Below are 69,058 nucleotides of genomic sequence, written 5' to 3'. Positions count from 1 at the left end.
GATCTTTTAGTGTGTTTCACTGGCCTCCGTTTCTTTTAGGATTTCATCTTCCAGATCTTGTTCTCCAACAAGATATTTGTAAAGCACTTAGCACAGAGCTAGCACATGGTAAGCACTTAATAAATGCTTATTCCTTCCCTGATTTCAAAATCAGTCTTTTGTGTGAAGATTACATGTTCCTTGAGGTCAGGGATTGTTTGTTGTTTTGTTTGTGTGTATTATTTTTTATTGTTCTGATTTGTTTTTGTCCCTTTCTGTATCTCTAGCACTTATTATACTGCCTGGCTCTTCCTAAAAGTTTATTGGCTGATTTGATCCCTGTTCCTTCCTTTTTTCTCAGCTTGTGGAATCAGAGTTTATCTGAGAGGTCTCTTTGCAGCCACATCTGTCTCTTTATATCTTCTTCTATTTTTCACGGGTATCATTTACACTCACATTGTCAGAATTTTGTTTCTGAGAGCCTCTGTCTCTCTTCCAAGTTTCTTACCATGGGATGTCTGAACTCTTTGAAATCTCTTTCGTGACTGATAGGATCCAACTCCAGTTGTGCTCAATATTCCCCTTCCCCCATTGGTTATTAGGAAACCTCCAGATGCTGTGGGAACTTAGTTTCCCCCAAGGTTCCCTGATCACCACTTCCTTGGACAGAATGGAGGCTAGAGTAGCAGTTGTCTTCACCACTGAAAAATGACATGTCAATGAGTTGCCACCAAAGACTGTCAGGGACGCATTTCAAGAATTCACATTATCCTGCACCCCTGTGTTCCTCCCTTGGGCCAATCTACTGATGTTAGAGAAGCATCATCTATGTTCTTTATCTGCTCTGGCGGTATTGTCATTTCTTAGTCACCCAAGCAGTCTCGACCACATTTGCCCCTCAAGTACCAGGACGTGCAAACAGATGTGAGCCTCTTATTACATCTCTAACAAATGATGGTGGCTCTATTCTAGTCCTGCTTCTCACTCAGTACTCAGCAAAGTCTGTTAAAGTTTCAGACTCATTTGGCTTCTCCCAAACTGCCCTAGAAGGTCACCTTCTGTTGTGGATCACTGGGCTGCCCTCCCCCCTCCTATTGCCAGCCCTTCTGGTCTGTGTCATCCAGTCTGGGAGCCACTGGGACAGCTTTCTCTCATGTTCAAGTTCACAAGTCTCTCAGCTCTGAGATACAATCTGCCCTTTACTAGGAGCCCTTCTATTTAGGCCGGAAAACCAGCTCTGGAAGGAAGCAGAGTCCAACTGACCCATTTAGTACATGAAAAACAGGGGCCTTGGGAGGGGAGCAACTCAAATCCAAGAACCTCTGCTCATCCCACGCTGTCACTCACTTCACAGGCAGCTTCTCCTTTCTCTCCCAAGGATTTGAGCTTAGCCTGGAAGGAGAGAGAAGCAGGAGACATCTCCTTCAGCTTGTGTGCTCCCTTTGTTGGAGGACCCTCGCTCTTGCATCTTACGCTTCCTCTGAGAATGGCTGTGTGCAGCCCACTGGTGCTTCTCGCAGCAACTCTGAGCCCTGAGCCCCCAGAGTCTACAGGCGAGTCAGTCTATACCCTGAAACCATCTGACAGCTGGAATGAAGGTTCCCCCCAACTCTCCACTGGCTCAGATTGGGGCCTGAGCTCCAGGCAAAAGGCTGGGCTCCGAGGAGAAACCTTGCTTCTCTCCAGCACGGTCAGCCTCCCTGCCCTCCCCCATTCAGGAAGAAAGCAGCCAACTTCTGTGGAAAGAAGAGATCTCTTTTCTCTGGGGCTCTCCAAGGAGGGAGTCCTTTTCTTCTGAGCCAGGTTTTTCCCTCAGAACTCTTAGTGGTTCTGGGTGGGTCCTAGCTTGGAGTTCCTGACCTTGTCCCCCTCAGGTCCCAAAAAGGATAGGCTGTAGGACAGGTGGACTCGGGACGTAGCATCCCTGAGTGTCGGAGAGCTGCTTCCTCTGGGCACCCACTCTGTGGGTCTGTGAAAGGTGGTGATTTTTATTCATTCACTCATTCATTCCAGTAGTACTGAATAATGGCTAGGTGCTGTCAGTAGGGAGCCTACATCTTACCAAAGGACCTTAATATCTACACAAATGATTTAATAAAACATATCCAAAGGCACTAGGAAATCATATCAGGGAAGAGGAATAAGAGCAGCGGGGCAAGGATCAGGAATGACCTCTTATAGCCCGGGGCCTAATCTTGGCCAATTTAGGGATTTGAGGACAGAGAGCTTTTTAAGAGAAAGGAACATCCAGTCGGGAGATGGGCAATCATCCGAGAGCCATAGCAAGGGGGCCAGCGTGGTCATAGCGAGGGGCCGGCGTGGCTGTAACGAGGGGCTGGCGTGGTCATAGCGAGGGGCCGGTGTGGCTATAACGAGGGACTGGCGTGGTCACAGCGAGGGGCCGGTGTGGTTGTAACGAGGGGCTGGCGTGGTCATAGCGAGGGGCCGGCATGGCCGTAGTGAGGGGCCGGTGTGGCCATAACAATGTGGTGTATGAGAGCATCACTGAGGTCAGTCTGGAAAGGACAATCAAGGCATCTTTTGAGGGTTTTAACTGTCAGTGAGCATCAGAAAGCTCCTGAAGCCCTTGGCTGGGAGGGACATGGCCAGGTCTGTGACTTAGGAGCACTGATGCAACCATTGTGGAAAAGAAGAAGAAAAAAAAAGAAGGCAGGGAGGCCAGTGAGGAGGCTCTCATGTCCCCAATCAGGCCTGGGCTTACTAAGCATCTCCCGAGTGGCAACACAGGGCTAAGGGAGCCAGATTCAAAACTCAAACAACAGTTCCAACCCTTAAGGGGTGGAGAGAACAAAATGGGCAAATACAAGTAAATACAGAAAATATGCAACATCGCTATGAGGTACCTTGGGAATGGAAGCTCTTGGCAACTAAGGAGGGAAAAGCAGTTCCGGGCGTGGTGAATAGTGGAGGCAAAAGTGGGGGTGGGGGAATGGGACATCCTGCGGCTCAAGGGTTCAGTGGGAAAGTGCGGAAAGGAGAGAAAGAATTCTGGAAAGACCAGAGGATGAGGACAGGGCAAGAGGCTGCTTGTGGATGCAGCATGGGCAGGACTCGGGCCCCGGAGGGGACCTACGCTGGGGGTCGGGGCGGACAGGAAGGACTGGGGTGCCCGCAACGGCCGTGGGGAAGTGGAGCAGCAGTTCAGTACTCAATTCAAAATAGTCCAGGGGAACTTAGTGGCGCAGAACTGGGGGTCAGGAGGAAGATGAGATTGAGTTCACAGTAGCCACCGGAATGAAGAGAAGGGGCACTTAGAGCTCTGAAGGCAAAGCAAAGGAAAGTCAAGAGAGGAGAATGTTTCACAAGCTCAGAGAAGAGAGAGAGTCTGGGGAAGGAGTTGGGGGCAACGATTTCACAGGGCACAGGGAGATCAGGAAGGGTGAGGAAGGAAAAAAGGCCACTGGATTTGGCTGGTGAGGGAGAAAATGGAGAGAATGAGGAGGCGAGAGGATGAGGAGAGAAAAAGGGGAGAAAGATTGAAGAGATGGGAAAAGGAGGAGAGAGGGCAAGAAAAGGAAGAAGAGCGATGAGGGAGGAGAAAAAAGGGGAGGAGAGAGGGAAAGAAGAGGAGGAGGAAAGGAGGGAGAGTGAAGAGAAAGAATAAGAAAAAAGAGTGGGAGAAGAGAAGGAGAAAGAAAGGAGGAAGGAAGGGGCAAGAAACGTGGAGGAGGGAGAAAGGAAAAGAATAAGAAAGTAAAAGGAATCAAAAAAATAGGAGAGAGAAAGAGAAATTTACATTTCCAACCACACTTCCATGCTGAATGTTAAGGGACCCAATACTCCTTCACAGCCACAGCAGGAAAGCTGTTCTCGGGCTCAGACCCTCCAGGTGTAAGGGCCTTGACCACACTCAGTCCCCCTGCTCAGACACCGCTCCCAGGCTCTCGGCTGGTCACCTGCTGAAGCCTCTCAAGCCAGACACCCAGGACGTCTTTGGCATCCCTACTTTCTAGACCCATTGGGGACTCATGGGGATCACCCGGAGACCTAGATTAGAGCAGCATGTCTCAAAGATCACTCAGCCAAGGATGCTGGGACACAAGGGATATATGTCAGGCAAAGGCCTTGGCCCTGCCCTGGGAACCTACATTTCATAACCAGCCCCTTGGGAGGCAAGGGCAATCTTCTCCATTTTATAGATGAGAAAACTGAGGCAACAGACGAGGCAGGGTCATGCAGCAAGTAGATACCTGAGGCCAGGTTTGAACTTGGGTCTTCCTGATTGCAGACTCAGGTGTACCACCTGGCCTCCTGGGTTCAAACCTGATCCCAAACAAACAAAACTGGCCGCATGACCCCAAGCAAGCCACTTCGCCTCTGTTTGCCTCCATTTCCTCATCTGTAAAATGGGCGTGATGTCAGCACCTACCTGGCAGGTTTGTTGTGAGCACTGAGCCAGATGTCTGTGAAGCACTTTGGAAAGTTTGTGGCTCTTGTAAAGTCAGCGCCTGGCACAGGGAAACCAGATAGAGCCCAACCACTCATAGCTTTGCCTTGACCCAATTTGGGTGGGACTGGGGGCCCAGGAGGCCGACCCCGGCCCTCCTTCCTTCTTGAGGCAGACCTCAAAGGCTCTGGAAAATGGGGAGATGAGGGCAGGAGCAGCCAGAGCGAGGCTGCCGGAGGGCAGCCCGGAGGGGCTCCCGTGGGAGCTCCGGAGGCACCCAGGGCCGAGATCCCGCTTTTACATTTCTCCCTCCCTCCTCTCTCCGTTCTGTGCTCCAGACACCACTAACTGTATGGAATTGATGACGGGGAGGCTTTCCAAATGTGGTAAGAATCTCCCTCCCGCCTTTCCCCCGCCCTCCGCCCTCACGGCCCTCCTGTCCCCCACGTCCACGCCCTCCCGGCCAGCTCATGGCTGCCCTCCGGGCACACACTCCGGCCTGTGGCCCCGGCCCCCTGCTCCTCCTGCCTGGGTCTGCCCTTTTTGTCCTTCCCTGGCAGACCAGAAAGCCCCCCCCAAGAAAGGAGCCCCCCCAGCTTGCTCCCCTGGACTCTCTGGATGCTCACTCCCCTCTCCTGAGGACAGACCCTCCGTGGAGCCCAAATCCCAGGCTGCAAATCTGAGCCCCTCGTCTTCCCTTTGCCCTCCTCCCCCCGGGCCACGGCACACACTTGCCTACTCTTCCCAGACACACACACACACAGAGAGATACCCCTGGCACACGGCCGGACACACACACAGACACACAGGCCCCCACAGACACGCACGACATGTGTGACCAAACATGCACATGCAGACACACAGACACACGGGTGTGCACAAACATGCCCAAAACAGGCACACAGACACACGTGCACGGGCTACATGCTTAGACACATATAGCAGATACCTACATGGACATACACACGTGCACCCAGAAACATGCAGAAACACAGATATTCACACACACTCACACTTACACTCAATTACACAGACACACAGACACACTTGCACAGACACTCACACACACACACACTCACTCCTTTCTAGTGCCCCTGGTCTCTGTGCTTCTCCATAGTCCTCAGGGGCAGGGCCCTGAGACCAGAGGAGGGGGAGGCCCTGGCTGGGGCTCCAGGGTGGGCCTTGACGATGGCAGGGACTCTTCCCTGGGCGGTTGCTCACCCGGTCACTCCTCAGCCTTCAGGACCCTTCCTGGGCTCTGGTCTCCGTGCCCCTGCAGACGCCCCCTGGCAGGCTCCCCCTCCCGAGGAGGCCCCCCTTCTGTCCCTCCTAGCCCATGCCCAGCCAGGGTAGAAGCCGAGGGCACTCGGAGCAGCAGCAGCGGTATCTCGCCGCCTCCTAGGCTGGAGCAGGACCAGGCCCCTCGGCCTGTCCAGGCCCAGCGGCTCCCCTCCTTTAGGGGCAGGAAGGGACTGGCAGCAGCCCCAGAGCCTCGGCTCTCCCTGGGCCCGGGGGCAGTGCCGACCCCCAGGCCTGTTGTGGGGAGCCCGTGGGCGCAGTCAGGCAGGCCCCAGGAGGGCCTGATCCATGCCCCCTCCCTGCAGGATTCTTGTATCTGTGGGATACAGGCAGGGAGGGAGGGAGGCAGCCCGAGGCGGGAGCTGCTGTCCCTGAAGTTGAGAGCAGGCAAGGGTCCAAAGGGCCTCCCTGGCGGGCTCTGAGCTTCCAGGGGCGGGGGCCTGAGGCCGGGCCAGAGGGGGAGGCAGGAGCTGGCCACTGCTTTGGGCTCCCCTGGACCAGAAGCCCCCACCTTTGTCTGTCCCAGTCCTCATGTCCACCCTCTGCTCTCTCTGTCTGCATCTGTTGGCACAGAGACATGTGCAAAGCCATGTAGGCCAGGGCTCACCCACTTCCCAGATGGCCCAGCTCAGAGTGAAGGACACATTCCCACGGGGGCTGCCCCAGGGAGTCCCCTAATGGGGGGGATGAAGGGAGACTTCAGGAGCTCGGGCTCTGGCCCTGCTCAGGCTCAGCAGGCCTTGAGGAAGGGGCTCGCCAGGGACAAGGGGGTCCCAGAGGAGGGTAGGAGTCGGACTTTCTGCCACACTGCCATCAGTGCTGCCCTTCTGGCCACTAGGGCCCGACCTCTGGCCCAAGAGCCTGCTGGAGTCCCCCCACTCTGAGGTGCGGCTAGGCAGGGCTCCCTGGGGGAACAAGTGGCCTTTGGGGAGCCATCTGGGGTCTCTCCCCGGGTGGCAATCAGCAGGTGCCTTTAGCTGGCTCCCCTCCTCCCCCCAAGCTTTGGTTCCCCTGTCATTCAAAGAGAGTGACATCCGCCCTGCCCGAGGGGGCTCTTGGGAAAGCGGGCACTCAGGGGGGGAAAGTAGCCCTTCCCTGTGGTCCAGCCCAGCTCTCCCCTCTGCGGGCCCAGGCAGGAAGAAGGAAACCAGGGACCGGCCGCTCCTCCCCCTCAGCGACCCATCCCGGCCCACCTAGATGCCAAGCATGAGTTGGGTTAAAAAGGCCCGGGCCCGGGCCTGAACCCGAACCTACTTCCTAGTCCCCCTGGCCAAAGGGCTGGCGGCTTCTCCCCCGACCCCGGGGCAGCTGGCACCCCCCTCCTTCTCCTCGGCTCATCACCGCTGCTGGGCAGCTCAGTCACTGGCAGCAGGCGGGCAGCAGGGGTGTCGGGAGCAGTTCAGGACCCACTGTGGTAGCCTCACTAGGGCCTCCTGGACTGGGAGGGATGTGGAAGGCCCTGGGGGCTGAGCCCTGCCCTCCCCTCCTTGCTTGCTGGTCTCCTCTTGTCCCCAAGAGCTCTGGCACCTTGGCACCCCTAGCACCCCTGGCTCTGGGTCTCTCATCACCTTTGTTTTTCTTCCCTTCCCGTAAAGGCCCATGTTCATTCGTTTGTTTGTTTTCTCTCTCTCTCTCTCTCTCTCTCTCTCTCTCTCTGGTTCTCTTTTTCCCTCCTTCCCTCCCTCCCTCCCTCCCTCTCGTTCTTTCTCTCTCTCTCTCTCTCTTTTTTTTGTCTTCTGTTCTGTGTACCCAGGCAGCCCATTGAGTAACTTCTTTGACGTAATTAAACAACTTTTTTCAGACGAGAAGAACGGGCAGGTGGCCCACCCCCCCGGCACGCCAACCAAGCCTAGCGCCCACAGCCAGCGGAGAGAGGCCGAGGCGCCTGCCGCCAAGTACCCGGGCGGCAGAGACAAGGCAAAGTCGGCCGCACCAGCCGCCAGCCAAGAGCAACCCTAGAGACAGACTGACGCCCGCCTGCCCGCATAGAGCCGCCCCTACCCCTAAGCACAGCGCCGAGCCCGCGCGAGACCCGCGGCCTCCGTAGGGAGCCGGCCTGGCCGCCGGCGGGACGGGCAGAGCAGGCTGGCACTGCTGCCAGGGCAGCCGCGGGAGCCCGGGCCGCCCGGACCAAGGACTGTGTATATGTATACGACCATATAGATATTATATATATATTATATATATACATACATACATATAGATTTATAGTCACGCTATGCTCTGGGCGCCCAGGCAGGGGACAGGCGGAGCCGCTGACGGACGGGCAGGCAGGCGGCACAGACGGACAGACAGACGGCACGGACACATAGCACAGACTTCGCAAAGCACTGGCTGAGGACGGCGGGTTCTGGCCAGGGCACCCGGGCCTCCCTCTCCTCCCCCCCGCTGCTCTGCTCCCTCCCCCAGCGGGGGCTTCAGGCCTTTCTGGGCTCCTGATTTGGCCCTGGTTCACTCTGAGCGCTCTCTGTCTCCTCCCCTCCTCGTCTCTTTCTGTCTCTCCTCTGTCCCCGTGTCTCTGAGTCTGTCTGTGTGTCCTTTTCTTTCCTCTCAATCTATGGAACTGTCTCTGTTTCCTCTTTCTCCCTCTATGTGTGTCTATCTCTCTATCTCTGTCCCTGTGTGTGTCTCTCTCTCCTCTCATTCTCTTTGCGTGACTGTCTCTCTCCATCTGTGTCTCTGTCTCATTATATGTCTCTCTCCTCTCTCTGTCTCTGTCTCTGTCTCCTCTGTCTGTTTCTCCACATCTGTCCCATTATGTTTCTGTCTCTTTTTTGTCTCCCTCCCTTTTGTGTTTCTTTCCGTGTGTCTGTTCTCTATTCTGTCTGTGTCTGTCTCTGTTTCTCTGTCTCTCTCTTTTCTGTTTCTCTATGGGTGTCTCATTGTTTCTTTCTCTCTGTGTGTCTTTGTGTCTGTCTCCCTCTGTCTGTTTCTCTTCGTCTGTGTCTCATGTTTCTCTCTGTCTCTGTCTTGTCTCCCTCTGTTTCTCTGTGTCTCATTATATGTTTCTCTATTTCTCTGTCTCTGACTGTGTCTCTCTTTGTGTCTCTGTCTCCGTCTCACTGTCTCTGTCTCTCTACGTCTGTGTCTCATGTTTCTCTCTGTGTCTCACTGTCTCTGTCTCTTGTCTCTGATGCCGTGGCTTGTTTCCGCTCTGATCCCAGGAATTATTCCGCAAAGTTAACATGTCATCGCCGCCAGCTGCCGCCCGCCGCCTTCCGCGCTTGGAGGACTCAGGATGGAAGGCAGCCGCTTCGGATTCAGGCCCTCCTCCTCCCGAGCCTCCCGGGCCCCCCCTCCCGCCTCCCTCCACGGCCCGCGGGGCCGATGGAGCCCAGCTCAGTGCGGCCCACCGGAGGACCCCAAACCTCTTCTTAGGGCGGGATCAGAAAGCACAGCCTCCGGCCTCCGGCCCGCCTGCCCGCGGAGAGCTCTGGGCGCGCCAGCGGTGGGACGGCCCGGCCCGGCCCGCCCGAGGGTGGGCGCCAGCACCCCAGGAGCCACATTAGCGATACCTCGTCATTCCCGGGCTCTTCCTCCGTCCGTCCCTCCGGCCTGCGCCCACCGGCATCTCCACCCGTCCCCCTCATTTCTGCCTTTCTCTCCCTCTCCGTCTCTGTCTCCGTCTCCGTCTGTCTTCCCTCCCCCTTTCTTTGCACTGGTTTTTCCCGTTCGGTTTCTTTGGGGGGCCTTGAGATCGCCCCGGCTTCAGAGAGCCCCTCCTGGCCATGGTGGCGGGCGAGGGGAGGCGGGGGCGCCGGGGCGGGGGAAACCGCTCCGCCCCCGGCCCAGAGCGTCCCGGAGCAGAGGAGCCAGAGGTGGGGCGCGTCCCCCCGGCCGCCCAGCCCCCGCCTCCTGCTGGCCGGGGTTCGGGAGAGCCCGCCGGCGCCGCCCCGAGCTCAGTATTACTCCCCGGCCGTTTTCGTTCCCGTGGTTTCTCTGGTCCTCTCTTCAGGGAAGAGACAGTGTTCTCGGTCTGTCCGCTTGTCCGTCTGGGTGTCTGTCCGTCCGGGGGGGCCGGGGCCCCCCAGAGGGAGGCTCCCGGCAGCTGGCGCGGAGGCAGGGCCAGGGCCACACAAAGCTACTGTAAACTTGAAAAGAATTCCTGCGAGATATTTTTCTAAACTTTTTTCCTTGGTTGTTTTTGGAGGGGGGCGGGGCGGGGCCTGGCGCTGGGGGGCGGGCGGGCGGGCTTTGTGTTTCCGTTATTAGCTCTTGGTTATTTATATCTACATATACATATATCTACGGAACGCCGCGGAGCTCCGGGGTTGCCGCGGCGCGCGGGGGCCACGCCAAGGCCGGGTCACTCGGGGAAGGGGCCGCCGGGAGCCGCCGCGGCAGCCCAGAGCTGTCCGCTTCAGCACCGCGGGACTCTCCGCAAAGCAGGACAAAGTCACGCGTTCTCTTTCCTACTCTGTGTTCTCTGTACATAATGCTGAGGGGGCGGGGCGGGGCGGGGCGGGGCTCGGGAGCCCCTCCGCTCCGGACGGGCCCCGCTCTCCCGCCCCGCCCCGCCCCTCCACCTGCCGGGCCTCCGCTTCCCACTTTCCATTGGCTCTCCCAGACTCCGCCCACGGTGCAGAGCGCGCGCCCGGCCTGGCCGCAGGGAGCGCCGGGGAGGGAGGGGCACGGTGCTGAGGGCTGGTCGGCGGGCGGGCAGGCAGGTGACCGAGGACAGGGCAGTTTTTAATTGCATGCCTTTACTGTAATTAGTCCATTTTGCTTTTGATGTCTTTCCTGCCTCCTTTCGAAGCCCTCCTCCCCTCCTCCTTCCGTCTAGGTTAAAGGCACCTCCACAAAGGCTGGGATTTCAATACCGAGGAAGAGTCCCGGCAAGCCCGAAGGCGCGACAAGCAGGGCGGGGCTCCTCCCACACAAAGACATGAGGATCACCAAAAGCAATACCACTTGTTAGCCTTCCTTCCTTCCGGTTTTGTACTTGGAACACAATGTATACTCGCGCGCGCGCGCGCTGCAAATGGACAGTCTCCATCTGATGTATCCCTTGTCAGATAACTAACTGTGAGCAACTTCAGTTCGGAACCAATAAATTCATTCAGTGAAGACATCAGCCGGCGGCTCCCGTGTGCGTGTGCGTGCGTGCGTGCTCGGGACGGGGGGGGGGGGGGGGCGGGAGGGACGAGTCCGGTTCCAGGGGCCACGCCGACCCAAGCCTCCGGGCCCCCTGCATCTCCAGGCCCCGCCTCTCCCCAGAAAGAAGCGAGCTCCTGGCCCTGAGTGCAAATCCAGCCTCAAACACTGGCCGCTTCCTGGCTGGGTGATCCCGAGCAGTCACTTGACTCTAATTGCCTCCAGCAAAACTCAACCCACTTGAGGCCTTGGCTCCTGCTCCCACTGAACGGCTGCTCTGGGCCGGGGCCAGTGGGAGGCCCAACCGGCGCACCGCAAGGGCCCCGCGGCCGCCTCTGGGCCAGGGAGGTCTCGACCAGAAGCCCCCCTAGGACCCGTCCGGGGGCCCCTTTTCCTCCCACCCGTCCACCGCCCGCTTACCACTCATTCGTTCACTTCACCAACGCTTATTTGGTCCCTGGGAGGAGCCACAGGCCTGGGTCCGCCTTTGACGAAGGGGAGGGTGTCAGAGACGAGGAAGGGATTACAGCCCCACAGCCTGGGCCCTCCTCAGGGAGTGATAGCGACCCTTCAGTCTGCTCCTCTTGCAGCCCCTGGGGCCCCGGTCTCTCTGACGGAAAGACAGAGACCACGCCCAGCCCCCCTTCAGCCGGGCTTCCACTGAGAATGAAGCACTCTGGGGCTACAAGGCCTGTGGTACCTCGGGAAGTTATTTTTTTCCGAGGCAGTTGGGGTTAAGTGACTGGTCCAGGGTCACACAGCCGGACGTGACAGGTGTCTGAGGGCACATTGGAACTCGGGTCCTCCTGACTTCAGGGCTGGGGCTCTACCCACTGGGCCAGCCAGCTGCCGGCTTATGAAGCTTTATGGAAAAGAAGGCAGGTCTCTATTAGGAGAAACCGCTTAAAGTTCCGCGGACTCAGAAGGCAGCTCCTCACCCCACACACGGTCGTGGATGACCTCCCCCCAAAAATCTAGCCTTGTCTTCCCCCAGGGACTCCCCACTATTCCTGGGTGGAGCTGGGAAGAAAGGGAAGGGAACAAACATTTTCAAGTGTCTTCTGCCTGATGCACTTAGAAACTTTAGCTCGTTTGAGTCACACGCCTGGGGGCTGGGGCGGAGGCTGTCGGGATCCTCATCTTACAGAGGAGGAAACCGAGGCAGTCCTTGGCTAAGTGACTTGCTCAGGGTCACCCAGTGAGTGTCCGAGGTCAGACTCAGTTCTTCCTGAAGCCAGGCCGTGTCCCAGCCGGCTCTGAGGGCTTCCCTTCCCCCCCAGCCGGGCCACATCTGGCAAGCTCTCCGGGCCTCCAGGGGAGTTCCCCAGGGAGAGGAGACCGGGGACCCCGGAATTGCCCAGGAGGGAAGGGCCGGGCGCTCTAGATTTGGAGAAAAGGTGGCAGCTAGGGGGCGCTGCAGCGGATAGCGTGGGTCCTGGAGCCAGGAAGACTTGGTCCCGAGTTCTAATCTGCCTCAGACTTGCGAGCTGTGTGTCCCTGGGCAAGCCACTTCCCCTGCGTGCCTCAGTTTCTGTAGAATGAGGAAGGAAATGGCGGAACACTGCAGTGTCTCTGCCAAGAAACCCCCAATGGGGTCATGGAGTCAGCATGGAAAGAAGAGAATCGGGATGCGCCCTGGAAGCCGAGCCCGCAGGGAGGGGCTCCGGGCCAGGCAGGGGAGAGCAGGAGGAAGGGAGGAGGCGCCCTGGCTGCCCCTACGTGGCACGGGCTGTTTCCTCTGCCAGGAAGAGGGGCTGGACAAAGCCACACTGAGGCTCGGCGCCCAAGGCGGCTCGTGCCTCTCAGCACCCCCCTACCCACTGTGCGCTCCTGGGGGCCTTCCACGAGGGGCTCTTCCGGCTCCCTCCTGCCCTCTGGGGCCACAGCTCCTGCAGCGATCACGGCCTGGGCTCAGGACCACCATTAGGAGGCAGACGGAAGAACTACCCCTTCCCGGATCCTGCAGCGAGTGTGGCAGGAGGCTCAGCAGTCCCGGGATGTCCCTCAAGCCAATGGGGGGAGGGGGGGAGGGGGAGCGGCTCAGCCACTGCCCCCATCCCTGCCGACTCCTCCCCCCCCCCCCCCCCATGCTCCAGGAGGAAAAACTTGCCTCCCAGGCCCTGTGATTCCAGTGGCCACTTCCTCTGGGGGCCGGCGGCTGGTGACCCTCCGAGCTCCCTTCTGGGAGTAGGGGCCCGAGAGAAGGTCTGGGGCCTGGGAGCCAGGACCCTCGTTTGGTGGAGGAGGGAATTGAGGCCCAAAGGGAGGACCCTGTGCAGGAAGGCCGCCAGCCTCCTCAGGCATCATTCTGCCTCTGGCCTGGAAGGCCCCGCCCACGGCCCCCTCGTCAGTGACCTCAGGGTCCCAGCTCTGGGCATTTCTGTCAGCTGTCCCCCATGCCCGTTCCTCCTCCTCCTCCTCCTCCCCCCCACCGAGTTCCCTGGCTCCTCCCGGACTGCAGGGCTTGGGGGCCTCCCACTTTGGGCTCTTCTCTGTTGGGATGATCTGCCATTGGCAGGGAACTTGTACCCGCCCAGCTTCACGTGATGTCTCCCTTCTGGAACGGGACCTCCTTGGGGGCTGAGACTGCCTACAGTAGGAGCTTAATAAATGTTCGCTGACCTCCCACGCCCGGGAGTAGGGGAGGCTGCTCCCCCTCGCCTGCCCTCTTCCGCGTGGCTCTTGGATGGGAGCCCCCTCTCAGTCCCAGCCAGGCCCGTGGATTTGTGGCACTGAGGGTTAAACGCGCGCCAAAGGCCCAGATAAGGTTACCTCCCCCGCCCTGAGCTGTCCTCTCACCTCAGGCCAGTAAGAAGCCCCCTCCCCCCCAATTCAGCCCAGGGCCGGGTCCCTTCCTGGTTGGTTCTGGCACATTCAGCCCGTGGGCCCTGCAGTTACTCCTCAGCCCGGCCTGCATCCCTCCAGCTCCTTACCTGGCTGGTTCTGGCACTTGGGCTCCCCTTACCTGCTCTCCCTCCCCGCCCCTCCCTGGCCTCTCATCCTCTAGGACTTGTCTATACTTCCCATGGCCCCCTGGAGCCTTCCCCCTTCCCTCAGGGAGGGTCTTCTCTCAGCTCAGCATTACCCAGAGCTCTTCACTCTCCAAGATCCACAAGGGCCTCCATCCTCCAGGCTGATCCGCCCCTTTTCTCCCCTCATTCTCTCCTCTCACTCCCCCCACGGAGGACCCGGTCCGATCTTCTCTGCTCCGGCTCCCGGGCTTCTGGGGCGACCAGCACGACTGTCTCGTGGGGGACCCTTCTTGCCACCCACAGTGACTGCTGGAAGGGTCCGAGCACAGCCCCTCCTCCGCACACAAGTTCTGCCTCACGCCCCTCCCCCAGCGGCCGTCGGGCTCTAGGCCACAATCTAGCCTGTTGTCCGGTCGCCAAGTTCTCGGGGCACCTTTGCTCCCGGGAAGGCCTGAGTCTGGCCACCCTTCTCACTCCCCGGAAGGCCCAAGTCCGGCCGCCCCTCCTGCTCCGGGCTCCCCTGGCCCTCTGGGCTCCCACAACTGCAGAACTTGAATGCCTCGAAGTTGACAGGAGCAGAGGCTCTGAGGAAGCCGCCCTTCTGGCCAAGGTTTCCATCGGGGAGCATCTCAGCGCGGGAAGTTGTCTCCCCATCTTTCTCTCCTCATCTCCCTCTGTTCTCCCTCAGCTCTGCCCCTGCCGCCTCCTACAGACCCAAGTAACTCCAGTCTGAAAGAGCCTCCGCCTGATCCGACAGAACACACCCTGCTCACGGGTGGTGAAATCTGACTTCGGGCTAGAAAGGACCAGGAACGAGGTCAGAAGAGGGAAGGGTCCGAGAGGCAGCATCATAGGGAGGGACCGGGGAGGGACCCGGGAGCCCTGCTGAGTCCTGAGACCACCTCCCAGGGAAGGGGCCCACCTAGCCCTCTGACACCTTTGCAATTGGTCTTTAATCTGGCATGCCATCAAGTGAGACCATTGTTACACTAGAAATGCACCAAAGAAAAAGTAAATGCAGAGGGAAACAAGCAAAGCAGCTTGGGAAATAAAGGCTGCAGTCGTAGACATCCCCCACACACAAATGCACGTGTCCAATACCCTCCCCCACGACTCACACGGGCAAAATACATGTATGGACGGACACACACACCCGCGTGTCCCCAACGCAGCACCGGCGGCTCACACATTCTCATACACATGTGCACATATGTACACACACACACAAAGATTCTTGATTTTCATAAAGAACCATCCTTTGTGTTGCTGAAATGGACGATTTACGTTCAGAATATTTTTTTAAAAAGGAACAAGAAAAGATGAAGCCGTGATCTCCTGCTCCCAGTATCTCCCCTCTCAAATCCATCCCTCAAATCCAAAAAGATTTTTCTTTTTGAATCACCTTAACATTTGACATGCTTCTTTGCTTCGGGTAAATCAATTCCTATCCATTTTCTTTCTCCTTTCAATTTTAACTCATTTTTAAAATAGATTTAATCTCCAGCTAATTTTTAATCTTTTCTCTAATGGTCTATTTTATTGCAATGTGGTCAGAGACGCTTAATAATATCACTGATTTCCCCCCCTAAAACAAGGTCAACTTTTCTTTTCAGATGAGCAAACTCCTATTCCTGCAGAGTCTTACCACGTCTAATGTTTCTAAAATCTATTCGAGTCTGACTTTGGTTGCCAGTTAGATTTGTCTAGCTCTGAAATGGGTGCATTTAGGACTCAACTCTTACAGACTTATTATTTCTCCCTGTCTTTGAGCCAATCAGTGGCCGCTACTGGTGAGTGGATGTAAAGCATTCAAGTTAATTCATTACTTGAGGCACTTTTAGTAAAGTGTCATTTCCCTGCTTGCCTCCATGAACTCTTTTTGCTGAGCTCCTGCCTTTTGTGGTTTAGGGGAGCTAGTTCAGAGCCGCCGACAGGGTGCTGGCCCTTGGACCCTCCTGGACAAAGACAGACAGCCCTCCACAGCAGGTGTATGGGGGCGCTGGCCCGGGCACCAGGGACTCAGGGGCTTCTCTCCCCTCCGTCCTGCCGATCTGGGCGACACCCCGGAAGGGATCAGGAAGATGAGGGATGCCCACTCCCGGCCCCCCCAAGAAACAGGCCTCGGGCCTGAGGGAGGATTTTTTTATTATTATAGAACAGAGGAACTAAAAGAAGCCCACAAGGTGACGTCACCGCCCTGGCCCCTTCTCGGGACCCCTCCTGGACACACCCTTCCTTTCCCCTGGCCATGCCCACCGGGTCACCAGCGGGAAGCTCTCCGCCTGTGAGCTGGGGGTGGGGCAGCTTGCAGGGGATCCAGGTCAAAGGGACGCCAGAAGCGAAGCCGTTCAGCCTGGGGTCCGCTGTCTGTCCGCTTCGGAAGGAAGAGTCATTCTTCCTGACAGAAAGCGGGGCGGCCCCTCCGCGCGGGAGGCCGAAGGCAGGAAGAAGCCCGGACCAAAGGAAGCGTGGGCCACCAGAACCCAGGCGCGGCTCCGGCCGGGGCCTCCCTCCGCGCGCGCCGGGCCGCGAGTCCTGGGGCCGGCCCGTCTCCCGAGTCCGCCGAGAGTCAGTGCGCGAGCAGGCGCCCGTGAGGGTGCGCGTGGGATGGGGGTGCGGGCAGGCGGACACGCCCGTGCAGAAGGAGAATAGACTAGGGCTGGGCTCTGTTCCCGGCTTGGTGCGCGCCCTGGCCCCCGCGAAGGCTCATCTCTCCTTCACGTGGTTCTGTGCCCCCCCGCTGCCCCCATTCCCACCTGCGCCGCCGCCGCCACCGCTGCACAGGACCTCCGTGAGGTCATCCATGACCGTGACCTCCTTGGAGTCAACCAGGTTGAACTCCCTGATGAAGAGGATGAAGTGTGTGTACAGGGTGTTCAAGTGTCCGTGCAGCTCCAGGGCCAGCGTCTCCTTGAAGTGCGCTGCGTAGATGTGCGCCAGCACGTGGAACAGGTAGCGGCAAATCTTCTTGACCAGAGACTCGAAGGAGTTGGGGAACTCCTTGCCTGGGGGCGGAGAGGTGACATCAGAGCCGCTCCCCAGAGACTCCAGAGAGCCTTCTCCCCCTGGGAGGGGCCAGGGCCTCGGAACCACCCCCCCTCCAACTTGCCCACTTCTCGAAGCGTTTGCTCCATAGTATCCACCTGTGACACTTCTCCATGACTGTTAGAGAAGTGTGCTCTACCTTTAAGGGCAGACTCAGGGGCCACCCCCTCCACGAAGCTCTTCCAGAGTCCCCTGCTCTTGGTGGGGCAGGCTCCCCCAGTGAGATCACCGACTCACTTCTGGCTGGGAAAGGAGCCAGTCCACGCTTCTTCTCTGCCCTCCCCCATCTTGGCGCTGGTCTGAGCCCAAACCCATGCCCAGAACCTGCCCCCCCGGGAGCTCCAACACCCAAAGCTCCCCAAAGCAGCAGGAGGTAGATGAGGAGGGGCCCAGGCAGGGGCAGCCACGAGCCCCCCTCTGGCCCTGGCAGTCGGGGCCACGGCAGAAGACCTACCATATTTTGTGGGGAACACGTCCTCATCCGTCACCAGCTTCTGCACCGAGCTCATGACGAAGTCGACGTACTGGGGGGCCGTGCACTTGGTCTTCTTTCCCCGCTCATCATACCAGTAGTACTGCCTGGGGGGTGGGGAACCAAGAAGCCTTGGGGGGGAGCGTCACCAAGCCCGGCTGCCCGTGCGCCAAGCCTGCCCCCTCCCTGGGCCGACCCCTGCCAGGCCCCCAAATACGGACCCCGAAACACCTGCCCTGCAGCGGCTTCCTAGCAACTTAAACATGCATTAAACACCCACTGCCTGTGGCCGGCTACACTAAGGAGATGAGTCCCTGCTCCTAGGGAGGCTGTAACTTAATGCTGAGGTGGGAGGGGCAGAGGGGGACACCACAATCTGGATCCAGCGAGGACACAAACAGAATCCAGGGCACAGCAGCCAAGAAATGCCGGAGACTGCAGAGCCAGGCCAGATCAGCCGCCCCACCTGCTGGCTCCTCAGGGCTGAGCAGTCCCAGGCAAGCCACGCTGCTTCCTCCTAGATGGCACTACCCACAAGCCCCTGCAGGCCTGCAGCAGCTCTCCTCCCCTACTGAGCCCCCAGCTCAAACTGAGGGATGGCCAATGCTGTGGGCCCACTTCCCTTGTCCCCCGCCATGGGAACAGCCTTTCTACCTCCCCAACCAAGGAGCTGGGCCCTTGCCCTTCCTCACATGAAAGGATCAGTCAGCGGATTGGGGAGGAGGAAGAAGCTGGGTGTTCAAGGACTAAGACTTGAGCGGGAAGGAGAGGAGGGGGAAAAAGGGGAACCCATTTTTGAAGTGTCTCATGATAGGGGCCACAGGCAAGAGTTGCTTAGGCTGAGGCGACCCGAGGAGGGGAGATCTTTCCTAGGGAAGGAAGACCACGACTGAAGAGCTCCAGGAAGGGCGGAGACATGTGTGGTAGCAGGGTCTGCCTCTGCCCTCCAGGCTCAGCGGCCCCAGTGCAGCCCCCTAGTGACACGGAGTTGTCAACACTCCCCAAAGGCAATCCAGAATTCTCCCTTCACCCATTCTGTTGGCCTCGTGCCAGACATGGCTTTGAAATCCTAACTCTTCCGGGCTGAGCAACCTTGGCCAAGTCTAGGCTTTGATAAGCCTCAGTTTCCTCTCCTCTACAATGGGTACTAAAAGCAGGTATTATTCCCCCAAGGGAAAGGGCTGTTATTCTTCCTCCAAGGCCTTTCAGGCCTCCAGCCAGGAGGTTCAGTCACTTCCTTTAGGGTGGCTATTCACACAGGGAAACTTTTGAAGCTGCCAAGGTGGAGTAGAGATGCAGGGTGGGGTGGCCCAAATCATGTCTCTCATTAACTGGGCCTCATTCAGCTTCAAGGCAGGATGAGGAGCTCTCTCCAGCCTGAAGAGGAGTTCTCTTCACTCTCTGGGCCCAGCCCACCTGCAAGGGCCACAGCATCCGTGGACCTCATTTATTTACCCTCTGGGTAACTTTTGGTCCCTGTTGTTCATGGAGAGCCCACCAAGGCCTTGCCCCTCACAGAGATCCAAGCTGACCATCTTAGGAAGAGTAAAAGAGCCTCTTTAGATTGGCCATAGAGCTATCCCTTCTCTTTCCTAGCCTGCCTAGTCACATTCTCATATTCAGAATCTATTTCTGAGTGCCTTCTTTCTCCACCTTTCTTCCCCATTATTGTAACACCTTCCTCCGATCCCCCAGGCTCAAAACCAATGCATCATCTTGGAGTCCTTATTCTCTTTCACCCTCCAAATCCAACACAGTAGCAAGGCATGTCACTTTCACCTTTGCTACATCTCTGGTCACTTTCAATTCTATAGCACCTCTGGTCACTTTCACCTTTGCTACATCTCTGGTCACTTTCACTTCTATAGCATCTCTGGTCACTTTCACCTTTGCTACATCTCTGATCACTTTCACCTTTGCTACATCTCTGGTCACTTTCATCTTTGCTACATCTCTGGTCACTTTCACTTCTATAGCATCTCTGGTCACTTTCACCTCTGCTGCATTTCCCCAATTCATCTTCTCTTCCCTGTTCCTGCTCCTGCCCTCATGCCTAGACTACTGCCACACCCTCCTGGTGTGGCTGCCCACTTCAGGCATCTTGCCCATTTTGGGCTATCTTCCACTCAGGATCAAAATGATCGTCCCTTCCTTAAGTGCAGGACTGACCCTATCACAGCTCTTCCCAATTAACTCCAGCAGGAGGCTCCCCCGTCCCTCTAGGATGAAACCCAGTAGCTTGCCCTTCCTTGCCCATCATATGTTCACTGGCTGTCCCCCATGTCTGGGATGTTCTGTCTTCTGGCTCCTTTGAGACTCGTTTCAAACCCCACCTTCTACAAGAGCCCTTTTCTAACTCCACATTCCCTTATCCCTCACTCTACCCCCCCCACCCCCCCAGCCTGTGCTTGTGCTTTCCTCTCTCAAGATGGCATACTTGTTTACTCCCTTGGAGTGTGAGCTTCTTGAAGGTAAGGACCAGGTTTCTGCCCTTCTCCATATCCTCGGTGCTCAGCACTTAGTAGGTGCTGATTAAGTTCGGCCTAAGCACTATGCTCTCCCTGCCTCAAGGAGGCCCCTTACTCCTCCCCAAGGGGTAACATCAGAGGGTGCTCCCCTGGAATCACAAGACGCTGCAGACACACCAACACACTCACAACCACTCCTCTCTCCTATCTGCTGAGACAGCCCAGGAATGACCAGGGTCCTTCTGTGCACTCACACCTCCCTTCCACTGTGGGAGCAGAGCGTGCAACTGCTGAGCCTCTAAGAGGAGTCTCCCAAAGCCTTCCAGAAAGGGCGCAGAGGTTACAGGGAAGCAATAGAGCCCTTGGTAACCCCCCCCCCCCATCCACACTAAGAGTGCGCCACCATTTTAAGAAGGAAACTGAAGAAGGGCCCAAGAGTCCCTTAGGAGGAGAGAACCTCGGTGTTCCTGGCTGACCTCCAGGCCCCCAGCAGTCCACGCCACACCAAGGACTCTGAATGGGACCTGAAGGGCCAGCGGGAGCCATGGGGAGACGCCACTCACACACGAGTCTCTGCCTAAGAACCATTTGGCAGTGGCATGAAATGCTACGTCCAGGATCAGATCGGATAAAGCCGGGTCCATCTTCCCCCACGCTGAGAGGGGGGACCCTGCTCCGGCGCCTCCTCTGGGCACTCAGGCGGGAAGTGCCCCGCACCCTGAGATTCCCTCCACTATCTTAAGCATGTGGCCCGTCAGGCGCTGGAGACTGCGGCCCGGGGCGGGGGCCAAGGCCAGCCTCGGCAGCTCTGGCCGGCCCCGAGGGTCCCCGGTCACTCACGTGTTGCCCACGGCCATCGTCTGGCAGCTGTCTCCCGTGCAGAACTCGGAGATTGTGCTGTATTGGAGGTTGATGTGGTGGAAGAAGGTGGTCGCTGAGAGAGAGGACAGAGAGAGGGGGGGTCGGCCCTGAGCCCCTGCCAACGCCAGGGCCCCCTGCCCCGCCCCACTGTTGGCCATCATACAGGCCAAAGGCCCTCGGAGCCACAGGGAGCCCCCCCCGGGGGGGCCGGAGTCCTGAGCAGCTGCCACCCCGTGTTCCCTGGCAGCCCAAGTGGGCGCCCCGGATGGAGTGCTTCGGCGAGGCTGGAGAAGAAGGAGCAGGCAGGGCCGGCCTCCCAGACAAGAAGCCTCCCCGTTCCCTGGGAAGACGATGGCAGGCAGGTGGGCTCCCCCAGCACCAGGGGCTGCTGTGTCCAGTATCGCCCCCGCCATGCTCTGGAGTCCAGGCCAAGCCTTAACCTGCCCAGGGGGACAGGAAGTGGCCGGGGGAGGGGGGAGGGAGCCACCAGACAGAGCTGGTACAAGCGGAGGCCCCTGTGGGCCTGACCCCCTCCCCTATACTGGGCGCCTTCTGAAGGCCTCCCAAGGGCCTCGCTCCCGATCCCTCCTGGGGCCTTCACAATTCCTGGGGACTTCTGGTTACCCGAGGTCGATGTCAGGGCAAGCGGAAGCAGCCCCTGCAGCTAAGGGGCCGGAGGCGGCCATTCTCCCCAAAGTTGGACTGCTGGCTCCGCAGAAGCCCCAAGGAGGGGCCGGGGCCCTCCCCCCTCCCCTCTGGGGTCTCGGGGGGCTGCGAGCACAGGACGCGCCCCCGCAGGAGGGCTACCTACTGTTGCTGGCCAGCCACTCGTTGAGGTCGATCTCCCTGGGCAGCGTCACCAGCTCCTTGAACTCGAAGTCTGTGATCCGGGACTGGGTGTACTCCGGCTCCAGGTAGAGCTTCTTCTCCTCCGGGGCCGGCTTCTTCCCGTTGGGCTTCGCCTTGGACTTTCTGCAGAGACAAGGGAGCGCGAGGTGACGGGCCGGCCAGAGACCGAGGGGTGTGGGGGGTGCAGCCCTGGGAGTGGGGAGGGGCGCGGGGGTAGGAGCCCGACAACCCGGGACAGCAGCCCGAGGTCAGCCTCAGACTCGGTGCAGACCCTCGGGCGCCTCTGAGGACGGGGGCCGTGCTGGCCCCCCAACAGAATCGGAGCCGCTCCAACCGCCGCGTCCATTCTCCACATCCTTCCATGGCTCCCCACCAATTTCATGGACTTCTGACCCTGACCCCCAAGACAAGTTTCTCTGGGTGGAGCCCAGCTAGTCCCCGCTCTGGCAGAGCTTCGAGCCCCTGTCACTGCCGAGACCTCCACAGAACGTGGCCCAGGAAGCCTGGGCTCCAGCACATCTGCTGCCTCCCCGGCGTGGAGAACGTGCGTGGCCCCAGGAACACCCCTGCCTGGGGCCCCATAAGGGAGGAGAGTCTCTCACTCAGCAGACCACCCCCCTCAGGAGGCCGTCAGCAGGTGCCCACCGGGGCCCTGGGGCAGAGGCGAGGCTGGCCTCGGCAGGAGGCTCGTTCCGTCCTGGGGCCTCCCGGGCGTCGTGGGGACTGATCAGAGACGTCCGCCTGGGCTCCGGGCCGGACCACCAAGGAAAGCCTCGGGCCCGTGGGGCGGCCAGAGCCCTGGGCCCGTGGGCAGCGCCACCGAGTGGTCTCTAGCTGCCCACAGGCCAGGCGGGCCTCTTCCTGGCGGTGCTGCCTGGGCCTTGGGGCAGCGCCCCCCCCCCTTCCCCCCGCGTTCTGCATGACTTTATATCTGTCACAAACTCTGTGTTTCTTGCCTTCTCAATGGGGAGGGGGGGAGGGGGCAGAATGGGAGAGGGGATGAGGGAAAATCTAGAGCTGAAATAAAATAAGAAATGAATTTCTTAAGTTTAAAAAAGAAAGAGTAGAGAAGATCAGTGGGCTGGAAACCTGGGTGGATGCCGGCCCACTCACAAGGCCATCGAGGAACCCCAAGCCGAGGCTGCCTCTAGGAGGAAGGAGAGAGGCCGGAGAGAAGGCAGCCGGGCCCGCTGGGCCGGCCTGGGACAGAAGCCCTGGGCAGGAAGGGCCTGGAAGTCAGCCAGGAACACCGAGCTTCTCTCCTCATAAGGCGTGCCGGCCCCGGGCTGCCCACGGGCCAGGCGGGCCTCTTCCTGGCAGCGCCGCCAGCTTCCCATGCCCCCGGCCCCTCCTCCAGGAGCCCCCCTTGTTGACGGCTCTCAAAGACCTGACTCACTGCAGGCATCCTCGGCTTCCCGGCCCGGCTCCTCCCCTCGCAGAGGGCCATCATTTCCTCTCCCTTTTAAGGACTGGACCGAATGCAGGCCCCGTCCTCCTCAACCCCACCCTTTATGACCCAAAGGACTTGGCAGGGACCGGGCAGGGAGGGAGAGAGAGGAGGGGCCCTCACACACAGGCTGCTTAAGGGCGTGCAGGAAGGAGCCGGTCCCGCCCCGCAGCCAGGCCAGAGACCGTTAAGGGGCCGGTGCTGGCCAAGGAAAAGGGTCGCAGCTGATCAATGGCCAGGACAGACAGACAGAAGTCAGATGGATGGACAGAAGGCAGACAGACAGACAGAAGGCAGACAGAAAGACAGGTGGACAGGCAGACCGACGGACAGGTGGACAGGCAGACGGACGGACAGAAGGCAGACAGATAGACAGAAGACAGACAGACAGAAGTCAGATGGACAGACAGAAGGATAGAAGGCAGACGGACAGACAGAAGGCAGACAGACAGGTGGACAGGCAGACCGACGGACAGAAGGCAGACAGACAGACAGAAGGCAGACAGGCAGAAGTCAGACAGATGGACAGAAGGCAGGCAGACAGGCAGGCAGATGGACAGGCAGACAAATAGAAGGCAGGCAGACAGACAGGCATGAAAGCAGACAGAAACAGGGAAAAGATGAGGAGCTCTGTGGCCTGGAAGCAGGCTCAGCAAGCAGGGGTGCGAAGCTGTGGGTCACTCAGTCAGGGTCCCCAAGGGTCCGTGCCTTTATCAAGGGCGTCCTTCACCTGGCCAGGTGCCCCTGCTTCTGGGGCATCGAGAGTCCTACCCTGGAGCCACCCCCGACTTGTTCCTCCTCTCCCCCAGCACACAGTGTAGCTGCCAGCCCAGCAGAGCCCCCCCCCAACCCCTGATGCCTTGTCCCATTTCCCAGGTGCACTTCCCTGCCTACACTCGGGCCAGCGCTCCCCAGGGGGCTTCCCGGCCTCTCCCTTCTCCAGCCCATCCTCCTCGTACACAAATTGCCAAGAAGCCGTCTCCAGGCAAGAGGGCCTCCCCATCATTCCCCATCCTTGCCCGGGCTGCGGCCCCAACCCTACTCTCAGTGCCCCCACCCAGAGCACAGTGACCTGTCTTTACTCATCTGCACACCCACACTATTCACTCCCCCACACAACTTCCGTAAGCCCCCGAGAGCAGGAACAGCTTCGTGCCGGTGCGGGCAGAGACTTGGAACCTGGAGGACCCGATTTCAAATCCTGTCCCAGTCGCCTGTCTGACTGCCTCAGTTTCCCCATCTGTAAAGTGAGAACAGTTGTAGTCCCGATCTCCTCAGACTGTTGTGAGGATCAAATGGTTTAAGACACAGAAAGTGTCCCTATACCAAACCAAGGCTGAAATGGGTTCATGATTTAGACATAAAGAGTGATAAAACGAGCAAATTAGGAGAACGAGGGATAGTCTACGCTCAGATCTGTGGGGAAGGAAGGAATTTATGGCCAAAGAAGAACCAGAGAACTCATGAACTACAAAATGGGTCATTTTGATTACAGTAAGTTAAAAAGTTTGTACAAACAAAACCGAAGCAGCCAAGATTAGAAGGCAAGCAGAAAAGTAGGAGGGGGAGTTTTACATCCAAGGCTTCTATAAAGACTTCTTCATTTCTAAAATACAGAGAATAAATTTGGACTCAAATTTAAAAGAATACAAGCCGCTGTCCAATTGAAAAATGGTCAAGGGATATGACTAGAGAATTTTCAGATGAAGAAAGTGAAACCGTTTCCAGTCATATGAAAAGGTGCTCTAAATCCCTACTGAGCAGAGAAATGCAAATTAAGACAACTCTGAGATACCACGGCACATGTGACAAAACTGGGACACTGGTACATTGTTGATGGAATTGTCAATGGATCCAGCCATTCTGGAGAGCAGTTTGGAACTCTGCTCAAAGTTATCAAACTGTGCATACCCTGTGATCCATCAGTGTTTCTACTGGACTTACTTATGTGCCAAAGAGATCTTAAAGGAGGGAAAGGGACCCACAGGTGCCAAAATGTTTGTGGCCGCCCTTTGTGTAGCGCCCAGAAACCGGAAAGTGAATGGAGAATAGCTGAATAAGTTGGGGCATATGAATGTTATGGAATATTGTTGTTCTGTAAGAAATGACCAGCAGGATGAAGACAGAGAGGCCTGGAGAGACTTGAACTGATGCTGAGTGAAATGAGCAGAACCAGGAGAACATTGTACACGGCAACAACAAGATGACGATGATCAATTCTGATGGATGTGGCTCTTCTCAACACAGATGATTCAAACCAGTTCCACTTGTTCAATGATGAAGAGAGCCACCTACACCCAGAGAGGACTATGGGAAATCAGTGCGGACCACAACATAGCATTCTCACTCTGTTGCAGTTCACTCCCATTTTGTTTTCTTTCTCATTCCCCCCACCCCTTTTGATCTGATTTTTCTTCAAATTGCACATGGCTAACAAACACTGGATTACTTGCTGTCTAGGGGAGAAGGAAGGGAGAAAAATTTGGAACACAAAGTTACGCAAGGGTGAATGTTGAAAACTATATTTACATGTATTTTGGAAATAAAAAGCTTTTTATTTTAAAAAATATATATCACAAAGGGGAAAAAAAGGTACACAAAGTGTTATGCAAACCTTAAATAGCCACATAAATGCTTTGTTTCCCAAACACCTAGAACACAGTAAGTACTTCAAAATTGCCCTGTTGAATGGATAAAAGACTCTCTGGCTGCGGTCTCTAAGAATCTGTCTCTGAATCCCTACCCTCCTCAGTCAGCCAAAGCCTCTGCAACTGCCAGAGGCAAGATGCCGAGCTTGCCCCTCGGTGCCCACTCTCCCCTGGGCAGAGATGCTGGACTTCTCTTTCAAGGCAGAATGATTAACTCTGGAGAAGGGGCCCAGGCAGAAGTCACCCTCCCCCCCAAAAAGAATCTTGACGCTGGAGACAAAGGTGACAAGGAAGATTTTGGCCACAGGGGCATTTCTATGGCACTGGGAGGCTGGCAGAAAGCTGTTCCTATGACATTTGATGCCCACAACAAGGCTGGGGTGTAGAGGCAATCACTCCCTCCTCTTACAGATAGAGAAACTGAGGCACAGAAGGTCACCCAGCTCATGCCCGCTGCTCCACAGCCCAGAACTTCTTAATCAGACCTCAGTGGATAATGCTGGCCGGCCTGTTCTCCCCTCACTCCCACCTGCCTGCCGAAAACAGCAGCTTTTAGGAGAAAGTCCCCGGCAGGAGGGAACAGAGAACGGACGAGAAGAGCAGCCCAAGGAATAGCCTTTTTGGCCAACCAAAAGTCAGCTTCCCCAGGAGCAAGGCCAGGAAACTCGGGGCCTGAGAGCCCCTGGGCTTGGGGGACCAACACCCCAATTCAGACCCTGCTGGCAGCCAGAAAAGGCCCAGGCTGCAGCTGGTCCCAAGCAGGCTAGGCTCTGCCTTCCCTGGAGTCCCTCGGTGCATCTAGAGACCGCCCCAAAAGCCAGTGGAGTCAGGGCCCCACAGCCAGGAAGCCGCCGAGCCGTCCGTGCCCCGAGCATCCACTTCCACTTGGCTGCTGCTGCTTTTCTCGGCTTTGTTCCTTTTGTTCCGATTCCTCCTTCACAACATGACTAATGTGGAAAATGCTCACTATGACTGTGCAGGTATGACCTGGGTCAGGCTGCTCGCTGTCTTGGGGAAGGGGAGGGAGGAAGGGGAGAAAATGGAAGCAAAACCTGATCCCCACAAATGCTGAAAACGAGAAAACATTAAAAATTCCCAGTCAATGATCACAACCGGGAGCCCCAAAGGCCCCGAAACACTCAGACCACGGGCAGGTGGAAAGATGGCAGCCAAGGGGCAGAACAGGGTGGGAAAAGGAAGTCTCCCGAAAGTTTTAAGAAAAGACCGACGACGACAAAGAGCAGAGAGGCAGTGAGACCCCCTTGAGAAAAGCTTGGTCGGTCAGCACCCACTAAGGAGCCCTCAGAACCGAGCCTCCAAGGCATCTGTGCCCATTCTAAGGGCATCCAGCACGGATGGCAGGGCAGGAACCCCAGAAAGGGCTTCAGGCAGGCGGTCAGGCCGAGTGGGACCAACATGCCTGGACTGGACTCGGGCAGGCAGCAGGATGGGCACAAAGAGAGGGGAGGACACTCAATAGGTGAGAACCCACGGGGCCCAAGGCTGAGAAAGGGGATCAATCACTCTCTGGAAGTGGACACTCCCTCCCAGAGACAAAAGGCATCCGGGAGGCAGACCCCACCTCCTGTGCACGTCACCATTTCCTGAGAAGGGTCTCCGGGGGAGCCTGGGAAGAACCTCCTGAGAGACAGGCCACGGACTCCACCGTGACCCTCTCAAAAGGGCTGAGGTGGCCTGAAGGCTCTCTTTAAAGTCTGGCATCCAGCAAGCAAGATTTTACAAAGTCAGTGACTGTGCTTGGCAACCCTCTGGCCACAAAAAGCAGCTGAGGCACCGGGGAAACGAGGCCCCACGTTAAAGATGGACTCCTCTAAAAGGGGGGGGGGACTGTGAGGGCGGCAGGCCGGGGTCCCCCATTCACAAAGGAAAAACCAAGTGGATGAAGGATGCAGAATATTATCCAGATCATGACATCGTCAAACAAAAACCTGGCAATCTGCCAATCGACCCGGCACACCAAGTGGCTCAAAACAGACCAGGAGAGAGGAGGCTCGAGGCGCTTCAAGGACTAAAACTTCCCCCAGCCCGAATTTTTAGCTAACGTGCTCCCGTGCGGCTGGGAGCCAGAACAGAACGCAGCCATGTCCGGAGAATGGGCAGCAGCCAGACGGTTAGCCCGAGCTCTTGGGGGAACAGGCAGCGCGTTAACAAAAGGAACCCTGAAGACGGCCTGGTCACACGCTCCGCCAAGCTCCCCGGGAATGGCCCAGGCAAGCCCCATCGCTGCAGGACCCCTATCGCTGCAGGACCCCTATCGCTGCAGACCCCGTCAACAGCACAGGCAGGACTCGAACTATCACAGCACGGTGGCCCCCACCACATTTGGGCCCTGGGAAAGCGGCCACAACTGAGAAGCACTGGCCAGTTTTCTGAGACTCGGGGCAAAGTTGTAGGTGCTGGGTCTGCGGGGAACCCCCCAATGCTGAAGTCTGAGCCCTCCCCTGCAGGTGGCAGATAATTAGTTGGCTCAAGAGGGTGACCAGGATGGTGGCGGACTCGCTGGAGACCCAGGCTGGAAGAAGGAGGGTGCTCTCCTGTAACCTTTCAGAAGAGTCAGCCCAGAGAGAGGGAAGAGCCAGGGGCACCCGGGAGACCAGAATGGCAGAAAAGATGACTGACTGGCAAGGAGAGCTGTGGAAGGGAGAGCCCCCAGGCAGCACCTCCCTGGGGGGAAGAAGGGATCTTGGGGGCTGCTCCAGGCCGGGGAACGTGGCCAGATGTTGGAGCCCTCAGTCCAGGCCCAAACACCCACAGCCCCGCACTTCTTGGATGCACAGTCCGGGGCGAGGAACTGGAAATCCGAACAAACCCTGAGGATTATGGGCCAAATTCATCCTCTGCTCCGGCGGGCTGCGGAGGGAGAAGGCGCAGGGGGGCTAATGGCGGAACTGGCCTTCACACGCTCACACGTGTACCTGAGTGTGCACACAGCGCCCTCCTCCCACCCCCAGGTGCCGGCACACACACACACTCACTCACACTCAGACACAAACAGACACGCTCACTCACACTCACAGACACTCATAGCCCTGAGGAGCAACGAGTCCAGGGCAAGTCTGAACGGGGCTTCTCCAGTTCGTTGGAGCCCAGTGAGCACCTGCGGGTCTGCGGGGGGAGGCGGCGATGCTCCCGGGCCATCGCTGGCACAGCCCCGAGCCTCTCCCAAGCCAGGGAAGGGGAAAGGCGGCCAGCAAGAAGGCAGAGCCGGCGGCCCCACCTTCCCCCAGCCGCCGCGGGGTTGAGTCACCCCCTAAAGCACAGCAGCCCCGGCGCAGGCAACCACAGTGGCTCTGGCTGTGCCAGGGCTTCCCTCACGGGGAAGGGGGGGAGGGTCCGTCCCAGACCAGAAGGGACAGAATGGCCCCCTCCCACACACCTCAGCCCCCGACCCCCGGCTCCGCCCCGAGCTGCAGCGGGGCGGGGGTTTCCTGGCTACGGGACCCACAGGGGCAGGGACAGAAAGTGCTGCGCTTCCCATGTGGCCGGCAACGGCCCCAATCTGATCTGGGGGGGGCAGAGCCCAGGTAGTGCCGCGGGCTCCAAGAGGCAGAGCCTCAAGCGTGACTCTCTGCTTCCCCCCGCGAGGGAGTCTCTGGGTCCCAGGGACTTCCCTGCTGGCCGGGCCCCAATTACGTTCGCAGTCCGGGACACTGGGGAGCTCCAGAAGCCCGCTGGCTCTCGGGAGCTTCAGCCAAAAGTTTGACTGTGGAAGCCTCGGCCAACGGCGGCCGCTTTAGTGCCGACCCTCCCCGGCTCTCACTAGGACACGAAAAGGGGGCCCCCCAGCTCAGGGGGGGAGGGGGAGGGAGGGAGGAAAGGGGGGGCGGCGCGCGCGCGCGCACACACACACACACACACTCAAACATGACGCATTTTGGTCTGTGTCCCTTTTCCCAGGGGAGCGCACGGGCCACACACACACACACACACACACACTCACTCAGGACCCTAAGATTTAGGAAAGAAGCAAACGTGCTCGGGCCTTGGGCTCCCCCAGACCCCCCAGAGAAGCCCACCCTCGGGCGCCCCCGCTCGCCGGGGGAGCAGGGGCGGGTCCTTTACCTGAGCACTTTGCCCACCGCCCGCAGGACCATCTTGCAGCTCAGGGCAGTTTTGGGGGGCGGGCCGAGCGCACCTCTGTCTCCGGGGAGGCTGCAATGGTCTCCGACCATGGTCCAGACAAAGCCCGGAGGGGCCGGGGCGCGGGGCAGGGACTCCTTCCCGTCACCAGATTCTGCTCCCTCCCTTCTGGGGCTGCCCGAAAACGAGTCCAACCACATTCAGCAAGTGCCCGGGACACTCGGCCCGCCTGCCCACCTCCCTCTCCCTGCCAGCCAATGACGACGCAGCCAGGGAGAGGGGAAGCCCTGCCCCACAAGACAAACAGCTGCGGAGTCGGGAGCCGCAGCACAAGGGCCCAGTGTGCGGCTCCTACCTGGGAGGGGCGGGCCCAGGGCCCGGGGCACGGGAGGGAGGTGCCGGGAGGGGCAGCCCCGCCCCCGGCCCCTCGCTCACACAAGCCATGAATGCGCTCCGCTCCGGTCTGTAGTTGGGCGTAGCCAACAGCAGAACACCTCCGCCCCCCGCCCCCCCCTCCCCAGGCTGCCTGCCAAGAAGCACCCAGAGGATCCAATGAGGTCCTGTCTGGGAAAGCTCTCAGGCGGGGCGCATACAGTAGGTGCTACAGCAATGCTAATCAGTACTGTTCTACTCATGGAGGATATTCCCTCTACTCCATCTCTCAGTTGCCTTCTGCCCTTTCTTCCTCCTCCTTTCCTAACCCGCCACCCCCCCCCCCCCAGACGTGGCAACTCCTTCCCTCACTCCAGTGATCTCATTCCCCCCCCCCCAGCACTATGGCCCACCCATCCACATTCTCTCCCTTATCCTCCCCCTCCCTCCTGCGCTGCCCCCCATCCATGCACACTCCCTCACCCCGTCCCTCCCCACCCAGCCACACTCCCTCACTCCTCCTCCTTCTCCTTTCTCCTGGATGCCAGCTGCTGCTTTGCCTTCCCCACCTAAGCTGACTGTGCTCTCCTGGCTTCCTCAAGCGAGGCAGGAACCTCTTCCTCGGTCCCAGCTCTCAGTCCTCCCCAGGACCTTCTGCCTGGATCTCCTCCCCAATGCCCAGCCCCATCTTCTCCCCTGTGCCCTTAGGGATTTCTCCTTTCAGCTTCTTTTTGGGCGCGGCCTCCATGAGGAGACTGAAAGCTTCCTGAGGGCAGGGACTGCCTGCCTTTTTCTATATCCAAGGCATACAGAAGGTGCTTAATAAATGTTTATTTCCTGACTCCATCCATGTCTCTGTTTAAGCTACAGATTTCTCTTTCCTCTTTCTTGAGGCCACTTCCCTCCTCATCTCCCCACCTAACCCCTTCCAATCAGGCTTCCAGCTGCCAGTTCCAACGAGCCCGCTCTCTCCAAAGCCGTCAGGGGCTGAGAGTTGCCCAAGCCACGGCCCCCCTGTTCTCCTCCTTCTGGACCTTGGCGCATCCCCGGCTTCTCCACCATCTCTCAGCACCTGCTGGCGCACAGTTACCACCACCTCGGTGCTTATCCCCTCCCCTCCCGTCTCCTTGCTGCCAGGGCCGGGGCCACCTGAACCGGCCGAGCCCCAGACCGGGGGTACTCTCGGCTTCTTACTGATGACCCGATGCGTCCCTCTGGGGGGCACGGGATGCCAAGCTTTGTGCCCAGCACCCACTGACGGCCTGGCACTAGTAAGGAAAGAGGGAACATTCAGCGAGTCGGGGGGAAAAAATTGAACCCCAAACACAAGAGCCAGAGCAAAGCCGGGGAGGGGAGGGGCACACAGCAGACAGTTAGTGATGCCGACTAACCCAGCCTAAGCCAGGTGATGAGCCGTGCTTGCCCGTTAGGCAGCCAGCTCCATGGCCCCGAGTGCCAGGCTGTGCCACGTTTTACAAGGACCAGGAGCTGTGGATCGGTCACGCTGCTCTCAGCAGAAAGAAAGAGCCCATTTCTCCCCCTACACCCCGGGAGAAAGGAAGTGGCAGGACTGGCACCTGAGTGAGCGAATGGACGCAGCGCGGACGAGTCTCGCCCTGCTCCAAACGTGCTCGGCCGGAGCCATCACAGCCCCCGAGCCGGCTTCTGGGGCCGCTGCCCACGTTCCTCAGAAGTCCGCTGCCACACAGGGCACCCCTAGGGAGGAGAGACTCTCGGAGGGCCAGGCCTGTGATCTCCCTCCCCGTGGCTTCATTTGTCTCTAACCTTTCTGGGAACTCAGAGAGCCAGGACTCTGGGGTGCACGCAGATGCCCATCTGGGCCCAACTCCGCAGGGTCTGTGAAATGGGGGCCTCTTCAAACCGCAAGACCCTCCCACCCCCGAGCTAAGGGACTCCTGGGGCCTGCTCTTTAGTCCCTCGGGTGCTTCAGGGAGCCCTCGCAAAGCCAGAGGCCCCCAACGGGCCATTCTCTTCCTCCTTCCCCAGCCCAGGCCTCCTGAAAGGCGGACGCCGGGTCACCAACACCTGGCTCCATCCTCCGGGTTCTGAGCGTTCTCCGACCCTCCCTCTGAACTCCCGTGCCCGCACACAGGCACACAGCTTGTTTTCCCAGGCCTGTGTCAATACTGCCCAGTAAACACGGGCCACACATCGCCGGGTCTGTGGCCAACTGGGAGAGGGCCGGTCTGCATGCCGAGGGAGGTGTCCGAACCGGCTTTCTCTACTGGACGAGGCCGGCCCGGCGGAGGGAGGGGGCCAACACGCCGAGCTACGGACAGAGCACACTATTGAGGGGGCCCAGGTCCCGCCCGGGGGGTACGGCTCCTCAGCAGGATCAGCCGAGCAAGTGTAGATGGCCACAGAGAAAAGGCTAATTATAAACCCAGGGAGGGAACCACTACACCCCCTTCTCTCTGGGCAGCCGTCCCAGGACGCAGGCCTCCCTGCCTGAGGGAGCCCGACCCGGGCCACTGGGGGGGTCAGGGTACCGTCAGAAAGGGATACGGCCTTTTGGTCCGCAAACAGTTCTCTTCTTTTCCTGTCGTGGGGTGATGGTCTCCCTGGAAGGCTTATCCTGGCCGCAGACCAACCCACTGTCCCGGTCACGCTGCCCTGGCTCCCCAGCAGGCACCCAAGGGCCAGCCCAGGAGCAACACAGTGACAACATTCGACTGGGAACAGAGAGGATTTCTTAGATCTTTATGCCCAAGACTATGCTGTGGGCAATGCATGCAAAAGGGTCCCTGCTGTCTAAACACTGGAGAACCTCAAAGTTTGACAGATATTTGGAGAAGGGGATATTCACAGAGGGAAAACTGATGGCTCTAGGGGTCTGGAAGGTGGAGAGCCGAAACACATTCAAGTCTCCAAAGCCTGGAGGTCTGCCATGTTACTAGAAAGATCATAGTTGGGGACTCCCTCATCATCAAGAGATTGAGCACCTATGGCCATCAAACAGGCCTGAACCATGGAAGGGGATCCTGGGAGGATGCGGCCAAGCGGAAACAAATGGGATGTAAAATGCAACTTTTACATGGAAGCCTCTAAAGAGGCTGGAGGGGAGGTGGAGGGGTTTCCATTTTGTCTGAGTCCACAAGGAGTCACTGATGATGGGTAGAGACATGGACTTGAGGAAAATTACTATCTCTTCTTTTCCTGCTATGGGAGTGGCTCACGATATAAACTTAGAAGACAATGACTTGAAAATATCTCTAAAGTCTCAAATTAAAACGTAGGTTGAATAAAAGCCCCAAAAAGAATTCCCAAAAGAGATGAGGTTTGTTTTAAGGGATTTTTTTTAAAAGGAGGAAAATTATTTTTAAAATCAAGTAAAAATAGTAGAGGGGAAATTGAATAAAAAATGAGAAAAATGCAAGAAAACTAAAGAGAATAGTCAACTTGGTAAAGGCACAAAAAGATACTGAAGAAAATCATTCTTTTCAAATTAAAATTGGTCAAGTGAAAGCTAATGACTCCATGAGACATTCAAGAAACAATCAAACAAGAGTAAAAAAGCTAAAGGGTAGAAAAATAGTGTGAAATATCTCATCAGAAAAAAACAACTGACTTGAAAAATGTATTGGGAAGAAATAATTTAAGAATTACGTGATTACCTGAATTTATTGATGAAAAAATGAGCCTCAACATCATCTTGCAAGCAATTAGAAAATTATCCAGATATCATAGAACCGAGGGCAAAGTAGACATTGAAAGAATTCACCAATCACATCTTAAAGGTTATACCGAAGAAAATAGCAGGAATATTGTAACTGAGACCCAGAACCCTCAGGCCAAGGAGAAAACACTGGAAGCATCCAGAAAGAAAGATTCGAGTATGATGGGATCACAATCAAGCCCACATAAGACTTAGCAGTTACCATAACAAAGAAGTGATGGGCTTAGTTTGGGATATTCTGGAAGGCAAAGGTTTACCAGCAACAATACGTATCTAGCAAAACAAAGTACATGATACTTGGCGTGGGTGGAGGGGGGGTATTAAGGAAATTGATGAAAAGAGGACTTTCAAGCATTCCTGATAGAAAGATCTGAAAGGCAGAAGAGCTAAATCAAAGAGCTGGATGGATAATCTTACATTCTAACATAAGACTGAAGAGTAACAGAAAAAACAGAAAGAAAAGGGAACTACAGGACTTAAGATGAAACTGTTTACATTTCTAAATTGCAAAAGGATACAAGTAACCCTTAAAAAACTTTAGCATCACTAGGGCAACTATTTAGATAGAGGGCGGGAAGGTGAGTCTATTATGTTTAGATAATTTCAAAAGAAAAATGGGGGAAGGGAGCAGTCAGGAAGACCTGAGTTCAAATCTGGCCTCAGACACTTAACATTTCCTGGCTGTGTGACCCTGGGCAAGACACTTAACATCAATTTCCTCAGGAAAAAAAAAACAAGAAATATGGAAGAGTGAGAAGGAGGGATTCAATGGAAGAAGAGGACAGGGGAGGGAAAAAATGAGGGAAATTATCTCACATAAAAGATATATACAAGGAAGAGTTTTTTAAATGGAGGAGGAGTAGCTAGGTAACTCAGTGGATAGAGCCCTGGCGTGGAGTCAGGAGGACTCAGACACTTACTAGCTGAGTGACCCTGGGCAAGTCACTTAATCCCAATCGCCGCCCCCCCCCAAAAAAAAATTAAAATAGAGAGGGAGAAACATGGGGAAGGACAGCAGACAATGTTTAAATTTCAATTTCAACTGAACTGTTGAAAATATTGTAATAGTAGGCCACCTCAATTGATCCCTCTCAGACATAGACAAGTCTAACCATAAAATAAACAAGACAGAAATTGAGATTAGATATGATAGAACCCAAACTGCCAAAGAATTACTTTATAGAGCTAGAAGAAATAACAAAATTTATCTGCAAAATTAAAAGCTCAAAAGTACTATAGGAATGAATGAGGAAAAAAAAAGGGTGAAGGATGATCACTTAGCAGTACCAGATATCAAACTGTAATACAAAGTAATTAGAAAATAGCTAAGAAATAAAGGGATGGACCAATGGCAAAGACAAGGTACATGCCATACAGTAGTATATTACCATAGGAACCTAAAGATCCAAGATCTAGGGACAAGAAATCACTATTTCACAAAAATTGCTGGGAAGACTAGAAAGCAGTTGGACAGAAACTAGGCACAGACCAACATCTCACACTATACAAAGAGATAACCCCAAAATAGGTATATGATTTAGAAAAAAAGGATAATCTCACAAACAAATCAGAATAGGGAAGAAGTTACCCTGTTTCCACATATGAGCTGGAGATGATTACAGGAGATAAAATGGTTAATTTAAGATAGACTGAAATCTAGGTATACATATATTTTAAAAATAAAAAAACCCACAATAAATAAAAATGATCATTCTTTCTTTAAAAAATGTAAAAAGTTTTACAGAAACAAAAGTAACGTCAATAAGAGTATAAGAAGAGCAGAAAACGGGGGTAAGGGGAGGAAGGGGGAGAGGAATTTATACAAAGTCTCATTTCTCAAATATATAAGGAACTGAGCCAAACTTATAAAAATAAGAGTTATTCCCCAATTGATAAATGGTCAAAGGATATGAACAGAAAGTTTTTAGAAGAAAAAGTCGAAACTATCAATAGTCATACAAAAACGTTTTAAATCATTAATGGCCAGAGAAAGACACCACCTGAGATACCACCTCACACTTATTAGACTGGCTAATATGACCAAAAAGAAAAATACAAATTGCTAGAAGGGGTGTGGAAAATTTGGGACACGAATGCATTACAGATAGAGTTGATGGATATGACTGTGCTATGAGAAATGACGAGGATGGCCTCGGAAAAGCCTGGGAAGATTTGTATGAACTGACATAGAGCAAAGTGAGCAGAACCAGAAGAACGATCTTTTAGTAACAGCAAACCTGGGACGATGACGCAGCTACTCTGGCTCAGCCACGATGCCCCAAAACCCCGAAGGCCTTGTGATGTAAAACCGTATCCACTTCCAGACAGAGAACTGATAGATTTGAGAGGGCACACTGAAGCATATATATTTTCTTTCTCGATTTCTCTTACTGTTTTTTCCTGGACCATGGCTAATGCAGAAATGTATCTTGCATGACTTCATATATATAATGGGTATTGTCTTTCTTGTTTTCTCAGGGGGTGGAGGAAAGAGGGAGAGAACTCAGAACTGAAATCAAATTGAACAAGAACCAACACTGGAAGAAGGCTGTCCTTCCCCTTCCTCCAGACTTGGTCCTGCTGACGACGGTGTCCACGGCCTTCAGGGAAAGCCACAGGCTCAAGCCAAATCCTCTGAGACGTCAGAATCCAAATATCTCGGGAATTCTGGCAAATCCATTCTGCCCCTCAATGCCAAGGCTCCTTTAGGGTGGTCTTTGACCTGTAGGAAACGGCCCGTCGTCCTCCAACAGAATACCATGAAGGCAAATAGCGTCTACTGTTCTCAGGACGCCTCGTCTGCTTCCAAGAAAACACCAGCCACGACAGCCTGTGTCCACACCGAGCTGCCCAAAGGCCCCTGTGGGGAGGGGAGCCGGACCCTCGGGGGAAAACTTGAGGCCCGCCACCACCACCCCCATCTCCTCTACCTCCTCTCCCCAGAAGCTGAGGCCCCAGCCACCACAAGCCAGCCCAGACGCAGCCCGTCCCCACACGCGATCAAGGAGTCTGGAGCCCGGACATATGGCCAAGAAATGGCCTTTTTCTCCTGCTGCCGTCCCCTCTCCGCTTCCCCCGGCTCTGCACACAACGGGCACCCTGTGGGACCAAGGATGCCCCTGTTCTCTTCACAGTCTCAGCACAAAGTGGCGCCAGCTCTGACTCCCGGACCTCCCCGATGGACTTTCCTAGGCTAATGCTGCAGGGCACCTGGGTGATTGGTCCAAAGAAGGGACGGAGAGGGAGGGAAACGGGACCTCCCCGACACCCGGGCCTACTGCCACAGCTCTGAGGAATCGGGACGAGCTTTCCTCGAGCGTCACAGTCTCTGCCAACCACAATTTGGACCAATTCAAGAAGTGGCACCTCCTCAGGGCCAGGCACTTGTGCAAAGAAAGGCTCCCGAATCTCTGTCCTCCAGTTCCCAGTCTGATGAGGAAAACAAGGGGGGAGAGTCCCCCCCACAACACTCCCATGTGAGACAAACATCCTACAACCAGCTGTGTACAAAGGGGGGACACCCCACTACAACACTCCTAATATACCCACAGTGGAGCAGCCGTGTATGTAGCGTATCTCACATGAAGTGCATCCATGTAACATGTGCGTGCTATGCTTGATATGACAAACACGTGTGAGACAGACAGACACTTTGAGGGAAAGAAGATTTCTGGAAGAAGGGGTGTTTTAATGAGGATTTAAAGAAAAGCGAAGGTGGGCCTGAGGAGGGGACTCTCCCTGTCTGGCTCTCTCCCTCTGCCTTCCCCTAACTCCTGCCCTTAGAGGCCCCTCAGGAGGGGGCCGGGCTCGGTGGAGGGAGGCCCTTTGCCAGGAAGGCCGCTGGAGGCCAGCAGCCGCAGGGCTCCCGAGCCCAGACGGATGCTTGTTCTGGTCCCCACGGCACAGCGTTTGATTGGCACACACAGCCCAGAAGAGGGAAGGGCCTGGCCGCTCAGGGAGGGCTCTCTAGGCAGGTGGGGGGAGCTGTGAGCGGGCCAGAGACCCTCCCATGGGGAAGGGCCAGGAGGGAGAAGGAAGCCGCGGGGGCCCGGCCCCAGGACCCCTTTGGGCAGCCAGAGGCAGGAGGGGCAAGGGGCACAGCCTGCAGAAGCCAGGTCAGAGGTGAAGGCGGGGGTGCCAGCAGAGATGGGGACGCGTCGTCGAGGATGGCATTTGCGGGCCTGTCGGCGGCTCCCAGGGAAGATGCCCAGCGAGAGCGAGTTCTATTTAAGGTGGGCAGAACCCAGAGTGCCAGGTGCTCTCCAGGCCATCGCAAGCATCTCTGGCAGGCCCGACTTTCACCCTGTGCCCGGCACAGCTTCAGAAACCCCCCTTTCCAGGCCTTGCCAAGGGCACAGTGAACTAAGCCCAAAGCCTTCCTCGGACCTGGCTGATGCCCTCCTTCTGCATCCCTTCTCTCCAAAATCTGGGGGTGGGAAGGGATCCCCCACACTGGTCCCCAAGGCAAAAAGGGGAGCAGAAACCTCAGGTTTCCTGGGGAGCCGGGCCCTAAAGGAAAACACTAATGACAAAGCCCAAAGGGGGAAGTCTTGCTTGCCTCCCTTGGAGGCTCCGAGCCCAGCACACAGGCTCAAGCCCAGTCATGGGAGAGGGAAGGAGGGGGGATGGGAGGAGGGGGGAGCGCCTGCGCAGGGCCAGCCGGCCGTGGGGGGACACGAATGCTGAGAAAAGCCATTTTTAAAGGGGACCAAACCTGGAAGCAAGAAAGCAAGAGAGAATGCAAAGACTCCAGAGGGGGAGGATGGGAGCTGGAATGGGGGCAGGGTCGGGGGGCCGGGGTGGGGGTATGTATGATCTGGGGGGGCATGGTCTGGGGGTCTGAATCCAGAAAGAAAAGAATCCTCCTCCCCAGACACGCCCCCCCCATCCCATCCAAAGATGGACATGAACAAGGCTCAAAGCCCCGGAGGTGATTCTGCCTGCTCATCCCCGATGGCCCCGTGCCCATGAGGTCTCAGCTGGGGGTCTCTGGACCCTGAATTAGGCCCCTGCAAAGCCCCAGCCCGTCCCCTCCCATAGGGAAAGTGCCCCCGGTGAGGCGGAAGGCAGCCGCCGGTCTGGGCCCCCCCCCTCCCCCTCTGTTTGGGCCGCTCTCCAGCAGCTGCGCCAATTCCCACAAAAACCAGGGTTCCGTCCCTGCAGGGCACAGAGCGGGAGGAGTTCCCCGCCAAGCCCCGCCCCCGCCCCGCCCGGCGGGCACGTACCAGCATCGCCCAACTGGCGGAGGAGCGGCCAGGGGGCGGGCCGGCCACCCCCCTCCCCCGCCCCCGGCTGGTATAAAAGGCTCTGCTGCAAAATTTAGCCCCTGTCCCGGGCGGGGGAGGCCTGAGAGGAAAGCGGGAGCTCGGAGCCGGGCCAGCCGGCGCGCGCAGGCCTCCAAAAAGAACAGAGCAACCGAGTGGGGCCCTAGAAACCAGGAAGCCCTAGGAGGGCCGGGGGCTGTGGGGAAAGGGCTTCCAATCACCCCAAAAAGCCCCTGGAAAGGTGTTTTCCCGGGAAAACTAGGACCAGCAGCCAGGAGCTAAGGAGCTTTTCCTCAGCTCCTCCCGCTGGCCTGAGCTGCCCCGATTAGACCGTGGGGAGCCCCCGCCCTCTACACGCCCAAGATTCTGGAGGGTGCGATAAGCCCGGAGGGTGGGGCGGGGGTGGGGCACTTAGGTCCATAGAGAAGCCCCCAGAGCAGCGGGGAGGGGCTGTCAGAGGCTCACCTCAGGATGCTCAGCAAGCAGCCCAGGCCAAGGGAGCCAGGAGGGCGCCTCCTCCCTTTCCAGTCTTCTCTCCCCCAAGGCCTTCCATTTCTCTGCTCCGGCTTCTCCCCCCGACTGCTCAGCGCCTTCCTTCCCTAAGCTAATTCCCCATTTCTCCCGCAATCCCTGAAGCCCGGGCCCATGTGCCACTTTTTGTATTCCCTCAACCCAGCACAGCGCCAGGCAGGTGGCGCTTAATCCGTGTTAGCAGTAATTGCAATCACCTTTGTTAAAACAGGCAGCCCCCCCCCCCCAAGGAGTCCATCACATTCATAAGGAAAAAGAAAAGTATCACATTAATATGGAAGAAGAAAAAGTCAGGAATATCAAGGGGGAAAAAAAAGAATATCAAGGGATTTCATGGAGGAAATCGTGCGGGAAGGCAGGTCCACAATTTCAGATTTCAAACTATTTTACAAAGTGGCCACATCAATACAAGTGGGCCGACTGAGAGTGGGGACCATAGGACCTCCCAAGCGCCTGGGACAGAAGCTCACCAGGACACAAAAACTGTGGAAAACAGATGTCCCATACCAAAGGGAAGTCCAAACAGGTACATGACTTAAGATGACACCAAAAGGATTAGGGAAGCATGAGATCATTCATTTGTCAGACAGAAGGAGAACAAGATAAAAGACAACATTATAAAATGCAAAATGGATCATTTTGAGCACATTACATTAAAAAGCTTTTGAACAAACAAAACCAATGCAACCAAAGTTAAGAAAAGAGAAAACCACAAATTTGTACAGCAAGTTTCTCAGCTTCAGGCCTCATTTCTCAAATATATAAAGGAGGAGTCGGATTTTTAAGGATATAAGTCAGTCCCCAAATTAACTGCATGGGCAGTTTTTAAAGAAATTAGAATAACTACAGTCAGATGACAAAATGCTCTAAGTCACTACTGATTAGAGGAAATGCAAGTTAAAGCAGTTCGGAGACACTGCCTAGTACTATCAGACTGACCAATATCCAAGATGACAAAAAAAGGCAAATGATAAATGTTGAAGGGGAAGTAGGAAAACTGAGACACTAAGGCACCATTGGTGGAGCTGTAAACTGATCCAGACATTCTAGAGGGCAGTTTGGAAGTATGCCCAAAAGACCATAAAGCTGTGTATGTTTTTTGATCTAGCAATACCATTACTTGGTCTGTATCCCAAAGAGATTTTTTTTAATGAGAAAAGGAGCAATTTGTACTAAAATACAACAACTTTTTTTTGGTGGGAACTTGTAACATTCTCTCTAAAATGTAATGTTCTCTGTTGAGATTTTCTTGGGATCTCCGGCGGCAGCCTTCGTTTCAGTTCAGTATTCGCACAAGTGCAGCCAGGTGTTAAAGTCCAAATCCTTTATTATCTCTTTCCAAGTCTTGTCTCCTTTCCTGGGGCCCGATTAACTTTCTTAGAGGCGTATCTCTCTCCTCGGTTCCGAGAGCTTGAGCTCCTGCCTCCGTCTCTGCCGTCTGAATCTCTCAGAATCTGCAAAAGTTTCTGCTTCAGCCTGCAGCCACCACAAAGGTGGACGATGGAATGAATCTATCTCAGCCTCAGAGAGCTTCTAGTGCCCTTGTCTACTCTGGCCCTGAGAGTTTCTCCCTTATATGCTCCACACTGAGTATACAGCGTGCATTATATCACTAGGAAACCATTATTTGTTGTAGGATTAAATCAATGCTAAACTGGATTTAACCACTGTCTCCTTGTTTCAAGTTCTGGCCCATAACATCTCCTTGTAGGATTAAATCAATCATAGTGAACCACCCTAAGTTAGATAACTATTGTCTCTCTCAATTCCACTGACTTAGCACCTTGTAAGAATCCTCTGTTTCAGAGTTCTGGCCAATAACAGTAAGCGAGAATTGAAAACCTGAGGGAGTGCCCATCCACTGGAGAATGGCTGAACAAGTTGTGGTAGATGATGGACTATTGTTCTAGTACAAGAAATAGCAAGCAGGATGCTTTCAGAAAAACCTGGACAGACTTACCCAAAATGATACAAAGTAAAAACAGGACCAGGAGAAATAATAATATTCTTCAGTGACCAACTGTCATTGACTTAGCTACTCTCAACAATACAATGATCCAAGGCAATGCCAAAGAACTCGTGATGAAAAATGCTATCCATTTCCAGAGAAAGAACTGATGTCTGAATAGAATCTGAAAGGTGCTGTTTTTCATTTTCTTTCCTTCTTTAATTTCTTTTTCTTCTTTTTGGTTCAAGTTTTCTTTCACAAAATGACTAACAGGGAAATATGTTTTACATGACTGTACATGTATAACCTATATCAGATTGCTTACCATCTCAGGAAGGGGGGAGGAGAAAGAGGGAGAGAAGAATTAGGAACTCAAAACTTTTTTTTTAAAAGAATGTTAAAAAAAAATTGTTTCTACAAATAATTGGGAAAAAACAAAAATTATTTTAAAAAGATGCAGCCCAGGTCCTGTCCTTCCCCTAACCCCTGCTGGGGCCTCTCTCCCTAAGGTTTCCTGGCTCTCCATGTACAATGAGACTCCACATTTTTAATACGTGTTGATTCTCTCCTCCCCAACAGCAGGCACTCAATGAATATTTGCTAATTGACTCCCGTTCATAATAAAAAGGACTCCTGCCTCCTTTAGAGGTCACACAAGACAGCCTAGGATCCCTCATGCATCAGAGCCATTCTGCATTCAGCTAGGTCTAAGCTTTCCCATCCTGCCCTATTGTTTGCTTTCCTTTTTCCCTCACCTCTTTGTAAAGTTCCATATATAATAGCTCTCTTGCTATTCTTTTTTTTTGGGGGGGGAGGGGGTGTTTTGTTGGCTGCTGCTAATTTCCATACAGTATCACAAACCTCTGTCCATGGTTTTTTAGGCACTCTGTCCCTCCAGCTCTGATCTCTCTGATCTATTTCCCTCCACTTCATATTCACAAGGCCTAATATTGAAGTCATACATATAGGATCTGCTAGTTTTCCTTGAATTGTACAAGAAGCAGCTCGTGATCTGAGCCCAGGCAGCTGCTGACAGGCCACTGAGTGTCTGATTTCCACGTAGACTGTGTGCTGGCGCCCATGTGGAGAGTCGTCTTTTGAGCATCTACTACACCCAGCCACTTACCTTGGTTTTGACTATCAGTCTCTGCCCTTCTTCCCTTTTGTCCTCTAAAGCCAAACTTTTCTCTTCTTCTAATGATCTTTTGATGTCCTACATTAGTATTCCAAGCCCCAGGGATGAATTGGCTGTTTTTCTAGAAGACTCTTCAAAGAGTTGCTTGACTTTGGTCCTTTGACCTCATTGCGTGGAGCACAGACTTGTAGCACTGTGATGCTGAATGGTTGTCTTGGATTTGAACAGACACCACCCAGTCAGTAGTGCCTGGAGTTCAAATCCTGCCACAAACTCTTACTTGCCCCATGGCCCTGTGCCAATTACCTCCCAATCATCTTTCCTTTTCTTTGACTAAAAATCAGAAGAATAGCTCCTTACAGGCCTTTTCTCTTAGAAGAGAAAATACATGAAAATGACTGGCAAATCTGACAGTGCTGAAAAAGTGAAAATGATTCTTGTTACTATGCTGAATTTTCAAAGTTCTTGTGGTCTGAGTGGAGAGTACTCTCTCTGATGCAGTAAGTCTCCAGAGGGCAGGGTCATGTCTGATAGAGGTTAAACAAGTGCAATCTTTTTAAACACATTTCCATATTTGTCACCCGATCTAGTCTTTCTGCAACTTTTACCAGCTCCTTTAATCCTCCAGAGCATGAACCCCAGGGCTCTGCAGACAGTAGCCACTTAATAAATACTGAACATGAATATTTCCTAAAAGAGAATCTGCAAATGGTATGGAAATCCTGGTGCTGAATCCAGGAATAAGACAACATAATAAGAAAGCTTTTCGAAAAATAGAACTGCTGGTCTTTCCAGTCAAACTTAGTTTACCAACACAGCTTCTTTCCAGCCTCAACGGAGTCAAGAAAATTACAAGAGCTCAGGATGCATTATTCGTGCATTTGGTTGGTTTGGTTGTTTGGACTGGGCGGTTTAGTTTGGTTTTAAAGGAAAACAACAAAAAGGAAACTCTGAATTGAAGACAAGGAATACCAGAACCCCACTTGAGAAGGTTCTTCAAGAAAATACCCAGCACTGGATTAGAAAGCATCCATCACTCTAAAAAGCACAGTCAGGTCAGAAATGAAATGAAGATCTGGCAAACAGAGTCCAACATAGCACATTCCACACTGATTGAAAATTCTTCTCCCACTTTTTAATTAAAAGTTCCAGAAGTGGGAGTAACAAATTTATTTTCACTGAACTCATTCTCTTTCCCACTAAACCTCCTTCCTCCTACCTTCCCTAATACTAGAGAGGATAACATCCTCATCCCAATCCCTGTGCTCCCAATCTGAGAGTCTTCCTCAAGAATCATCCTCAATTCCTTACTCTCACCCCATACACATTATGGTGCCAAGGCCTGACAATCTCACTTCTGCAGTATCTCTCATCAGTTTCAATTCTGCAGTATCTTTTGTCACTTTCACCTCTGTAGCATCTTTTGTCACTTTCACCTCTGCAGTATCTTTTGTCACTTACCTCTTCACTTTCAAACCTCTGCAGCATCTCTCTTCCATCTCACCTATGTAGTATCTCGTCACTTTCACCTCTGCAGCATCTCTTGTCACTTTCACCTCTGTAGTATCTCTTGTCAGTTTCACCTCTGCAGTATCTCTTGTCACTTTCACCTCTATAGCAGCTCTCCTCCATTTCCCCTCTGTAACATTTCTTGTCAGTTTCACCTCTGAAATATCTGTCACTTTCACCTCTGGAGTAGCTTTTTATCACTTATCTCTTCTCACTTTCACCTCTCCAGTATCTCTGTCACTTTCACCTCTGAAGTATCTTTTATCACTTATCTCTTCTCACTTTCACCTCTGCAGCACCTCTCCTCCATTTCACCTTTGTAATATCTCGTCACTTTCATTTCTGCAGTATCTCTTGTCACTTTCACCTCTGCAGCATCTCTGGTCAGTTTCAACTCTGCAGCATCTTTCCAATATGCCCTATTACTCCTACCCTGGTGCAGACTTTTATGTTCTCATACCTAAGCTATTGTAATATCCTGCTGGAATGGGGAGATCTTCCTACCCCCAGTCTCTCCCATTCAGATGTCAAAATCATTTTCCAAAAGTGCATGTCTGATCACGTCAGATCACTAATTAGGTCTTTCCCCACTCTGGTCTATCACTCAGTTGTCAGAGGATCTTCTAATATACAGGTCTGGCTATGTTACCCAAGCCCTCAACTCAATAAATTCCAGGGCCTGTCTATTACCTCCAGGGTGAAACAAGAAATCTTCTTTTGGGCTCTGCAGGCCCTTCACAAACTGACCCCTTCCTACTTTTTCAATTCTCTCAGACCCCTCACCTATAGGGAGCACTGTAAAAGGGGATACACAGCACCAATAACTGCAAAGCATTTAACACGGGGCCAGGTACTGAGCAGGAGCCTAAGCAATGCTTCCTGACTTTAAGATGGCAGTCACTGTCCCAATTCACATGTCCATTTACAGGAGGTAAGGGATAACACACACAAAGAAAAAATTCAAAAGACCCAAATTTCAGAGGGAAGAGAGCAGGCCAGAGTCACCACACTCTCCTGACACCAGTCATCCTGTATCAGAGACTCCAAGAAGGGCCAATGGAGGCCCAGCCTCTGTCTTCCAGGCCAGAACAACTAGCCCGATTCTCTCCATAGAACTCAACCTAAGAATGTTTATCACAAAGGACGGAAGAGGAAGAGAAACCGTGTCCTTGAGCAATTTGGAACTATGCTCAAGAAGTTATCAAACTGTGCATCCCCTTTGATCCAGCAGTGTTTCTACTGAGCTTATACCCCAAAGAGATACTAAAGAAGGGAAAGGGAACTGTATGTGCCAGAATGTTTGTGGCAGCCCTGTTTGTAGTGGCTAGAAGTTGGAAAATGATTGGGATGCCCATCCATTGGAGAATGGTTGAGTAAATTGTGGTATATGAACGTTATGGAATATTATTGTTTTGTAAGGAATGACCAGCAGGATGAATCCAGAGAGGACTGGCGAGACTTACGTGAACTGATGCTGAGTGAAATGAGCAGAACCAAGAGATCATTATATACCTCAACAATGATACTGTATGAGGATGTATTCTGATGAAGTGGATCTCTTCGATAAAGAGAGCTAATTCAGTTTCAATTGATCAAGCATGGGCAGAAGCAGCTACACCCAAAGAAAGAACACTGGGAAATGAATATAAACTGCTTGCATCTTTGTTTTTCTTCCCGGGTTATTTTTACCTTCTGAATCCAATTCTCCCTGTGCAACAAGAGAACTGTTCGGTTCTGCACACATAGATTGTATCTAGGATATACTGCAACCTATTTAACATGTAAAGGACTGCTTGCCATCTGGGGGAGAGGGTGGAGGGAGGGAGGGGAAAAATCGGAACAGAAGTGAGTGCAAGGGATAATCCTGTAAAAAAATTACCCTGGCGTGGGTTCTGTCAATAAAAAGTTATTAAAAAAAAAAAAAAAAAGAAAAAGAAAGAAAAAAGAAACCGTGTCCTCTATTAAGTTCACTCATAGACAAGGTCAGACAAGGTGGGTGAGTTTCACTGGCTGAAGGCCTTTGGGAAAGACAGAGACACCAACTGGAGCGCTTCCGAAAGAGCAGCTTGCAAGAAAGGCAGCTAAAGTCTTTGGAGGGAAATTAAGCCTCCAGTGAAAAGGAAGAATGCATTTTTTTCTGCTTGCACAGACTCAAAGAGGGAGGAAAGGAGCCAGAAGAAATCTGCCCATCCACATCCACCAAGCTCACCAGAGCTACGAGGAAGAAAGAACAGGAAAGGGAGGCCCACACACAAAGGAGTCCCCGGTGAACTCTGTGGCCTCCCCGATCCGGGCAGATGTGCACAAAGCCCAAGGCTGGCCCGTCTTCCTGGGGAGGTTCCCCGGGGCTTAGCAGAAGCAGAGCTGGGCTGCGAGCTGGCCATGGTCAAGGACAGCATCGTCTCAGTGACCGTAGGCCTCAGGTCCCGGCACGGAACAGCTACTTGGCAAACGCGCACTGGAAGAAATGAGGGTCATTCCCGACAGGGCACGGTTCATTCCCACCCAAGAGAGGCAAGCCAGCCAGTGTGTCCTACTCAGTGCCAGAAGTTCAGGAAGCGGAGGGAGAGTCATGGGGGAAGAGTGGCGCTGGAAGGGCTGAGAAGGCGCAGTGTGGGCAGCAGGTGGCGAGCCTGGCACGCTGGACACGGAGCATCCGCTGGGCTCAGCAGGACGGAGACAGCTGCCTTAGCCCCCTTCCAGAAGGCAGAAGCAAAGGGGGAACGGCCCTCCTGGATGAGGTTCTCAACCCCAGGGGGAAGTTCTCAGGAAAAGAGGGAAGTGTGGAGGGAAGCGACCTCTGTCTGGAGAGCCTGGGCCGAGGTTGGCACGCCCCTCAGGTCTGGGGAAAGCAGATTTCAAAGAAAAGAACCCACAGCTTAAAACTCTAAAGGAGGAAATCCTACCAGGAGGGAAGTTGTGAACATAGAGAACCCCTGGAGGAGGAGGAAAATGGGGGCTGGGAGGCTGCACCCACAACTCCCCAGCAGGCCGAGTCTCCAAGAAGGGGCCCGGGCAGGTGGCAGAGATGGGGGTGCAGCCCCGGGCCACCCAAGGGGCAGATCCCAGCAGCAGAGCAGGGGAGAGCAGCTGGCGCCACTTGGCTCTTTTGGACCCCATCGCCTCCTCCAAGGAGAATGGTCCCGGGACTGGAAAGAGCAGAAAAAGCAGGGAACAGTGAGAAGCCCCTCGAGGGGGAGAGGGAGGGGGAGGGCTCCAAGCATGCGAGGGCCCCAGGGTCCCAGCATTGACACCGAAGCACGGGGAAAGGGGAGGGGGAAGAAGAGGTTGTTCAGTGGTTTCAATGGCTACAACTCTTTGTGGTCCCATGGGTTCTCTCAGCAGATGCCGGGGGGGTTCGGCCTTTTCCTTGTGCAGCTCATTCTTCAGGAGAAGTGACTTGCCCAGGACTACGCAGCTAGCACGTATCTGAGGCCACACTTGAACTCGGGTCTCATCAGGGGCAGGATAACAGGAGCCTTGGGCCGAGGACAAAGGGCAGTGGAAGGGCTGAGTCACGTCCTCCCTCTCACCCTCCCCAGTAAAACGGACAGCAATTCTCAGTCTCATCATCTCCTGGGGGGCTGTTGGGGGCCCCCTAACCCAGGGCCCTCCAGGGCTGCGCCTCCTCTCCCCGGCTGACCCTCCAAGCCGCTCCTTGCCAGAGCCGAGCTGAGGCACCGAGGGCTGCAGGCAGCCTCTCCAGGAGACGGCCGGCTCTCCAAACAGCGGGTGACGTCGAGCACCCAGAATGCTTCAGGCGTTGCCGGCCGTCCAGTGGGCGGGCCTGGAACCCGTCAGTCCTGCGGCCACGCAGGTGTCCAGCACAGCCCGAGAGGGAGGGCCTGGCACCCGCGCGGCCTCCGCCTTCCCGAGGGCACGCGCCAACCAGTTTGGAGAGTTTGGAGAGGAGGGCCAGACCGAGTCCTGGGAAGGACGGGCCCTCTGCCAGCGCAGGTCAGCCCCTCCTCCGCAGTATGCTCTCAGAGGTGTCTGAGAAGGGCCCGCCACGGAGGCCACGCTCCATCCACTGGGCCGCCCAGCTCCGGTTCTGAAGGTCTTGGTGTATAGACATGGTCATGTCTGTCATGTGATTCAGGCCAGTTCCAATAGCCTGGGGGGCGGGGGAGGGCTGTCTGAGAGCGCTGTGGGGGCTGAGTGCCAATCCCACCGCAGGATTTTCCCTCTGTTGTTGTTCGCTGTTTTTTCTTTCTCCTTTTCTTTCCTTTTTGATCCGATGTCTCTCGTGCAGCGCCATAATTGCCTGCGTCTGACCAATATTAGATCATTTGCCTCTAGAGGAGGGGGAGGGGGGAACGGAGGGAGAAAAACCTGGAACCCGAGGTTCGGCGATTGTGAGTGCGGAAAACTCTTTGTGTGGATTTGGAAAACGAAGAGCTTTTATATTTTAAAAAATCAGAATAAATAAATCCTGAAGAAACCAAATGGTCAAAAAAAAAAAAAAAAAGATCACTCAAAGACCATGCAGGGAAAAGGAGGGATGGAAGAAAAGCTGCTCCAGCAGAGACAGAGATAGAGAGACAGAGACAGAGGCAGAGACAGAGACAGCAGCAGAGACAGAGACAAAAGCAGAGACAGAGACAGAGATGGAGATAGAGAGACAGAGACAGAAGCAGAGACAGAGGCAGAGACAAGAGACAGAGGCAGAGACAGAGATGGAGATAGAGAGACAGAGACAGAGGCAGAGACAGAAGCAGAGACAGAAAGATCTCTCTAGACCTAACAACTAGACTAATTTTTCAAAGGACTGTTCTACACAGTACCTAGAAATCTAGGTGTCATGTATGCATTCTGTGTATTTCCGGCCCTGGAGGCATTGTGGTTTACTTATATTCAGCCGTGTCCAGCTCTCCGTGACCTCATTGGGGGTTTTTTGGGGCAAAGACACTAGAGTGGTTGGCCATTTCCTTCTCCAGCCCATTTTACAGATGAGGAAACTGAGGCAGGGGGTGACAGGAGCTAGGCAGTCTTCCTGACGCCAGGCCGGGCACTCGAGGTGCTGTGGTGCCCCCAGCTACCCATCTGCCCTTCTGTTACCCGTTTCTAGATCCTGAGGCACTAGAAGCCTCAACCTCCAGGAAGCCCGCCGCAGCTCCTCTGACTCTCCCCACCTGGCTGGCTATATCTGATGGGGCAGCTCCACTCCCCTCCCCCAATCAGACGGCGCTCTGGAGGGCAGGGACCGCCTCTTGCCTCTTTTTGCATCTCCAGAGCTTAGGACGTTGCCTAGCATGCAGTAGGTGCTTAATGAGTGTCTGACTCCGAGGAACGGGAGCTGCTCCGTTAGAGCCCCCTCCACCCCGGTCTGCCCGTGACGCTTTGGGGGGGACATCTTCCAGCACAAAGGACAGCAGCGCCAGGTGTGGACGTGGGCCGGGCCAGACGGGAACCATGGGGCTGGGGTCTCCACGGCCCGAAGACGGGCCCTCCCCCTCCCAGGGGCTGGGAGGACCGGGGCCTTTTTTGTCCCAAGTGCTGGCGGTACTTCCTGGCGCACAGGAGGCACCTCACAAACACTTGTTTCCTCCCCACCCCATCTAGCACCTCTGGAGGAACAAAGGCCCGGGAGGGACCTGACGTACTTCCTTCTGGGCCAGAAGCCAGGAAATATCCCAGCCCTGCGGCCCAAGGATCGACGCCCTGAACCCAGGGGGTGGGGGGGAGGTGGGGGGAGTGAGGGGCGCTGGTAGTCGGGCACCTACAAACAGGGAACTGAATGCTGGGAAACGCCGGACCCCCGCCCACTTGGCAGACATCCCTCCCCCCAAACAGCGGCAGTGGCGGCAGGTCCGTAAGGTGGGGGGCAGCTCGCAAGGGAAGGCTCGCTTTCCTCGGCACCCGTGATCCAGCAGAACACCCCCGCTGGGCCCGGGGCCCAAAGACCCAGGAAAAAGGCAAAAGCGTGCATCCAGATGCGCACCGAGCGCGGCTTCTGGGGGAGCTGAGGAGCGGGAGTCCAGGGGACGCCGGCGTGGCCGCGGGGGAATGTCACCGCGCTGGAAGCGGTTTCGGAAAAACCTGCACAGACTCACACGAACTGACGCAAAGCGGAGCGAGCCCAGGGACGCTGCCGGACGGAGAAGCGGGACCCACGACCCCAAAGGCCCCACGCAGGGAGAGAAAGAACAGACGGTTCTGGATGGCACGGGTCTGGACGTGGTGGGGACGCAGCCGCTTCCACTCTTCCTTTTGTTCAATCTTCTTGCACAAAGTGGCTGCTGTGGAAGCGTTCTATGGCCTGGACCTGAGGGCTTCCGGCCTCGGGGAGAGGCGGGAGGGCTAGAACTCGGAACTCAAAACTTGAAGAAGGGTCCGCTTCCTTTCATCGCACTGGGATCTTCTCTTTTCACCTTTGGGTCCGAAGATATCCATCCCTTCTAACAATCAGGGGTGCGTCACCGCGGCCCATTCCCCCCCAGGGACCCCCCAAAGCTCCAGGGGCAGCTGCTCCCAGGCTGAAGAAGGCCACCATCTTCACAAGGCCCTCCCCCACGGACCCGAGGTTTGTTAAAGACGGAGCTCGGCCTTCCTCTGAGGGGCAACTCCTCCGCCCGCCTCTGCCCACTGAGCTGCCCGTCCTGTCTCTGCCCCCCTCCCCCCTTGCAGTGGGCAATGTCTGGATTCGGGCATATCTAAAGTGACCCCAAAGGGCCCGGGGAGGAGGAAACAGCTGCCCACGCCCTGCGGGCACAGGGGGCAGGGAGGCACATAGCCTAAAGAACCCCCCTCCCCCCAAAGGAGCCAGAGCAGCAGGAAGCTCGCCAAAGGGACCTGTAACTCACCGACCCTACAGTCCCCAGAGAGGGAGGGGCAGGAGCCCACCCCTGGGCCAGGACAGGCTGCCCCCTTCCCCAGATCCACACACTCACTCACACACACGCAGTCTAACAGTCAGCAGACTTGCAGTCAGGAAGGCCTGAGTTCGGGCCCTTAGGGCTCTGCAGCCATGGAAATGACACTTAACAGGAACCTGCCTCGGTTTCCCTCTCTGAAAACAGGTGCCATCGCAGCAAGCTCACGGGGCAGTTGGGAGAGAGCCCCGATAAGGTGCTCAATAAATGCCAGCCTTTGCCCAGAATGTGGGCAAAGTACATGCACCCTTCGGCCCAGAGCAGCTGCCCTTTGTGACATTGGGGGCACAAAACTGTCTGCACGTTCCCTCCCTCCCTCTCTCCTTCCTCCTTCCTTCCTTCCCTCCTTTTCCCCCTTCCTAACCCTTTCTTTCTTCCCTCCTTTTCTTCCTTCTTTCCTTTCTTCTTTGCTTACTCTTTTTTTTCCATTCCTCCCTCTTTTCTTTTCCCTTTCTTCTCTCCTGATCTTTTCTTCTTTCCATCTCTTTCCTCCCTCCCTCCCTCTTTTCTTTCTCCTTTCCTTCCTCCCTTTCCCCCTTCCTAACCTTTACTTCTTTACTTTTTCCTTCTCTGTCCCTCCTCTCTCCCTCTTTCCTTCCTCCTTCCCAAAGCTTTCTTCCTTTCCTCTTTCCTTTCCCTTTCTTCTTTCCTTCTCTTTCCTTTCTCTCCCTCTCTCTTACTTTGTTTCCTTCTTCCCTCTCTCCCTCCCTCTTTCCTTTCTCCTTCCTTCCTCTCTTTCCCCCTTCCTAACCTTTTCTTCTTTCCTTCTCTCTTTTCTCCCTCCTTCCCTCCTTCTTTCCTTGCAAGACTCTTGTGGTGGCTACGGAAAAAGGGAGCGTGAGAGCGTCGCCCGGCTCGGGCGCAGGGCAGCGTCCTGGTGTCCTCAGAGAAGGAGCCGTCTGGGAGAAGCCCCAGCCCAGAGGAGCGGGCACAGGAAGGGCCGAGGAAGCTCCAGGTCTGGCCCAGCCGCCCCACCGGCCCTGGCCCAGATGCTTGGACGGGGGGATGCGCTGACCCTCTGCCCCGTGCCGAGGGAGGCCGGCCTCCTCCGGGAAGTCCACGCTCTGTCTCTCCGTCGGACTGCACGCCCCCGGCGGCCCCGGCACGTGACTGACCGGCTGACGGCCGAGGTCTCTAAGAGCTCCCCCCTCCGAGGCCCCTCCATGAGGCGCACGACCACCTCAGAGAGGACGGGGGAAGCCGAGGAAGGCCTGGCATCCAGACCACGTGAGCTCCACACGTCCGCCTGCTGTGGACGCACACAAAGGAAAGAGGGGCGTCCCCCCGGCCCCCCAGGAGCGGCCCATCGGCCGGCAGCCCCTCCTCCGGCCCAGAGGGGATGTCCCAGAGCTTCCTCCCCCCGGGACGCGGCCCGAAGCCCCCAGCACACCCATTCCCAGGCCTGCCCCCACGAGTGAGCCTTCGAGGCGCCCTCAGGACGCTGCCCAGGACCCGGCGCCCTGCTGGGGCCGAGAGAGAGGGCCTTCCCCGGGGGGCGCCGGACTTGCTCTTTTTGAACCCCAGATGGTCACTCACGGTCTGTATCCGGCACAGGGGCCACAAATCCAGTCAGACTGGCTGGGTCAGAGAGGCGCCAGCTGGGAGCTCCAGCCCAGAGAAGGAGCAGGCAGGAGACCCCAAGAGGCGGGCGGGAGGAACTGCGCCCAAGGAGAGCACAGGCGGCCCCTGGCACACTCTGGTGAGCGGGAGGACGCCCTCCCTTCCCCTGCCAAGGCCTGGGAGGCTGGCACCCAGGACGCGCAGCAGGAAGGCTCTGCTTCCAGAATGGCGATGCGCAGAGTCCTGGCATTGGAGACCGGAGGGCAGGGCCTGGCGCGGAGTAGGTGCTTTCTGCCCAGCACGGGCACAGCAGAGCGCAGGGCCGGGGTGGGGGGGGTGGGGGGACCCGAGGCCGGCAGAGGGCTCCAAGGTCACAATCGCTCCCTGGGAACAGGGGCAGTATCTCGGAGCCAGACCGCAAGAACCAATGCAGGAAGCCCTCCGTTTCCTGCCTCCCGGCCACCAGCTGCCGGCTCAGGCGCCCGAAGAGTGCCCGTTCCCTCCTGCAGCGCTCTGGGGCCCCTCCCCATTAAAAATAAAACTCTATCCTCGGGGCACAAAGTCAGGCCGGGCAGGGCTGAAGGCCGGGCCTCCGTCCCTCCATAGCCAGGGTCAAAGGGCTCCCTCCCCCGAGCGGGCACAGAGTGGGCGGCGGCTGAGAAGCATCCTCCCAGGAAAGGGCTTCTGGGGCTCTGAGCAGTGCCCGCAGGGCGCTGGGGCCCGATAGGGCCCGGAAGGTGCCCGGAGCACCAGCCTGCCGGCGGGCCCAGTGGGGACGGGGGTGAGAAGGGGCGCCAGGGCACAGTCACTATTACCCTGATCGCCAGGTGCCGGCCCCCACACTAACAAGGACTTTATGCTTATCTCATTTAACTCTGGCAGGGAGGTGCTGTTGTTAACCCCATTCTACAGGTGAGGAAACTGAGGCAGCGTGGGGGGGGGGGGGGGGGACTGCAGGGGATGCTCAGAACGTAAAATGCGCAGGTCTGGGCGGGTGAGTCATAGCCAGGGGTGGAGGAGGAAGTCTGGGCCACTGGGAGGACCGTGGGCGGGGCCCTGGACAATAGTGACTGGGAAGTCTGGAATGGGAGCCTAGATGTGGGACAGATAAGGATTCTGGGAGTGCCGCGAGCTTGGGGCCAGGACTCCTGCACAGGGAGGAGGGTCCCTAGGGACATCACCCCCAGGAGGACGGAGGGCTCAGTGGGCATCTCCGGGAGGTGGGGAGACCGGGAAGATTTCTGAGGGAAAGCGAGGGATCGGCAGGCTGAGGGCAAAGGGCGGGCAAACAGAGAGCCCCAAAGTGGGGAGAGAGTGGAAAGGGCCCCACCCTGAAGCCCAGGCTTCCCGGCCTCCAGGCCTTCACAGCCCCCTGCCCAAGTCCACAGGCACCATCCCAGCATCCCCCCAACTGAGGCAGCCGGCCCAGCAGCTGGACAAGCCATCGCAGCCCCCAAAGGGTCTCATCAAACCGGGGCTTCCCCCCACCCCTCGCCTCAACTTCCTCTTTCGGGAGGGGGTCGCTCCGGGCTCCAGGCGGAGAGGGGCGAGGCCGGACTCCTGCCGGACCCAAGGGGAGGCTGCAGCTGAACCTCCCGGCTTCTCTGGGGTCTCTCGGGGTTAAAAGCTGGGCTCCGTGTGAGTGGGGGGCTGGGGGGCACTTAGGGAGGAAGGCTGGAGGGACAAGGGGCCCAAATTCAGGGAGACCCTTGGACACTGCCATTGTCCCTCGGCCTGCCTCTTGTTTCCCCATCTGTGTGAGGGAGGTCACCTGCCTCCCAGGGTTGCGGTGACCCTGGGATATCACCTGGCACACAGGACCCTGGCAGGCCCTTCCCCCACACCCGCTCCTCCTTGTTCCTCCAAAGTTTCCCAAGGTACATCTGGAGAGAGGGGGGCGGAGATTCCCAGGGCCGGCCCTCCTCCTGGCCCCCCTCGGGTCTCTGCCCAGGCCCCCCTCTCTCACAGACGGGGAGCTCCCTGGCCCAGCCCCATGGCCCCCTCCTCCTCCCAAGGACCTAGTCCCGTCCCTGGCCTGCCGTTACTCTATGACACGCAGCGATCTTCCATCCAATGGCTGAAATGCCAGCTCTGTCCCGTGGCCCAATGCGCCCGTGGAGGCCGCGAGGGACCCTGGGAGCGGCCAGAGAAGCCGGCGAACCTTCAGCGTTACGGGCCTGGCAATGGCGGCGATGCCCGGCTGGTGGAGTCCCAGCTGCGCCCCCTGCTGCGCGCTCTCAGACCCCCGGGCGTCAGTGGCTCTGCTGATGATCTGTTCCCTTTCTGTTCCTCTTTTAAGCCAATTTTGGGTGGCCTGGGTGAGTTGGGGGCTGGGGGCTAGAGTCCGGGAAAGCACAGCGTCTTCCCACCGACGTACGGCTCCGGTTTCGTGGATGAGGGATGGCACCCGTTGGCTCCGGCGCCCGAGCCGGTTCTCAGGGACATGCGGAGATCAGCCTTTCCAGAGCGGGACCTTGGGCTGGGGGCCCGTGAACGAGACAGTGGCTCGAGAGTTGATCCAGCCCCCAGAAGCGGCCGGCACCAGTCATGCAGGGGGTCGGCGGTCTGGCACGGTCGGTCAGGGCCCCCCAGCCTCCTGCTCGGGTCCTTCTGTCGCCCGTCTGCTCTGCGAGGCTCCTGAAAGGGAAGCCCCGGGGCCCTTCCGGCAGCCACAAGCTGATGCTTGGGCCCCCGGCCGCTCGCTCGCCTCCGCTCCGGAAGCAGCCACCCAACCGAGGGCTCGCGCTCCCACCCGCTGCCCCGGCGCCGGCCCTTGGTGAGCGGCTGCGTGCAGAAGACCCTCCACCTTCTCTCTCCGCGGCTACTGAGGACCCCGGGCGAAGGGAAGGCACCTCCACAGCAAGCGCAGCCAGCAAGCGTTGGGCCCGTCTGCTCTGAAGTGGGTCTCACGCCAGGCAGAGGCGGACAGCACAAGCGTCGGGAGACTCCTCTGCCGCTGACCACTAGCCACGTACCCTAGGATCAGTTTCACATCGTCCCTCTGGGTCTCAATTTCCCCAGCTGTAAAGTGAGAGCCCACACCAAAAGGACAACAAAAATCTGCCCCACTCTAAGCTACATGCATCCAGCAGGGACTAAATAAATGTTTATTGAAGTGTCCTGAATTACAGGACAAGGGCAAGCCCCGAGTTCCACACTGACACTTGCCTCCACCTCTGGTAAAGTTCCTAGGGCACGTGGCCGCTCAGAGGAAAAGATCAAGTCTTCCTGCAGCCTCCTCCCCAAAAAGGTCCCTTTGCCCCCAAGTGATCCTGCTGAGATCTGTGCGGTCTGGAGTTCGAACCAGCCTTTTATTAACAGTGATCACTGTTTTTTACTATTTACTCGGGTCTCGGCAACATTAAATAGAAAGAATGGGAAACAACAGAAAAAGTCCTGCTCTGGAGTCCAAGGTCACAGGTTCGAATCTCACCTCTGATGCAAACAAACTGTGGGCAGGGCCCTTCCTAAGTCTGTTTCCTCCCTCATAAAAGGAGGGGATGGGACACGACCCAGCCATTGCCCCCCTCCCTCCCGATCCAAAAAGGAAGCCAAATCAGCCCAGCTGCCAGACACAGGGGCTCAATGGCTGTGCATGGACGGGTGTGGTCAACCAGAGCTACTCTCCCAGAGCCCAGACCCGTCCCTCACTCCAGGGCCTCAAGAAAACATCTGCTTCCAGAGGGCGGGGGCCGCTTGGGTTATGTGCCCCAGACCTTCTCTCACCCCTTTTCTCACACTCTGATATCCTCAGCCACCCTCTCCAGCCAGGAAGGAAGAGGAGGCGTCAGCCCCCCTCCCCCCGGCTCCATGACTCATCAGCCTTTGTGCGAGGGCACTGGCCGGACCTCGGAGGAGGGAGCGCACCCCCACTCGCTGAGCTCGGGACACACAGGGTCCCCCGGCCTCCTCAGTCCCTTGGGGGTCTGAGGGAACATGCTGGACAGACATGGAGGCAGGAAGACCTGGCTTCAAACCCTGTCTCTATGAGATGTCACTAGCTCTAGGACTCCACGTGAACACTCCCAGATCCTCAGCCTGCTTCGGTTTGTTCATATGTAAAATGAGAATAACGACAGCACCTGCCTCCCAGACTCACTGGGAGAAGTCAATAAAAGGATATTTATCTACAAAGCTCTTTGAGAGCCTCGATGCCTCCAAGTATTATTGCTTTTTTTGTTGTTCTTTTTGCTGCACTTTGATGTTAATGTTGTTCCTTTTGACTTTGTTATTGTTTTCTTGCTATTGTTACTGTTCCCATTCTTCTGTTATTAATTTTGTTCTTGCTGCTGCTTTAATGTTAATGCTGCTGTTCCTCATTTTATTGTTGTTTTCCTACTATTGTAACAGCTCCCATTGTTTCACTGTTACTCTTTCTGTTGTTCTTGTGGCTGTGCTTTGATATTAACTTTATTTCTCATTTTGTTGTTTTCTTAGTATTGCAACAGCTCCCATCGTTTCATTGTTATTCTTTCTGTTGTTCTTGTGGTTGTGCTTTGATATTAATGTTATTCCTCATTTTGTTGTTACAGCTCCCATTGTTTCATTGTTATTACTCTTTCTTTTCTTGTTGCTGCACTTTGATGTTAATGCTGTCACTTTTTTGTTATTACTGCTTTCTTACTATTGTTATTACTCCCATTCTTCCATTGTTATTACTCTTGTTCTTGCTGCTGCTGTGGTAATTCTGTTGTTCCTTTTGTTTTGTTGTTGTTTTCCTACTATTGTTACAGTTCCCATTGTTTCATTGTTATTACTCTTTCTGTTCTTGTTGCTGCACTTTGATGTTAATGTTGTCACTTTTTTGTTATTACTGCTTTCTTACTATTGTAACAGCTCCCATTGTTTCATTGTTATCACTCTTTCTGTTGTTCTTGTGGTTATGCTTTGGTATTAATGTTGTTCCTCATTTTGTTGTTTTCTTACTGTTACTGCCCCCTTTCTTCCACTGTTATTATTCTTGTTCTTGCTGCTGCTGTGATAATTCTGTTGTTCCTCTTGTTTTGTTGTTGCTTTCCTATTACTGTAATAGCTCCTGTGGTTTCACCTTTATTACTTTTGTTTTCTTCTTGTGGCTGCTGCTTTGACGTGAATGTTGCTGTCACAACCCACAGGGCCTCTGCTGACTGGCTAGAGAGACCCCAGCTGTGACCCCCTGAACAAGGGGCGAGGTGAGCGGGCGGCAGAGCCAGACTTCCCAAAGGGAGTGTGAGGAGACAGAGACGGGCTCGTAGCTGTGGGACCGGAGCTCACTCTGTGCCCAAAGGAAGGTGATGGCCGATGGGACTCTCAGTAAGCGTCTCAACCCTTAGAGAAGCAAATTCAGTGCTCCTGACTGCCCAGGGTGACAGAGCTCCCCTGTTTTCGAGTCAGATTTGCTCTCTCGCCCTGCCACCTGTGGCTGGACATCCTTGCCAGCACCCACACCTCCATCCCCGAGACATTCTCTCCTCCTGCGGCACTCGGGTCCGGAGCCACCTTCTGCGCAAAGCCCAGGTCACGATCCTCCCTTTGTGTTCACCGCCAGGAGGTTAGGGGAGGGTTCATGTCTGTCCCAGCTCCTTCGTACTGCATCAGCCCCAACAGCTGACCCTGAACCCCAGACTCGTGGCTTCTCCCACTGACTCCCGGCCTGGGAAAGTGCAACGGCTCTGGGAATGGGAATATCCTCCCAGCAGCCACAGCCTCGACCAGCAGGTCAGATGTTGAATGCATCAATATTCTTTTCTTCTTAAGGTGTCACCTCAAAAGACCCTCCCGCTCCCTGCTTCCTACTTGGTCACAAACTCCCAGAGAATTGAGGAAGGTGCATGATCAGGGCCACACTGGAGGATCCAGCAGGTGCAGAAGCCCCATCTGTAAAATGAGGAGTCCCTTCTGGCTCTCAGTCAGCCAATGAATGAACGTTCACTATGCACCTACTGTGTGCTGGGCACAGGACACAAATACAAAAACTGAGCTGTCCCAGCTCTCAAGAAGCTTCCATTCCAGCACAGGGAGAGACAACAAAAACATAAAGAAGCACAGACAGGCAGTCCCCAAGGAGCAGGTGGTGGGCCGTGCTGGAGAGGAAAGCAGCACGTCCAGTAAGGCTGCGAAGGCGGGATGGGCCCAGACCATGGAGGGGCCAGAGAAAGCCCCCAAAATGGACAGACCGTCCTGGAGAGACCCGGGAGGCGACGGCTGCGGGACAGTCTGGGCTGGAAGCGACGAGGACCTGCGTTCCCAAGGCGGCTGAGGCGGCGGCTGCGGGGCACCTGGGCTGGAGGTGACGGGGGCCTGCGTCCCAAGGCGGCTGAGGCGGCGGCTGCGGGGCACCCTGGGCTGGAGGTGACGGGGGCCTGCGTCCCAAGGAGGCGGCTGAGGAGGCGGCTGCGGGGCACTCTGGACCAGAATAAGCCACAAGGGCCTGTGTCTGGGTCCTCTGGTGGCGGCGTGAGCCAGAGCGGCCCTGGCAGAGAAGCTGCAAGGGTACAGGAGATGGTATCTGCTGACTGAGAGGCTCAGGAGGACGGGGAGAAGGGCTTGGGCGGGCACACAGAATTAAAAGCTTCCCTACACGCGGCATCCACCTCCGCCAGCCCTGCTCCCAGCCTCCTGGTCCAGGGCTGCCAGGGCTTAGCTCAGAGTTCCTCAGCATTGGTGCTGACACAATCTTCAGCCTCCAAATCTTCAGGGCTCACAGGAGCAAACTTCTGCAGGTTCCTTATCTCTCTAAAGGCAGCTCTGAGGAGACTGAGCACACATGGTCAGAGGTCAGCCTCCCCAGTGGTTGGGGCCCAGACAATGCCCGGCATACAGCAGGTGCTTAATAAAGGTTAAGTGATTAAAGGAACAAAAGGATGAAAGAACCCAGAAAGCAGCAAGAGAACGAGTCCGACTGGAGGCCGTGGATACTGAGGGCACTGGCCCGGCCACCGAACGGTGGGCACCCCCTTGCTGGGCCCTTTCCCAAACGCCTAACCCTTCCTCGCGGCTCTCGCCTTGTTTTGGGAGGTGGAGCTGGCAGGTGAGGAAAGCAGCTGTCTATTCAGCTCAGTCAAACCGAGCTCGGGATCTGACACAGGAAAATGCCAGTGGAATTGGGGCGTTGCCCCAACACCCTCGAGCCACGGTCGTGTCTTGACATATCTGCTGGCACACAGCTCGCCTTCCCTGAAACCCGCTGCGATTGGACAAAATGCAACCGTCCCAGAGGACTTGATGAGCGGTCTCACCAGCTGCCTGTGGGAACACGAGGGGCCTGAGGTCCCCCAAGTTCAGCCGTGTCCCCAGAAAACGCCCACCCTGGCCGCCCATGCGCCCAGAACAGCCTTTCCTAAGCCTCATCCTCGCTGCCAGCGTGTCCGAATGCCTCGTGGGAAAGGTCCGGGCCCCCCCAGGGGGAGACAGGCCCTCCCCAACACCCGTGTAGTCTTATAGTCTACACCCGTGACCAGCACTCCTGCCTGGCTCCCTCACACCTACTCCCATGGGGACGGGACACCACAGCAAGAGGAGAAAGGAACTCGCCGGTGGGAGCCATGACGAGTCAGGTCGAGTCCCTCTCGGAGTAGTGCCCTCAGCCAGAGTGTGAAGGGATGCTCCCCTACCCCCACCCACCTCCGGGGGCTGTCATTCACTCTGTGACTGCCTGGGCTTGAAAAGCAGCAAGGGCCTGCTGCCCACCAAGGCCACATCCTCCTCCGGCCCCCACCAAAGCACCACATACTGCTCGTCAAACAAAGCTCTCCCTAAGCAGGGCTCCTGCCAAAGGGCAGTCAGAGGCCCCCTAGAGAGTCAAGGAGCGCTGAGCGAGCAAGCTGCATTACTACCGTCTGCCTCAGTTTCCTCATCTATAAAGTGGGTTTGACGTAACCACCTCCCTGCCAGGGCTGTCGTGAGGACCACATAAGGCCACATTTGTAACATTCAGTGCCTAGTAAACAGTAGGCATTCTATAAATGCTAGTTTCTTTTCTTCCAAGGCTGCTATCGAGTAAGAGAAATTCACGTCCAGTCCTCTGGTAGCACGGGAGAGGCCACTGCCTATCTATCCCTGGGGAGCCCCAGAAGCTCAGAGCTGAAGGGGACCTCAAAGGCTGTTCAGGATAACCCCCGTGGCTTCTCTGGGCCCAGATGAAAACAACAGGAAGGTGAGGACAGTCAATCTCCTTTCCCAAACAGCTTCAAACTTCCCGAAAGTCCTGCGGCTCTGGCGCTCTGCTGCCCTGTCATCTCACAGTGACAAAAGCAGCTTCCCTGGCCCATGATTAAAACAGTGCAGCACAGCTAAGGCCCAAGGCCCCCCTTTCTCTTCCAGCCACCTCCCACCCACAGAGGACGCCCCCCAGTCCCAGAAAACACTGGGGGATGTTTCCAACGAAATGCTCAAAGGGAAAGGTACGTGTGAACAGAGACCCGGCCAAGCGCCAGTGGCGTCACCCACCCACCAGACCTCACAGGCCTGGACTTCCTGAAGGCTGCCTCGCCTTCCTCAGCACAGAGCGAGGCCGGCGAGAGAGCAGACCTGAGAAGGGGAGGGAGGCCGGAAGGAGACGGGTGTCGCTGATAGGACAGTGAGCCGTTCTCTCGAGTGGACACACTCAGCGAAGCTGCATTTTCGAAAGGCCTGGGTGAGGACCTGCAGGCTTGGCTCTGTACCCTCAGCATCAAGAGTAATGCCTTCAATACAACAGCACTGATTAAGCATCTACTGTATGTAATGTGTGAAAAAGTCAGGAGGCTAATACTGCGGGATTGCAGAGTCGGGGTGGTGGTGTGATGAATAAGGCAGAAAAGTAGGAAGGTACCAGGTTGAACAGGCTCTGAATGGCAGAGATGGCAGGAGATCACTGAGTGGGGGACGACTTGGTCACTTTAGGAAAACTACTTTGGTGGCTGAGTAGAAGATGGACTGGAGAGAGGAGAGACTAAGGCAGGCAGACCCCACAGCAGCTGTTACAGTGATCTAGATGCAGAGCCTACACCAGGTGGAGTGATCCTGTCAGAAGAGACAGGAGGGAAGGGGAGAGCGGAGAGATGCTTCCAAAAGCGAAACTAACAGGAAAAACTATAGAGGTGAAATGGACAAGACAGGCGGGGACATATACAAGAGACTGTTGTGGAAGTGAAATGGACAGAGAGGAAGCAGAGGGGAAACTGACAGGCCTTGACAACTGCTTGGATGGGAGAAGAGAGAGGAGGAATCAGGAAAATGGCTAGGTTCTTGGGGTACTGGGAGGATAATGTTGCCCTCTACGGTAACAGGAAAGGGGGAAGGGGGGGGGGGAGTTTTTATGAACATGTCAGGTTTAAGGTATCTCCTGGACATCCAGCAGATGAAAGATGGAGGTCAGCTGGGAGGCCGGGGCAGGACGGGCAGATCTGAGGCGCAGCTGCTCCAACACTCCCAAGCCCATTTCAGGGAAGAGTCATAAATAGCAGGCATCCCTCTCCCATGGTAGGCCAAGCCCAAGTTAATGAATAACAAACCACAAACGTTAGTTTCTGTCCCTGTTTCTCCCCTTTCTTGACACCCTCTCTGGAGGCAGTTAGGGGGCCTGGGACACTATCAAGGCTACTTTCCAACACTCCCAAGAGACACAGCCCAGAGGACACAGGCCCTGAATGTCCTCTCTCAGCCACTGCCCACATCTGAATTTGTAGAAGGAAGCTTCCTGGTCCCTGGAAGCACTGAGGACCCCACTTGGACACTCCTGTCCTCAAGGCCCCACAAGAGGCAGACATATCAAGCGGTCCCTTGTGGATGCCAACAGCTGCCCTCCTCCGCCTGCCAGGAGCGCTGCCCTTTCCTGGCCCCGCCATGAGACGGGACAACAAAGCAAATGGATCCAAAGGAAACGGGGCGGCATCTCTTGGCCCAGCCCGGGACCACCAGGATCCGTTCTAGCCCCAACTGCTCCCCAGATGCCTACCCTGGGATCTCTCCTGCTGGAGGGGCGATCCAGGCAACCCCAAAGCCGAACATGTCACCCCAAGGCCCGAAGAAGCCTGCCCCGGGCCGGCGGGCAGGTCAGCATCGGCCAGTCAGTCAATAATCAGGCGTGAGGTGCCCACAAGGGGCCTGGCACCGCGCTCAACATGGGGGCTATAAGGAGGTGAACTCTCCTCTAGGGACTCCGGGCTCGGGGAAGGGCAGCGCCGGGAAAAGCCGGCCAGAGACAAGACGTGCCGGAGGGCAAGGAGGGGAGAGGAGGGGAAGGAGGGAGGAGAGAAAGGATTAGGAGGAGCGAGGAAGGAGCCGGCACGGGGCCAGCCCAGGCAAAGGTTCCGAGTCGGAGATGCTGGGACTGGAGGGGCCCCAGGGACCTTTCGGGGCACGTGCTGAGGCCGCTCACCGGCGCACCCCGCGCTACTTGACTTCCCACTCACCCCCTAGTCTGAGCACAGGCCGCTTGGGGCGCGCGGGGGAGGGAGACGGACGCCCCGAGAACTGCTCCCCGTTCCTCCCAAGTCTGGCTCTCCATCTCCGATAGGCGGAGCTCTCCTGTTCCCTCCTTCCAGCCCAGACCTCTCTCAATTGCTCCACGGCCTTGAACGCCGGGAGCAGAGGCAGTGAAGCACCCCCTTCAAAGCTCGCGGACCCCCACCAGCCTCCGCGTCGCGCCCGCACTTACCCCATGAGCCAGTCCATGGCGGCCGGGCCTCGCTCTCCTCCGCCGCCTCGGCCTGCCTCAGTCTCCCTCCGGCGGCGGTGGCGGCGGCGGCGGCGGCGGCAGCAGCTGCGGCGGCGACCGGAAGTAAACACGCTCACACTCCCGGGCTCGCGCGCGCGCCCCCCCGCCGCCGCCCCGGCTCCGCCGGATGTGACGTCACACCTACAGCTCCGCCCTTCCCCAAGCGCCTCTGGGAAATGAAGTCCGCGCGCGAGGCCGTAGCGATGCAGCGCCACAGCTCCCCCTGCCGGCTGCACTGGGAGCGGCGCAGAGGAACTTTAGAGGGAAAGGCAGAGAATGAGCTGAACGGAGGAAAGAGGGAGGGCGGCGCCTCCTGCTTCGGGGGTCCCAGGAGAAGGGAGACCGCTCGGGTCACAAATGGGGAAACTGAGGCCCAGGAGCCGAGTCGTTTCCATGTGGTCCACCCCCGGCAGCGGCCACTTTGTTGGAGCCCGAGCAGGGAGCTGGGACAGGGCTGAGATTCAACCCCCACCCCAACCTGGCCTCCTCCCGGCCTCCCCGAGACCGGCCTTCTCTAGCTGAGGAGCCTCCCTCCCGACAGGTGGATGCCCCCATCTGCCCCTCCAAGCCCGTGGATCCCTGCCCACCCCCCAAGCCCGTGGATCCCTGCCCACCCCCCAAGCTGATGGATCCCCCATTCCCCCTCAGCCCGTAGATCCCCCATCCCCCCCAAGCCTCCCCCTCCTTAGCCCTTTCCCTGGGTCCTCCTGCCGCCCCTGCTCTCTCTGTCCAGTGGCCCGGCCCCTCCCCATCCCAGAACCTCCCCGGGACCCGAGCCCTTCAGAATTTCTCCCGGTCACTGCTCAGCACTCGGACGAGCTGGCTCTGGTGGTCGGGGGGCTTCTTGCCCCCAGAGCCAGGGGCCAGGCCAGCCTTTTGTCTCGTCCGGAGAGGCGGGGCGCCTCGTGCAGCTCTCAGCGCTGGCCTTGGAGTCAAGCCTCTGGCCGGATCGTTGATAACTAAGTAGTCGGGGCCAGGCCTGGGGTGGGCTGGGAGGCCAGCAGCAGCCACAGGCGGGATTTGGGGTACGGAGGGTTCTCCCCAGTTGGGAAGCTGCCCCTGGACTCTAAGCCCACTCCCATCCATAAGTGGCCCCCAAAGCAAAGTCAAAGTGGGAGCTGGAGGGGCCAGGAAGCGTACGCCCAGTCTACAGGTGGGAAAACTGAGTCTCAGAACCACTACCTCAGCAGGAAACCAGGTAAGCGGCCAGCAGCAAAGGCCAGAGCACAGCCTAACTGCCACCTGCCCCGGGTTCGAGGAGTCCCTTTCATCCTTGGCTGCTGCCCCTCACACACAAATACCACAGCGTTTGGTCAACAAGTCTCGGGCGTCCTCTGGGCCAGGTCAGGATGCCAGGGGTGCCAGGGGTGCTGGGGGTGCCAGGGGTGCCAGGGGTGCCGGGGGTGCCAGGAGTGCTGGGGGTGCCAGGGGTGCCAGGGGTGCCGGGGGTGCCAGGAGTGCTGGGGGTGCCAGGGGTGCCAGGAGTGCTGGGGGTGCCGGGGGTGCCAGGAGTGCTGGGGTGCTGGGGGTGCCGGGGGTGCCGGGGATGCCAGGGGTGCCAGGACTGAAGCTGACCAATGCTACTCTGCTGGTGCTCAGAAGGAACCAGAGAACTGGCAGGGCCCCTTAGGAGGATGCAGGAGGGGGGCACTCAAGGGTTCCATCTTTTGGGATTCCTCCCCTAGCATGAGCTGGAGGGGGCCCCCAGGCCACACACAGACCCCCGGAAGGAGCCCAGGAAGTGGGGGGGGGTCACTGGACATGTCTTCTCAGGCAAGCCCTAAGGGCCCCAGAGCAATGACTCTGTCCTTCCCTGAAGCTGGGCTTCTGTGCCCAAAGCAGGCCCAGGGCCCCAGGGCTCCCGTGGTGGGGACCAAAGTCGGCCGCCAGCCTGGCAGGCCAGATGAAACCAGAGACCCAGCCTCGTTTCCCCTGCCTGGGCCCCTGCTGGGAAAGGGGAGGGTGGAAGGGGGTAACCGAGAAGGGAAGGGCGGCGGCAGGGCCAAAGCGGCTCTGGCGGAGAAGGGGGCCATCTTTACCTTGGGATTGGGGTTGGAGTTGGGAGCAGGGAGCTCCCTGGCTGGGAGGGAGTCCTGGACTGAGAGACGGAGATTCTGGTTCCAAGCTGAGGCGGCCCACTCGCTGCCTGTGTCCCTTTGGCCGGCCCTCAGTTTCCCCCTCTGTCAGATGGGATTAGCCTCGTTCCACGCCCCTTTCTAGCTTTTTCCAAGTCCCTTCGATCCAGAGAGGCTCCTGAGCCTTTCCTGACTCAGGCCTCCTGGTGCTGCTCCTTCAGGGGCCGCCAGGGCTGACAGTGGAAGCAGGCTGATGAAGGCCTGACTCCTCCTCCTCTTCCTCCATCCCATTTATGGGGAGTAGAAGATTCACAGCCCCACAAACCTCCCGGAGAGGAAGTCCAGACTCGGGTGATTCCTTTAACTCTCACTTGGCATTAACATAGAGGGGTCCCCGAAGAAAGCTGCTCACTCCTCCTCTTCCTCTCGGGGTCCTAAAGGTGTTGCTGATGAGAGCCCCCCTCCGCGGGGCTTCCACGAACAATTTTGTTGTTGTGATTAGCCGTGTCCAAGAGCAGCCCCATTTGAAGTTTCTTGGCGAGCTTACTGGAGTGGTTTGCCATCGCCTTCTCCGGTTTGTTTTACAGATGAGGAAACTGAGGAAAACAGGGCAAAGTGACTTGTCCAGGCTCACCCAACTGGAAGGTGTCTGAGGCCAGATTTCAGCTCAGGTCCTTCTGAATCCAGGCTCAGGGCTCTATTCCCTGTATGGCCTAGAATCCCTCCATTAATATTAGACTTGAATTAGTCTCTCTTTTTTCCAAAAAAATTTTTATGATAGCTTTTTATTGACAAAACCTATGCCTGGGTAATTTTTCAGCATTGACCGTTGCAAAAACTTCTGTTCCAACTTTTCTCTTCCTTCCCCCCACCCCCTCCCCGAGATGGCGGGTAGATTCATACGTGTTAAATATGTTACAGTATATGTTAAATACAATATATGTAGACATCTTTATACAGTTGTCTTCTTGCACAGGAAAGGTCAGATTTAGAAAGAAGGTAAAAATAACCTGGGAAGGAAAACAAAAATACAAGCAAACAATAACAGGAGTGCAAATGTTATGTTGTATCCACACTCATTTCCCAGTGTTCTTTCTCTGGGTGTGGGTGGTTCTGTCCATCACTGATCAATTGGAACTGAACTGGATTCTCTCCTTGCTGGAGATGGCCACATCCATCACAATTGATCTTCATATAGTATTATTGTTGAAGTATATAATGATCTCCTGGTTGTGTTCATTTCCTTCAGCATCAGTTCCTGTCAGTCTCTCCAGGCCTTCCTGAAATCCTCCTGCTGGTCATTTCTTTTTTTTTTTCTTTTTTTTTTTTTTTTAATCTTTATTTATTTATTTGTTTGTTTGTTTGTTTGTTTGTTTTTCTTTTTTTTTTGGTCATTTCTTACAGAACAATAATATTCCATAACGTTCATATACCACAATTTACCCAGCCATTCTCCAATGGATGGACATCCTTTCAGTTTCCAGCTTCTAGCCACTACAAACAGGGCTGCCACAAACATTTTGGCACATACAGGTCCCTTTCCCTTCTTTAGTGTCTCTTTGGGGTATAAGCCCAATAGAAACACTGCTGGATCAAAGGGGATGCACAGTTTGATAACTTTCTGAGCCTAGTCCCAAAGTGCTCTCCAGAACGGCTGGATGTGTTCACAATTCCACCAACAATGTATGAGTGTCCCGGTTTTCCCACATCCCTCCAGCATTTGACATCTTTCCCTGTCATTCTAGCCAGTGCGACAGGTGTGTAGTGGTATCTCAGAGTTGTCTTAATTAGCTGAATTAGCCTTTTTAAAAGATAATTACCACCATGACCATATACCTCCCAAAGGTGCCAGCTAAGGTGATATAGTAAGAGTAGCTGGCACACGACACTCCCCCCTGAAAGTGCAGTACAATCTCCCACAAAGACACATAGAATCCAGGGAGAGGGCAGGCTTAAATTTAGAGCAGGATGGGAGGGAGGCCTTTGTATGGAGAACATCCGGGGCCCAAGGGCCAGGTCACAACGACCTCCTGATTCCCCACTCTCTGAAGCGGCTTTTCCTCTGGCACTGTCTCTCTGTGCATCCGGATGTGGATTTGCCCTCACTGGGTCTCCTTTCCAGAGTGGTCATCCGCTCCCCCTCCCCACGTGTGCGCTCTCAGCAGGACTGCGTCTTTCATTAGTCTCTTCTATCCCAGGAGGTTACCGGTGGGGTCAGTGAGAGGGGGGATGGTAAGAAGAGAGACAGATGCACACAGAGAGAGAAAGGAGTAAAGGAGGTGGGGGAGAGAGAGAAAGGTGGGGGGGATGATGACAGAGATGGAGGAAGAGAAACTGAGAGAAAAAGAGATGGAAGTTAACAGAGACAGAGTGAAGAAGAAAGCAAGTGGGGGAGAGGAGAAGATTGAGAGGAAAAGAAAGATGGAAAAAGGGGGAAAGGGCAAAGGAGGAGAGAGAGATAGAGAGAGACCGAGAGACAGAGACAGAGACAGAGACAGAGAGAGACAGAGACAGAGACAGAGACAGAGAGACAGAGACAGAGAGAGACAGAGACAGAGACAGAGACAGAGAGACAGAGAGAGAAAAGCAAAGGAAGTGGAGAAAGGCACAGAGACAGACAGAGACAGAGAATGGAACAAAGGAGGTGGGGGAGAGAGAGACAGTGTGGAGATGGCCAGGTACCAGGGGCCCCAACCCCTCCCCACTCCCACCACTGAGATCTGGAGCAGGGAAGGCGCCTCCCCGGCACCCACTGATTCAGGGCGGGGCCAAGACTCCCCGCTCAGAGCTCCTGAGACTTCCAGAGATCTCCCATGAAACACTGGCCTTACCCCGTGGGAAGCAGCTCCCATGAGCAGGCCTTTGATGTTCACTGGGAGGAGAGTTCAGCCTCCCCCACCCCCACCCCCAGGACTCTGAGCTCCACCCCTCCCTGCAGAACCGGAGGCTCCGCCTGTGTTAAGAGCCCCCACCCGGGACACCTGACCCAAGAGCCCTGCATTTCCCCCCCACCTCGTGCCCCAGAGGCGCGGGGCCCTTCTTGGGGAGCCCATAGCACTGTTCCCTTCTTGACCCAATTTCTGAGGAATCTGAACCTGCTGCAGAACTCCCCGGGGATGAGAGCCTGCTGGTCGCCCTAACTTTGTCTGCCGGGTGTCAGATCCCTCTCTGAACAATGTGACTGGGTGAGACTGGGGCGCGCTGACCGGCTGCCCAATGGCGCTGTCAGGCTCCCAGAGCCAGGGATGGCTGCCTCCCGCAGCGCGGCCTCCCAGAAGGAAGCCCCATCTCACTTGACTCATTTCAGAAAGAAGGAAACTGAGCCCCGGGGAGGGGGGGAGGGTCAGGCCGCACGTCGCCTGGCTCCCATGGAGCTAAGCCAGGAGAAGCCAGGCGCTCGGGCCCCACGTAGTCCTCGTTCTGTTCCCCGCGGCTAAGGGGGAGTCGGGGTCTGCTCTGTTCCCATCAGCTCGTGACCGTCCTCAGTCCCGGTGCCCCTTCCTCACAGTGACGTCATCTCTAGCCTAGAATGGAGGCTCCTGGGACCTTTTCCTTTGGGGCTTTGAATCTAGTGTCCGGTGCCGACAGGTGCTTCACAAACACTGGCTGCACTGGGTAGGACTTTGAACTTTGGGGGGATGCAGTCGAGGGGTCCCCCGGAAACGGGGCCTCTGCTCTGACTCCGCCTGTATCTGGTCTGAGGCCTCGTGGAGGGCGAGGGCTCCCTTTCTTCCTCTGGGAGACGGAGGCCCCTGAAGGAGGCTGCAGTGAAGC

General features: G+C 56.0%; 2 protein-coding genes and 1 long non-coding RNA gene across 19 annotated transcripts in view; 1 reads left to right on the top strand and 2 right to left on the bottom strand.

The window, feature by feature from the left end:
- The window catches only part of BRSK2 (BR serine/threonine kinase 2), a 135,748-nt gene extending 124,988 nt beyond the window's left edge, over window positions 1-10,760 (top strand). For 4 of the 15 annotated variants that reach the window (XM_051963859.1, XM_051963856.1, XM_051963854.1 and 1 more), the window contains 2 exons: window positions 4,726-4,773; window positions 7,440-10,760. In XM_051963859.1, the coding sequence (XP_051819819.1) occupies window positions 4,726-4,773; window positions 7,440-7,645 (254 nt within the window). In that variant the 3' untranslated portion in view covers window positions 7,646-10,760. The remainder of the gene's footprint in view (window positions 1-4,725; window positions 4,774-7,439) is intronic. The other 11 variants (XM_051963869.1, XM_051963865.1, XM_051963867.1 and 8 more) reach the window with 7 other exon arrangements.
- A 5,119-nt stretch (window positions 10,761-15,879) lies between these two features.
- MOB2 (MOB kinase activator 2) lies at window positions 15,880-63,462 on the bottom strand. 3 transcript variants are annotated; one of them, XM_051967406.1, is made up of 5 exons: window positions 63,150-63,462; window positions 21,410-21,570; window positions 20,578-20,671; window positions 17,252-17,376; window positions 15,880-16,757 (listed from the first exon to the last, which is right to left on the bottom strand). In XM_051967406.1, exons 1-5 carry the CDS (start codon window positions 63,164-63,166, stop codon window positions 16,459-16,461), a joined length of 696 nt encoding a protein of 231 aa, XP_051823366.1. In that variant the 5' UTR covers window positions 63,167-63,462; the 3' UTR covers window positions 15,880-16,458. The 3 variants fall into 3 exon arrangements, with proteins under 3 accessions (XP_051823366.1, XP_051823365.1, XP_051823364.1); XM_051967405.1 differs by lacking the exon at window positions 63,150-63,462 and adding an exon at window positions 29,626-29,838; XM_051967404.1 differs by lacking the exon at window positions 63,150-63,462 and adding an exon at window positions 22,561-22,799.
- LOC127541996 (uncharacterized) lies at window positions 40,063-45,239 on the bottom strand. The gene is made up of 2 exons (XR_007948519.1): window positions 42,582-45,239; window positions 40,063-40,961 (listed from the first exon to the last, which is right to left on the bottom strand). It is a non-coding gene; the product is annotated as an uncharacterized LOC127541996 (long non-coding RNA).
- Window positions 63,463-69,058: the final 5,596 nt, after the last annotated feature.

The sequence above is a fragment of the Antechinus flavipes genome, chromosome 6 (genome assembly GCF_016432865.1).
Source record: "Antechinus flavipes isolate AdamAnt ecotype Samford, QLD, Australia chromosome 6, AdamAnt_v2, whole genome shotgun sequence".
In the NCBI taxonomy this organism is placed as follows: domain Eukaryota; kingdom Metazoa; phylum Chordata; class Mammalia; order Dasyuromorphia; family Dasyuridae; genus Antechinus; species Antechinus flavipes.
Note: the sequence above shows the minus strand (reverse complement) of the source record. Positions and strands in the feature narration are given on the sequence as shown.

Bases quoted from the DNA above. Each gene is read 5' to 3' on its own strand.
- MOB2 (XM_051967404.1), bottom strand. From the start codon at position 22,784: ATGGGAAGCTGGCGGCGCTGCCAGGAAGAGGCCCGCCTGGCCCGTGGG. The intron at 20,672-21,409 runs GTAGGTAGCCCT...CCTCTCTCTCAG, and splicing joins CGAGTGGCTGGCCAGCAACA to CGACCACCTTCTTCCACCAC. The intron at 17,377-20,577 runs GTGAGTGACCGG...CCCACCCCCCAG, and splicing joins ACGATGGCCGTGGGCAACAC to GCAGTACTACTGGTATGATG.